Source organism: Pelobates fuscus, chromosome 3 (assembly GCF_036172605.1).
Source record: "Pelobates fuscus isolate aPelFus1 chromosome 3, aPelFus1.pri, whole genome shotgun sequence".
NCBI lineage: Eukaryota > Metazoa > Chordata > Amphibia > Anura > Pelobatidae > Pelobates > Pelobates fuscus.
Genome location: NC_086319.1, coordinates 254,464,621 through 254,536,709, shown reverse-complemented (window position 1 = coordinate 254,536,709; position 72,089 = coordinate 254,464,621).

The window sequence follows — 72,089 nt, the reverse complement described above, 5'->3', positions numbered from 1 at the left end:
ATTACCTTTTGATCAGTGCCCTGTCGTGGTTTCCCTTAGCTGGTTATCCGAGAGAGTGTTCCTGATCATTGTATTTCTGGTATTTGACTTTGGCTTCGTTTGACTTCCCTGATTTCTGGTATCCTTGACTTTTGGCTTTCATTCTATGGATTCCCCTCCAGAAGAAGGAGTGGGGACATGGAAATACTGTATCTTAGTCATACTAATGGCACTTTCAGAAAGACCTGACGTAGCTGTTAATGCACTGTGTCTCTCTGTGGTCTGGAGTGGATCATAATAGAAACATATGAGAGTCAGAGATATTTGGTTTATTCAAAACTTCACTTCACAATAGTGGACTACTAGCCTACACAGGCAGAGTCAGTTGGTCCTTTAGTAATGTTAAGATTTACAGACAAGAAGGGAGGACCAAAGATTTTGCTGATGGCTTATAGAGCAGAGTGTAAGTGGATATTACATGACCGGTGTATAGTCGCCATATGGGCAGTCGGAATCTAGGATGAACACCCCCATATACCTACTCCCAATAACACTCTGACACTAAGGAATATGGGTTAAATCGTCCACAGCTTTATTAAACAATCTCCAAAATAACAATTAGAATAATTATAATAATAATATAATATATAACCATAATAACTTAACATGTAATATGGGTCATTGCCCCCCCATGCTCTGCCCTCACATCCGTATCCTTCTTTTACTATAAAAGGCAATGACCCCACATAGATAACACATATATATATATATATATATATATATATATAACATTTCGCCTTTACTCTAACATAAATAACTTAAAGTGCCAAACATAATTAACCATGGCAGGGGTATACCCGGATACCTCTACCTCACCAGGTTCTGAGCCACCTCCAGGACTCGAAACCTACCAACCACCAATGACCACAATGTTTCCTGTCCATCACGTTCTTTCCTCTTCTTAGGCTCCCTATCCCGCCGCTGTGACAAAACGGGATACCCCACAGTCCCTTACAGACCTAGGGAGGGTGGGTGGGACAAACTTAACCAGGTAGGAGATTAAAAGTGATATTTACAAAATGGCTACCTATTTAAATAGCCAAACCCCCTTACCCACAAACCACCAGTCCTGGCCGCTTCCTCCTAAGCCCGCCTCCTAATCCCTGTCAAGGCCCTGTTCCGCTAAGCTGTGCTTTGGCTACATGGGGCTACATGACTCTTATCCTCAGAATATCTTGCTTTAGTGACGCAATATAACTACTCTATTATCTGCCCCAAAGCCTTGATACAATACAGTATTATGCTGGGTAATTCTCTGCAATATTCTAAACATTTAAAAAAAAAAAAATAACAAAATCAGATTTTACCTATTAATATGCTAAAGTGGCAAATGGTATTCAATTATTTAGATTTTTTTGTTCAATAATGGCAATCTGTAGAATGCCCAGAAAAAGTAATTGAACTTCAGTATTTCTCTGTAAGTTATAAAGCAGATGGAGAAATTAATAGGGTGTAAAATCAAATTCTGCTTGTGCCATATAAACGATAATAAATTACAGATATCAGAGTATGTGAAACTTTATGTGCTGGCTGTCATGTAAAAGAGGAATTGACAGATTGAGAGCTTTACAGAAAATGGAGGGGTTTTGGTTTTAATAAACAAAAAGCAAAAAAGTTTTAAATCCCACATGATCTAATAGGCAGTGATACTAAACCAGTTTGTTACAATATTCACATATGCCATGGTGTTTAATCAACTGTATAATGTTTAATGAATTAAAATACATTTTTATTCATCTGAAGGTTTAAGACAGAATTTTGACTGCAAACAATGTTCCAAGAATATAGGACCTACTTGAATAACTTTGCGCAGAAAAGTGATAGAAAATAATTTAGAAGTCATTATAACTTTTGTTGTGGTATTTGCATATCTCTGACATGTCTCCAAACCATCTTGATTTTAACAGGACAGTCCTTAGTTTTAAGAAAGGGAGACTGCTGTCACCGACAGTCTCCTTTTAGCAGGAGAGGTGCAGCCGTGAGAGAGGACTCACCACTGGATATAAAGATAAGTAAAGCGTATTAATTTAATTTAAGTGGAGGCACCCAGCATTTGTAGTTATAAAAAAAATAATAATAAAAAAATAAAAATAAACTTGGAGTGTACCATTAGTGAAGGAACTAAAGACATGCCACTATGGAGCACTGGAAAGATAAGGGTTGTATGATGGTGCCTTCCTGTCCTCAGGTCAGTCAGCTCCTGTTGCACATAAATAGAAAATACTACTCACTGCAGGTGTCATTCCTCTGTGGTAATATTTGGGGACTGCAGAGGTGGTACATGGTATGTCTTTATTGGAAGATCAGCTACCGAGAACCATATATTATTAACAGTATATATTTAAATGTATTTATTTTCTCTATCATACCCAACACTGTCTGCATATATGCAGGCAAAACACACACTTTCACTGGAAAGTCTGTTTACGTGATTGTCTACAAGGTCAATTATATGATCCCTTTTATAGTTACAAGATTCACAAGTCTGTCTAAGGCCTGTACATCCTTTTGTAATTTAGTTCTTAAAGGAACATTCTAATGTTGGACTACAAACATCTATTCATAATTTTCAAGTATTATACTACTTGTTTAGCGTTATGTCCCCTCCTCAGGATAATAAAATACATAGTTTAACTTACCTTTAGTCCCCCAGCATGCCGGTCTCACACTTATTACTGATGATCCATTGCTTCCCTATAGAGAAGCATTGAGGGTCTGGTGCAGGCTTCCCCAAACTCCGGCCCTCCAGATGTCGCTAAACTATAACTCCCATGAATCTCAGCCTATTTCATTCATAGAATCATGGGAGATGTAGTTCAGCAACATCAATCGTTGAGCTTTGCCAATAAGTAGCTCTTTGCAGAGATGCATTGACTATCTGACCTGTTTCCAGATTCTCGTAATTTCTCCTTACAGGGGAATTGTCAGGATCTTACCTGATGTGGAGTCTGGTATGCAGAGATATATGCTCACCCTTTCACCCTTGCCAATAAACAAAGACCAAGGTGGTCAGGTAAGAATTTACCTGGCCTGTGAGTTTGCACGGGGGCTGTACAGGGATATACTCCAAGTCGTAGTACCAGCAATGACAAGCAGAAGAGTAGTCTTGGAAAGCCAAAATCAAGGGAAGCCAGAGAAATCAAACAAACAAGCCACAGTCGAAAGCCGGAATCAGTCTGAAGAACACTGGATCAGGATAAGAAGACAGGAATCAAACAGCAGAACCAGAGTCAATGAACCGACGCTACCCTCAGGGAGAGGCAGTGTCTTATACCTGGCTAGTCAGTGATAGTCTACAGGTGGACCATGATTGACAGGAGCAGTCACAGGTTAAGTCCAGCCCCCAGTGCTGGAGTAAGTCCAGCCCCCAGTGCTGGAGACATGGCAAGGATAAGCTTCAGACTCAAACAAGAATCGAAGTGGCTCAGAGGCAGGAACACAGGCTTAGAACCATAAAGAAGATGGAGTAGGGCTGCACCAATATGAATAAAACAGTCTTAGAGAGGGTAGGAGGTCTCGCTAGAGTAGCAGTAGAAAATCAGGGAAACTTGATAAGACGTATTCTCTTCAATGGGAGTGGATACATCTTAGGGTGTTAGTTCGTATATATGAAACAGAGAAGAGGCAGAAAGCAACCAATAGTGCAGTACGTCTAGAGTCCAAAAGTGCAGTAAGTAACAAGAGGTAGAGGACTCACATTTAAAAGAGCCATGGCCAGCTCTAGTGTGAATAGCACACAGCTGTACAATCCCCATGGGATGTGGGAAGATGTATCCGTCAGCAGCATCTGGTAATCCAAAGCGTGAAAGGGAAGATAAAAGGCAACAATAGTGCTCTCAATTGTGATAAAATAGAGTATAAAAAAATGCTAAGAATAATACTCACAAGTGTAGAGCAGATGATATAGCATTGGGGGTATGATCCCCCACCTTGGATTTACAGCATAGGGCAGGCTTACTGCTCGATGGTATCAGCTCTGGTGGTATAATCTCTACCTCGGATTTCTTTTGATAAGTAGTTAAAAGCCAAGTAGCAAAGGAAATATATTATCAAATATATTTTAAAATGGTAAATAAAATTTAAAGATAATTGGCACAAACCAGGTCTGTTTGTCCAAAAGAATTCCTTTATTCAGTAGTAAAAGTAAATATAAAACATCCAAATGCTTGTTTCGCCAATGTGGCTCTCAAAAAGGGATGCATTTTTGGTTTAGAACCATAAAGCACCCAGGTTTAAATCCCCTGTTGGGCACTTCTGGGGCGGCCTTGTCTGGATGTCACAGTGAGAACAGTGACAGGAATATTGTTAGCTCCACTGAGTTAAGCAGGGTCCTGTATTGGCTGTACCGTATCTCTATAAAGATACCTGGCCTCTCCTGCGAGAGAAAAGATGCAGGCACTCATGGACTTAGGTATATTTTAAAAGCTTTCTTAATGCTTCAATAACCTTAACCAGAATGCCTGCCTTACTTTTATTTTATATTATATGCGCAGTATAACATAGTTGTTAGAGTCACCAATATGAAGTATTGAGTAATAATGTGAGTATTTAGTGCATAGACACAGAACCTGTGCAAACTGAGTTGTTTTTTATTTATTTTTTTAAGTCTACACCCTATATTGAAAGGTGGATTGTATTTATTTGATCTATTCCTAAAGAGTGTGTAAAGGTTGTTTGGGTTTGGAATTTAGCTATGATAGGGAATTTAATATTTATAGGAGTTTCAGAACAATGTCAACTGTTAAGGATGTCAGTGACAAAATATCCAATGTCAGCTGCATAAAGGGGGCAAAGTAAGTATAGACAGCTGGAAGTGAAGTGATGCATCTACTCAGCAGAAAGATTTGTGCTATGGGAATAAAGCTTCAATGGTACACTTGCAGTTAGTGAGTCGAATTAACAGGACACATATGGTAGATTTAGCCAGATAGGGTGTGAAAAGATCTTTGAAGTGTAGATTCTCTTATATAATGAATAAAAACAGCATGGGTGTTGCTACCATCACTGTGATCTTCTCCTGAGCACTACGAGAAAATGAGATACTCGTATAAACACAATTAGCACTTACAGGTAACATGAAAGTCTTAAAAATTAGTTTAAAGCTTTATTATCTGCATTAGAATAATATTGGGCTGAAAACCAATACACAGGAACGTCAAAAACCAGTGCCAATCACAATAAAAAGGGAACAGATATATTTGGAGGTACCGCAGCAAACACAAGTGAAAGGGGGTCATACAGCATAAAACTAATTATGTGTTTCAGGACAGTTATAGAATAATTTTATTTCCTAGTGCTAAGGAATTGTTACAATTAAAGGGCCTAAATATGCCCCCTTTGTTTTGTTATTTTGTTACTTGATGGATAATAATATATTGTATCTATGGTTCATTTAAAAATGAAAATTCAATTTTTTTTTCCTAATACGTGTTCCGTCAGTCTAGCAGCATTTTGGCTGCTTTTCTGTCAGCCAGCCATTTTGAATGAGAGCCAGTCAGCATGAAGCTATAACTGATAAGAATCATAGCTTTAAAACTCTGAGAGGCAGTGCAGAGCCAGTGAGTTAGCAATTAGAATTGTGCTTACCAGTGGGGACTGAACCATAGAAGCAGATGGGGCCACCCCTCCTCCTCCCCCACACACATTTTGTGTTGAAATAAATAATAAATATATAATCACGTCAAAAGTTTGGGAATTTTAGAAATTTTTTGAAACCTTTTAGAAAATTACAGAATTTTACAAACCTGCAGTTGTAATGAAAATTATTCAACCCCTATTGAAGAGCAGGTTTATTTACAGACTTACAGCAGTTTGTAATGAACAAATCAAAAACAATAAATTAGCTCAACATAACAAATGCTTCAAATGGTTTCCCCAAATTCAACTGAAAATGCAACTTATGACTTCTCCAGTATCAAAATTATTCAACCTCCTGAATCGAATCCCTCACAACAGAATATGCAAAACAAGTGTTGTCCCAAACACACCTGATGTAACTAATCATGAGCATCATTAGTTGCAGGTGTGCTTGAGCTGGAACACATGAAATACCTCAACTGGCTAGGGGTTTGTTGAGTGTCAAAAGAATGGTCCACAAAGTTGTAGCAGACTCTATTCCCATGTGTTCAGTTGTCCATACCCCCTTGTTCATCTCTCGAATGACTGGTGTGTGGTCCCCCTTTGGTGTGTGGTCCCCCTTTGGTGTGTGGTCCCCCTTTTATACCTCCTCAAACACCGACCTCACCTAAGCTGTTAACCACCAATTAAGGTATTGACACATTGGCTCGAGTGCTTTCCCTTTGTGGCACAAATGCACATGGTCTGTGCATGGAGGCCATTTTGTCTCCCGAACACAGGCAGCGGTACATGGTCAAACACCTGGAACTGTTTTCGGCCATGCGAATACATGAACCCGGGCGAGTTCGCACCGCTGCCCGTTCTATTTCCCCACCACCTAGACGAACAACGTTTGGGAGATATGATCTACTGACTGGGGGGAGCATTCGCTCCATAAAAGCCAGGTGGAGCGTTCGTCGGTTTTCACACAGGAACCCCCGAAAGTCGACTGGCCATCCTTCCCAATTCTCTGGAACTGTTGGGCACTCTGGATATGTTGGGCACTCAGATCAGAGCTAGTCTGGGATAGTATTTTTGTGGGGTTCCTGTATTATTTTCATGTGTTTTGGGGGTATTGTAAAATATGTGTGTAAGTTTCTGTATTTGAGAAATAACTGAGTTATCCTAATTTGAGCTCAATTATCTCTAAAGCACAAAGGCTCTTGGGAAGAAGCCGCTGTGATGGGCAGACCCTGTGCTAGGGGCTAGTGCATAAAAGCCATGTGTGGCAGAATAAACTTCAGTTATACTCCCAGAACTGTGTATCCGTTCAGGACTAGGGCTCCACTACAAAAGTAAAGAGATCGTCACCCTTCACAAACAAGGACCGAATAAGATAGCAAAATGAACTGAATGTTCATAGAGACATTGTTGGAAGCATAGTTTGCATGTTCAAAGTTGAAGGAACAGTGGTTACACTACCTAGATGGGGCAGAAAAAGGAAGCTATCAATGGCTGCAATCATATTTCTGAGAAGGCAGGGTGTGAAAAATCCTCGAGTGACTGCAAAAGACGTGCAGCAAGACTCAGTAGCAACAGGCCCAGTGGTTTTAGTGAGCACAGTAAGCGGTGTACTAAACGCAGAAGGTTTCCATGCCAAAACCCCAAAACGTACACTGCTACTGACCCAAAAGCACAAGAAGAGTCAGTTCCAATATGCTCAAAATCATATAAATAAGCCACAGAAATTTTGGGATTCTGTTCTGTGGAGCGATGAAACAAAACTGGAACTCTTTGGCCCAGTGGAGCAGCGATATGTCTGGAGAAAAAATAATAAAGTATACACTGAAAAGAACACTCTACCTACAGTTAAGCATGATGATGGCACAATAATGTTCTGGGGCTGCTTGACATCCTCTGGCACTGGAAACATGCAGAGTGTGGAAGGCAAGATGGATACATTGAAGGATCAGGAAATCCTAGCAGAAAACGTCATGCCATCTGTGATGCTTGGGCGTCATTGGACTTTCAAACAAGGCAATGATCATAAGCATATCTCATATTCCACCAATACTTGGTTGCAGAAAAAGACCTGGAAAATTCTACAGTGGCCATCACAGTCACCTGACTTCAACCCTATAGTGGGATTTGGAGATGGTGGTTGCAGCAGGCAAATCCAAGATTACTGAACAGGAGTCCATTTCTTCTGTTTCCTCAGGGACACTGCCAGAAGATGGTGTCTAGTTATGCATCTCATTTGGAGCAGGTCATAACAGCAAAAGGATGCTCTACTAAGTACTAAAGATGTTTGCCATGAAGGGATTAAACAATTTTGAGACTGGAGAAGTCATTATAAGTTGCATTTTCAGTTGAATTTCCGGAAATCACTTGAAGCATTCCATGTGTTAAGCTATTTCAGTTGCTTTTGTTTGATTTGTTCATTGCAAACAGCTGAAAGTCTGTACATTTTGACCATAATTCTGATTTTCAATAGGGGTTGAATAATTTTGATTACAACTATAGATATGCTTAGACTGCTCTAACAGGATTTCTGATCCTATACAGTTTAAAAGACAGATCTGCATATTGACCTGTCTTTTAGGACTGTGATTGGGTAGCATCATCAAGGCAGGGAACCAAATCTCTTTAAAGTGCTTGTAGTTTCCTAAATACATACATACAGTCATGGGAAAAGGAAAGTACACCCTCTTTGAATTATCTGGTTTTACATTTCTGGACATGATAGCAATCATGTTCCTTAGCAGGTCTTAAAATTAGATAAATTAAAACACATGACATTATACCGTGCCATAATTTATTTAAAAAAAATAAAGCCAAAGGATTTAAGAATTACAGCTCTTTAATATCTAGCCCCCTCTTTTCAAGGGTGCAAAAGTAATTAGGCAATTGACTCAAAAGCTGTTTCATGGACTGGTATGGTCGATTCCTTCATTATTTCTTCATGTTGTGGAACCACAATTTCCATGATGCTTTGCATACCTTTAGAATGATTTAGAATGACAATGACAAAGCATCATGGAAATTGTAGTTTTAAAACATCTGGGTTCTAGCTTTTGCCGCCCCCCCTCCTCCACCCTCTCCCTCCCTCTTGCATTAGAGTGTTCCAGACCCACTTTACAAGTTAAAATAATAGACAAACTCACTATTAATTATCAGGTGCCTTTGGCTCACCACGGCCACTGTTCTGCCTACTTCCAAAATCATACATAGGATGATCTTGTGCTAATGCTTCTCCATAAATAATAATAAGAACAATGGCCATGCTGTTCAAGTTGCCACACTGCGCCAATAGGATTCTCACCATATGTATGAAAAGTATTGTAATGCTTCTCTATTGGTAGATTTATATAGGGTTGCTGTCGTCACAATGCTGAATGTGAATGTCTCCAGAAAACAAAGGCATTCTAGGAGGAAGTGGTTTTAAAGGCTGTCTGACAACTATTAGAGATATATTGAATGAAATATGTAAATATTACTATTTCTCTGAACTAGCAATGTTAGTAATTTTGTACTTAGAGTATCCTTTTAATTTAATGCATGCACTACTCTGCCAACCCATTTTGCCAAACATGGCCACTTTGGTAATATCCATTTGTAGATTTGTTTGCTGTATGAATTCACGTTTCGGTTTATCTCTAGCGTATTATAAAACACACCTTGAAGGTCTGACATTGTTTTAAACAATGTAAAATAATAGTTTCAAATGATTTTGAAATTATTAAAACTACCATGCTTAAAATTATCATTATTATAGGATAGAAGAAAAAGTATTTGGTAAGAACCAAATAGTAAAAGAATCAAATTAAAATATACTGTCTAAATTCTAATTTGAATTAAAAAAAAAACCCACACACAAGCACAAATGCACACAGTACACAAGGATTAGAAAGGTCACTTTGAAAGATTAAAGCTCAATGATATTGATAACATCTTCTTATGTCAATAAAAAACAGTGAGTTACAAAATGGCACCCAAGAGACTGGGTAGATGTGTCTGTGGCAAAGCTATCATCAATGTAGTTCTTTTGAAATTTGGTAATCTACATGAAATCTTCTGAGCAACAAGAGAATAGCTTTAAATAGCATGCATTCTATTTTAAGAGATACTCTTAGATTTTCAATATCGAAAGATCTACATTTCATTAAAAACCTGCTACACACAGGGAGCTTGACAGGTCACTGAAGTCAGGAGATAAACAGCATTAATATTGAGTGTGAGATGCAAGAGGAGAGTCCGTGTGTCATAGATTATGATTAAAGCCCATATCACAATCTGATGATACATGTATTTATGACACCTCATCTTGAAGTATAACAATAAAGAAATGTTATCTCTGCAACAGAAACAATAACAATACTATGTGATGCAAACAGCAATTTATAAATCAGACTCACACAGACTGAAGAGAAAATATTTTTATCACGCAAGTCAAGGTTCGGCCACCTGGTGCTCTCCAGGGGTCTTATTTAGTTTAAAGAAAAAAAATCTGCTAGCTGTAAATATACCAATCATTGGTAATTATTTCCCGACCACCCATCAGCAGCCCTTAATGTATGCATCAAACAAAATAGTGAAGACAACCTAACAAAAGAAAAATGTATGAAAATACCTATGGATTTTGCTTTTTCAACAGCTTACCTAAGCTGCAAATAACGGTAAAAATAATGAAAAGCTATAATTTGGCTCAAATGTAAAAAGACTCTGTACTGCACATTGCTTAGTGATTATTCTAAACATATCACTAATCTCTATTATGCTTGTCTTTTTTATGCATTGATACTGTTTATGAGAGCCTATTATTTTGACCCATGTAATAAACATCTTTCTCTATATACTTTTGTGGTTGTGCTCCTTCTCCAAGCAATAAATGTAACTCTTTTGGCCTGTTTGGAATACGGCCTTATACGAGTGAGCACCCGAGTTTAGTTGTTATTTTCTTTTCTTTTTTAACATATTTAGTGTGCCTACCTGTTTTAATTGTGACTATTTATGCTTGTAGTTATGCACACAACACTGACTCACATGGTTATTCAGTAAAGTGAAGATTCTAAGTGAATATCAAATTTAACGTCAAAATAGCCAAACTGGAAAATTATCTAAGTCATTTATGCTTTCAGTTTGGTTACTTAAATTTGAAATTCACTTTGAATTCCCACGTTAGTAAATAATGGTAACCCCAGCACCCGTACAGAATGCTTCCGGCAGGCTGGGGAAGCCGGGACGTGACCTGGTATCCTGGCTGTCCCCTGCCTGTGAAGACCGGAAACACTCTGCATGGAGCAGGAAGCAGCCTGTGCTCACAGTGCACGGCTCCCCTGCTCCCCAGCACAAACAAGGCTGCTTCTCTTCTCCTTCAATAGCACTCAGGTAGGACCACATAGAGGCTAAGGGGGACTGGTTATTTTAGATGTGTTTGTACATTGGTGTGAGTGTCCAGCTATTTTTTTTTGTGTGTGTTTAAACAAACTGTAACTATGTAAACTCGTATTAGTGTGTATATTTCAGTAAGAGTCTGTTTATGTGTGTCAATGAGAGTGTGTAAGTGACATTATGTTTATGTCAGTGAGAATGTGTAAGTGACATTACGTGTATGTCAGGAAGAATGTGTATATGAGTGCTTACTAACAGTGAAGACACGTTCTCTGCAACATAAATTACATACCATCATTATATATTTAATGGCACAATATTATAAATTAAATCCCACCAAATGTATTTATTTATTTTTAAAATATTTTACCAGGATGGATACATTACAAGTATGTCCTGGGTCCACAAAACATTGCATTGTTACAATAGGGTACAATATTACAAAAATACAACATACAAACAATATATATATTATATTACATGTGCATTCTGTATTGAGGTAAATTGCCATAGATCTCTTAAAAGATTTTAGATTGAATGAAGATTTGACTGTGTCCTTGAGGTTATTCCCTAATTGTGGTGCCATGTAGGAAAATGAGGATTGAGCCACTTTATTTTTGTATAGCGGTATGCTAAATATCATGCTGGTACTGGATCAGAGGTTATAGGAGGTGGGAACAGCTGGGGAGAGCATTCTACTCAGATAGGGTGGGAGCTTTCCAGAAAAGCTCTTATGCACAAGGCTGAAAAGATGAAGAGTGCGTCGGGATTCCAGCGATAGCCTGTTTAGCTCTTTTAACATGTCACAGTGGTAAGTAAAGTAATTACATTCTAGTACTGTCACGAGTGCTAGTGTGGTCCAGCACGCAGAACTATGTAACGTCTACTTAGACAGAACAGAAAAGGATAGAACGTAAACCGGTCCTTAAAATGGCCGGACTAATAGGTTAAATACAGAGAATGGTCAAGGGATAGCAAAGGTCAAGGAAGCCAGAAATACACAATGTCGTTAAACAAGCCTAGTCACGGAAACCAGAAACCAGAATAGTCAGGAATAGCCAAGGTCAAAATACCAGGAATATCCAAAAACGGGACAAGAAAACGCACTCTCGGGAACCAGGAATGGAAACCACGACAGGGCAATGAACTAGGGAACTTCAGGGATTTAAATATCCCTCCTTTGGCCAAAAGGTGACCTCTGACCCCAGAACGTGCGTATGCGACTACCGCGTGGTCGGGACCAGATTTCTTCAGGGCAGCGGCCAGGAAGATCCAGATGAGCGACTCCTGACTCTCTGCTGAGCAGGTAGGCTCAGTTCGTCGGCGCGGTGGCACCGGTCAGGTGCGACTGCACCTCGCGGCGAGCCGGGGGCCGTGACAAGTACAAAGTGGCAGAACAAATTCTATAACATATTAGGTTTATGAAGGTGGGTCTGCGATGAAGATGCATACACTACATCCCCATAATCAATGACCGGCATTAGCATTTGTTGCACATGAATTGAATACATAATTTATCACAGTGATAAATTATATATTTAATGTAAAATGCACGTATTAGACAGTTTGTGTGTATCGATGTATGCATCAGGCAGTAGGTGTGTATGGATGCATGTGATGGGCAATGTGAGTGAGTATGAATGTATGTAATGGCAGTGTGTGTATGGATGTATGTATTGAGCAATGTGTGTATGGATGGATGTGTGTGTGTATGGATGTATGTACTGAATGTGTGTGTTTATATTGGGCAGTCTCTTTCTTTTCCTAAGTGTCTGCTCACTATGTCTTTCCTAAAATGTCTACTAGTCTGTCTCTGTTTCCTAAATACCTCAACAATCTCTCTATCCTTTCTCATGCTGTTCCCTTTCCGTAAATGACTCTCTGGTCCATCTCCTTTCCCTAAACGTCTCTTCAGTCTGTCTTTTTTTCCCTTAACCCCTTAAGGACCAAACTTCTGGAATAAAAGGGAATCATGACATGTCACACGTCATGTGTCCTTAAGGGGTTAAGGTCTTCCCAGCCTCAATGGGAAGACGCTACTTAACGCCAAATGCGACAAAGGTGCTGGTCCATTCCACTGTCCTTCCTCACCTTGACTACTTTAATCTGCCGTTACAGTCCATAATGAATGTGGCGGCGAGGCTCATCTTCCTGTTTGCCCGCACCTCCCACGCCTCAACCTTCTGTCAGTCCCTACATTGGCTTCCTGAAAGATATAGGGCTCAATTTAAAATTCTGGTTCATGCTTTCAAATCTCTACATAATGCTGCTCCCACCTATCTATCCTCCCTAATACACAAGTAAGTCCCGTCTAGGCCCTGTTAATAGCTCCCGACTTATTCCACTCTTGCAACTGTCATTAGTCTAATACTATCCTTACCTTTTGTGTCACTTTACCCCACTCCCTCTAGCATGTAAGCTCATTGAGCAGGGCCTTCAACCCCTCTGTTCCTGTGTGTCCAACTTGTCTGGTTACAACTATATGTTTATTCGTCCACCCCCTGTAAAGCGCTGCGGAATTTGGTGCTATATAAATAATAATAATAATAATAATAATGGTCCATCTCTGCTCCCTACATTTTTCCCCAGTCTGTCTCTGTTTCCTAAATGCCTTCACTGTTTTCAAGACATTTTCCACTAAATGTCTTGGCCTGTCTCTCTTAAAGAGGCAACTAGACACTTAGGAGTCTATTCACTAAACAATGATTTGAAAACGTTATGAAAAAGAGTTGAGATGGTGACTTTTTATAACTCTTCTGTTTTTGCCTAAATGTTGCAAGTTATATTTCAGCTCATTGTTTAATGAATAGACAGGGAAAAGGAAAAACAATGATAAAAGCCAACAGAGTTATTCACTAAAGTGAGAATTGTTGGATTCAAAATGAATTAAAAGTTAATTTCAAATGTAAAGTCAAAGTAAAACAACAGGAGATATGGTGATTGCGCACACGGTGAATGATATCCTTGTATAAAATGAGATCCCTAGCTTCTGTAGGTATAAAAAACCATCATAGGGCAATACATTTCAATATAAATACAATATTATAAAACTTGGAAGAACTCACAATATTTAGAGCCTTTCTGAGTTGGCTCTAAACTTTAGAGGCAGATATATCAATCTGATGTGGATTTGGATGTATAGGTCCCTTGGAAAACGTCTAGGGTCTTCTCTTTTATAAAAGTCAGGAACCAGGTTACCTAATGGATAAAAGGTAAGTACTTTTATTAAAACAAAAATAAAAATAAAGCACAACACGCTTCGACCTAATGCAATAGGTCTTCCTCAGGTGCATAACATAGACAATACCACAACATTCTTATATAGCATACATAATGAATAAAATTACATTACAAACATTAACAGCTGTGGGATTGATGGTCCGTCCTCTTTACCATATATGGAGTGTTTATTTGCCTCTTCAAAGATGTCCGCCGTATCCATATCATCTATGGAGGTGCATAAGACCTTCCAAAGATGGCCGCGCGTCTTTGCCCTCTCGCTGGAAATGAACACTTCCGGTTTCTTCATACGGCCGTGTCATAAAGTACATAAAAACATAGTGTTCCCATAGGAACGAAGTCTGTTTTTCATCCGGTTATTACAAGAATAAAAGAAAGAAAAAATAACAATGTATAAATAGTATAATCACATTGTATAATTTAAAAATCTTAAAAGATAATAACAACAATAAAAAATATATATAAAATATTGAATATGTTGGTAATCCTTAAACCAAGGATAAAAAGGGGAGAACATTTATAAAGTGACTATGCCAATAGACCAAATGATATAACATATATGGAAATAGTATATAAAAGAGTAATAATTGTAGCCCTTACACCACACACAGAAAGAGAGGTGAAATTAAATCATAAAATTGGACCTATTTCAAAATCAATATTTAAGCCTTTAGGACATAATGTTTGAAGCTCAAATATCCAATTATATTCTTTTTTACTTAAATTAAAAGCACTATTTCCACCCATCCAATGAGTTTGAATTTTTTGAATCGCTGTAAACTCCAATTCTTTAGGATTGGAGTTATGTCTCTCTAAAATATGGTTAGACACACTATGATTTAAAAACCCAATTTTAATGTTTCTAATATGTTTGTATATTCTTGTGCTTTGGTGGTTTCTTCTGTGTGCTGCACTGGTTTTATATATGATATTTTAATATTGTTAGCGCCATCTTTTTATCTCTGTTTTCTATTTGGTAAAGTCAAAGTAGCCTAAAATAGAAACTCACTTTGAATTCCCAACAGTTTTCACAAAAAACACAGACTGGAGAGAATCAGTGGCATAGAGTGAGCAGAGAAATCATAAATACAGATACAGCAAGTTTAGGAATAAAGAAACAGGAGAAAGATGGGGATAAAAGCTGATGAGCGAGAATACACAGATTGTTAAAGGACCACTATAGTGCCAGGAAAACAAACTCTTTTTCCTGGCTCTATAGGGTCTTTGGGTCCCCCCCCACCCTCTGGTCCCACTCCCGCCGGGCTCTAGGGGGAGGAAGGGGTTACATTTTTACCTTTCTCCGGCGCCGGGCTCCCTCGGCGCTGGGGACTCGCCTCCCTTTTCTGACAAATGCTCATGCGCGGCTAGAGTCGCGAGCGCATTCAGTCAGTCCAAGGCATTTCTCAATTCTTTCCTATGGACGCTGGCATCTTCTCACTGTGAAAATCACAGTGAGAAGCGCGGAAGTACCTCTAGCGGCTGTCAATGAGAGCCACTAGATGCTGGATTAACCCCTTAAGGACACATGACATGTCTGACACGTCATGATTCCATTTTATTCCAGAAGTTTGGTCCTTCAGGGGTTAAACCTAATGTAAATATAGCAGTTTCTCTGAAACTGCTATGTTTACAGCAGGCAGGGGTAACACTAGATGGACCTGGCACCCAGACCACATCATTAAGCTGTAGTGGTCTGGGTGCCAATAGTGGTCCTTTAAGAGAGGAATGAGCAATGTGGAGGAAAGGGACAGCTGATCAGACCTAACTGGGAACCAAATGACAAAATTTACAATGACCCAAAGCATAGAAGTAAATCAACAACAGAATGGCTTAAACAGAAGAAAATACGCCTTCTGAAGTGGCCCAGTCAGAGTCCTGACCTCAACCCGATTGAGATGCTGTGGCATGACCTCAAGAAAGCGATTCACACCAGACATCCCAAGAATATTGCTGAACTGAAACAGTTCTGTAAAGAGGAATGGTCAAGAATTACTCCTGACCGTTGTGCACGTCTGATCTGCAACTACAGGAAACGTTTGGTTGAAGTTATTGGTGCCAAAGGAGGTTCAACCAGTTATTAAATCCAAGGGTTCACATATTTTTTCCACCTGCACTGTGACTGTTTACATGGTGTGTTCAATAAAAACATGGCAACATTTCATTCTTTGTGTGTTATTAGTTTAAGCAGACTGTGATTGTCTATTGTTGTGACTTAGATGATGATCAGATCACATTTTATGACCAATTTGTGCAGAAATCCACATCAGTCCAAAGGGTTCACATACTTTTTCTTGCAACTGTATATATATATATATATATATATATATATATATATATATATATATGTAAAATAGATGAATAGCTTGGCACTCTCCTTAATGATATTTCTTGTGAATCTGCCTGGGTGCAAACAGCTGTGCGTTCCATATATGAACAGAAAAGAAGATCCAGGATGCACACACAGGACTTGCAAAAAAATGTGTTCCGTTTTATTTTAACCCCTTAAGGACACATGACGTGTGAGACATGTCATGATTCCCTTTTATTCCAGAAGTTTGGTCCTTAAGGGGTTAAATCATGTGCGAACAAAAAACCAACGTTTCGACCTCTGCAGGTCTTTTTCAAGGCTACTGTGTCAAGCAAAATAATGAGTTTATATATATAAAAAGTAAGTGCACTTACCAATGATTAGCGTTGTGAATCCCTTCACCGAAACCCGGAAGTGAGTTAGGACCGCCTACCCGACGTCATTATGTCATGACGTCTGGCGGATTACTGGAGTGATTTCCATGAAAACATGTAAACAATGTATCAACTCCGTTTCTGTAGTAAAGAGTGAATGGAGAGCGGTGATAAAAAGGGAACTGCAAGATGGAAGATTTAAACGGATAGAAACATATACATAAGACGCATGAACGTCCCTAATGTCTAGAGGCCACTGAGGGTGAACAAAAGTGTGTGGAAAAGTGGAACAAAAAATTGTGAATCAGTGAATCACATTTATAGAAGAACCATAACAGTGGCTAATAGGCATAGAGATCCACATAGTGTAGAAATCATTAATATATACATACACAACGTTTTTAGACTTTGCTGTTACTGTGGAAATTAACCCATAGGAGAAATAATGAAAATAAACATAAAGAAGAATAAAGAATAATACAAATAAAAATAAAATTAACTATTTACAGCAACAAATCAATATATATGGGTAAGGACCTCTTACTTAACAGCAGTAAATATAATATGCAATTTATGCTCCTAAATGTATAGAGACATATGAATCAAAAACCTAAAAGACCTAACAAAAAAAGTTTGTTATAGAATTATTAAAATCCTTAAATCCTTATTAAAACTTCCCATTAAACTCCTAAAACATTGATTTACCTAACAGCATTTAGAATATTAGAAAAAGAATGTTTTTCTAGAAGGTTATGAGCAGCACCGGAACAGTCAAGTTCCTGTAGTATGAAACATTGTATGCCATAATGAGATCATGAGAATTGTACTAATAAAATGTCTATTTACTAAAAGCCTTGAACATAACCTTGGATATAACAGTATTAACCACTCAAAATGGCCGACAGAGTTCCTTCCCATCAAGTAAGCCTCGTGCTACTCAAAATGGCGCCCAAGCCATCAAGTCCACACCCGTGTCCAAGATGACGACACCTCTCGATGGGAGGACATTTAACTAGCCACTTAACACCTAGACCAATTAATAATATTGATGGGAGGGTATTGACTTAACCACTTAACACCTAATCCAATTAATAATGTTTATTTGTTGTTATCTTGATATTCTATGATGATGTAATATTGCTTTTATAAGAGTCTGCGAACCCGCTTTTTGATCAGATGCCATTAAATTTTCTCGAAGTTCTTTTAACCTGAACCCCGTGTGTCAGTGTGAATTTACTTCTGCGTATACGCAATTTTAATCATCTCTAATTTGGACAGGAACAGATAGTCATTCAAACTTATTTGTTTGCTTAAAAGAATCTATATCAATTTGGCGCCCAACGTGGGGCTCTGGGTTATGCCCTGCTAGGGCAGCCGTCCGAGAAGACGTGGGGTGGATGATTCCTGGGGGAAGGAAGGAGATTGATCACCTCTGAATACACGGTAGAGTCTGCTGCAGCACCTGGCCGGTATGTTCCAGCCCCTGTGATTGACCTGCCCCAGCGTCTGTGATTGGCTGCCAAGAGGACATCAAAGACAGGTAATATCTTGCCCAGAGAACCAATACCTTATTTGTTAAATACCTATTTTACCTGCATGCTGACTATCTGCTGCCTGCGTGTGTTTGCAATGTTTTGTTTTTAGCTTAGTGCCCGGGTAGAGTGCTTGCCTGTTTACCCCTTTTAGGAGCCACGTGGCTGTGGCTGTAAGGAAAGAGGGGGGTGGACCTGTGGAAGTTTTCCTGGGGGTCTTCTTTTGCCTGTTTTCCTCTTTTAGATGCCGAGTAGCTACGGCAGGAAGGAAAAAGAGGGGGGGATCTGTGGAGGTCGGTTTAGATTCACTGCTTCCTGGGGATTCCCCTTAGTGTCGCTTTGACAGCTTAGCTAGCCTCATTGGACACTTATTTTCTCTGCTTGCAGAGGACAGGACACTTCAGCCTCGAGCGCTGATGCTTGTAGTGTTCCAGTCTTTATTTTTGTGGCGGGTGGATTCAAGCAGGCATTGCTGTCTCCAGCACCACGTGGTAGTGGGACTTACGGGTGGGTCCGTAGGGGCACTACGGGAGTGAGGGAAGAGGTGGTTGCGGACCACTGTACCTAGGGAGGCTATACAGGATTCGGGTCGGAGTTGGTTGCTGTTTCCTGTGGCCGCTGGTAGTGAGATTTACGAAAATCGTTCTCCGAGCAGGGACACTACGAGGTTGAGGGAGGTGGCTTTGGCCACATGAGTAAAGGAAAGGGATTACTGTTGAATTTCATTTGAACTGTGATGCATGCACTGTATTTACACTGAAATGTTGTCTTAATTGTCTGTCACACAGATTTCTGTGTTTACCTTTATCTTACTCTCTGTACTATTTGCACTTTCCCCTCCTATTTCTCTTTTTCTGTTGAGAGAAGTGATTGGTCACACACTTCTCGCCACGCTCCAATCCGCAGCTACCTCGGGTAGGCGGAATCAGTGACTAGTCTACGTTTTGGGAAGACGTACGTAGGAACCCACTCTTACGTAGAAGTCGAGTAGACCTTCTTTTCCCTCTTACTCTATATCTGGGACGCCTTATATAGGGGGGGATGGGTCAGAAGTTAGATAAACCCAGTAAGGGTTGGTTAGCGTGTGATCTGGTGGAAGATAGAGAGGGTGAAGAAATGATTAAGAAAGTTGAAAACATTGCTAAGGTATGTGGTATTGCTGTGCCTTCATGTGGTAGATTGCAGCCAGAGAGCTGGCGTAGGTTATTGACAGAAAAGAAAGGCAAGCTGTTAGACCATAATTTGCTACGTACAGCAGAAGCTTGGTACAGAGTAGCGAGAGCTATTCAGCAAGAGGGATGGGTTGAGGAAGAAATTGATCACAAAGGTTTAAAACTGTATGTATATCATAACAATTATGTTACTGGTGGGTTCCCTCAGCCAGCGCCCTGTCAAGGCGCCCAGAGGATGTCCACTCCCATGGTTCAGCCAGCAATGAATGACGTTCAGCTGACCATGGTCCCCACCCCTAACCCTCCCGACCCCCACCCTGTCATCGCCCCTGTCTACCCAGTCCTGAATTTTGATGGATCCTTATTCTCCCCCCCCTCATCTCTACAACTATCTTCACCCTCATCCATTCCTACTCTATCTTCCCTTTCTAATCCATCTCTTTCATCCGCCATTCCTTCTCTACGCTCTCTCTCCGCCTGTTCCCCTTCCCTCCCACTTGCTCCTGCCCCGTCCACTAACCCTTCCTCTCTTGCTATCACCCTTCCTACTACACCCGCTCCAGTCCCTCCTATTATACCTGCTTCCGTTCCTCTCACTCCACCCATCCCTCCTCCTACTACACCTTCTCCGCCTACTCCTCCCGCTGCCCAGACATCCGCCTCTTCACCTCCACATCCATATTCCGGATATCCTGCCTCCGTACCAAATCCCTATCCAACTATCCCACTCTTCCCCGGTTCCGCTCCAAATCCTGCCCGGATGGTCTGGCCATACCCTTACCCCTATCCCACGGCCCTGCCCTATCCAATCAATCCTTACTTCCCTTCCTTAACCACACCCCAGGCCCCACTCACGCCCACCCCAACTCAGTCCGTCCCGGATGTGCCCACATCCAACATGGCCGCCACTACTTCCCTTAACCCTAACGCAGCTTCCTTCCAGGCCTCCAATATGGCGGCCCCCAGTCACCCAGTGCCCTTAATGCCCGTACTCCCTAATGATTTTTCACCGCATGCTCATAACCCAATGGCCACCCCAGCGTCCGGGATCCCCTCATATCCCCCGGTCCTGACGCCTCAAACGGCTCCCCCTCCCACGGGGCCCCAAGTCTCATATGAGGATGAGTATGATGCGGATAGTAATCCTAGTGTTCGATTTCCACAAGATGCCGCAGAGCCCCAGCCTCGAAGTTCCCTCAATGATCCTTTTGGACATATGGGTCGGGGAGAAAAGTCTCCCATAAAATATGTCTCTTTTAATCCCACTCAGGCTAGTGCGTTAATGAAATCACTCCCAGACCCAGAGAAACAACCAATGCCTTTTTACCGAGGGTTAGTTCAAAACCAGAAGACTTATTCCGCCGCTTGGCGAGATTTACTAAGCATTTGTGCCATAAAAGCCGGGGATGCTTATTGGCCTAGCATCGCCCGCCACCTCAGCACAGATTTGCTTGAAACTGATACAGATTATGCTTCTGGGATATCATTCTGTAACCAGCTAAAGGCCTGGGCTAAGGACAAGCTTGCAGATCAGGCTGCTGGCCTCACTGATATTGTACAGGAAAAAGGAGAATCAGTGGAAAGGTTTCATGCTAGACTGTTTCAAGTGTTCTCAGATTTGGGATTTGATCTTACAAATAAGATTCATTCTCAAATGCTTTCTGGTGCCTTTGTCCTGGGCATCAAGGACTCTATACGCAAGGGTATCATTGCAGCACGCCCTGAATATAGAGTTGTTCCATTGGATAAACTACTCCTAGTGGGCAGAGGTCTGGAATCTGCACAGAATCCTAGAAAACCCAACTCAGCTCCTCTCATGGTGTCTCGCCCTGGACCTATACCAAGAGGCACCAAGCCCGAAGATGGAGTTTGCTTTAATTGTGGCGTTAGGGGCCACTTCAGAAGTGAATGTCCCGAACCCAAGAAAGTGACCATGTCTGCTCCTGCCCCCAAGACGCCAAAAGCACTTCCAATAGTACAGGAGCCGGAAGATTAGGAAATTGGCAAGCCTGTGTCATTAACCCCTGTGATGGCAGTGTCTACAGGGGATTAAAGGGGGGGGCACTTGCCACTGTGACTCTACCCATTGAAGGACAACCTACTACATTTCTTGTTGACACAGGTGCAGCCCGAAGTGTTCTGCGAGAACAAGACCTGCCAGACTCATCATTTCTATCAAATATTGATGTCTCTTGTGTAGGAGTGGATGGCCTACCAAGACAAAGTCCTCTAACAACTCCTTTACGGGTTGGCAACTACCCTAGCTTGCTTGCTCGCTTTGTGGTGTCTTCCACATGTCCCATTAACCTGTTAGGAGCTGATGTTCTTTCACGCCTACAGGCATCTATCACCTTCACTCCAGATGGACAAGTGGAATTATCCACCCCTCTATCTGATTCAGACACCTCAGCTTTGTGCTCCCTACCCCTGATGCTACATCTTGAAGAACCCCATGGGGATGCAAGAGAACTGAGGAGTAATTTTCCTGATTCACTAAAGACAGATGTTCCTGCAAAACTGTGGTCCACAGGCCCAGAGGACATAGGTCATCTAAAAGTCCCACCTGTAATGGTAAAACTCATCCCAGGAGCAAAATTACCAAGGAAATCACAGTACCCTTTGAAACCAGCGCAAGCTGCAGCTATCACAATTCAAATTCAAGCACTCCTGGAGAGGGGTGCTCTTGTCAAATGTGAATCACCATGCAACACTCCATTGTTTCCCGTCAAGAAGAAGACACCTAAAGGTGAACCAGAGAAGTACAGAATGGTCCAGGACCTCAGAGCGGTAAATTAAGCCACAGTTTTGGACACTCCAGTTGTGCCAAACCCACATACTCTCCTCTCAGGCGTTCCACCCTCTGCAAAGTACTTCACAGTCATTGATCTAGCTAATGCCTTCTTCAGTGTACCTCTGGATCGAACTTGTCAATATCTGTTTGCTTTCACACATGAAAAACAACAGTACACATGGACTGTTATGCCCCAAGGGGCACAAAATTCACCAAGTCAATTTGCAAAGGCCATGTGCTCTATTCTTGATCCATGGCAATCTGACCACCCTGAGGTCGTCCTGCTTCAATATGTGGATGATTTACTGCTATGTGGAGATGACCTACCCATAACTGAGCAATGCTCAATTAATCTCCTTTGCTATTTAGCAGAACAAGGATGTAAAGCTTCACGCCTCAAGCTTCAATTCTGTCAACCTACTGTTATCTTCCTTGGGCATTGTCTATCTCAGGGTACTAGACATCTCACCTGTGACCGAGTTAGAGCAGTACTGGATATTCCACCTCCAAGGACCTCAAAGTCTCTACATGCCTTCCTAGGTCCTATTGCCGAGCATGGATCCCAGAGGCCTCACTACTCATGCAACCCCTCTATGATGCACTTAAGTCAGACCCATTGTGCTTGACCATAGAAGCCCATGACAACTTCTGTACTCTCAAACGTGCTATTGCTTCTGCTCCTGCCCTTGGCCTACCAGACTATACCAAGCCCTTCAAACTATTTGTCTCTGAAAGACAAGGCCATGCTACAGGAGTACTTACTCAAGCCCATGGACCTGGAGGCCGCCAAAGGCCTATTGGATTTTTCTCCTGTCAATTGGATATAGTGGCCAGAGGGACCCCTTCTTGCCTACGGGCCGTTTTTGCAGCTAGGGAACTCATTGAAAGAACTGGAGACCTAGTCCTTGGCCACCCTCTGGTTGTCTTGGCCCCTCATGACATTTCTGCCATAGTCAACCAAGTCCAAATTAAACATGTCACTCCTGCCAGACATCTTCGTCTTCAATGTCATCTTCTGTTACCTGACAACATCACCCTTCAAAGGTGTCAGGTTCTCAATCCGTCCACTCTTCTGCCACTCCCTGAGGGGGGTATATACTATGGATTTATCATGGACGAAACCTATATTTTTCTTCTCGCTGGCACCATCAAGAAAATGCATCCCAACTTATCCTTTCATGATGAACAAGTACCTCTTTGTGATGGAGCAGGATACGCCTTCTGTACCATGTGGTACAAACCAACCATCACCCCTGAACCCTGCTATGAAGATGAACTCTATCATCTGGTTGAGGTGAAACTTACCTCACAAGACTTCTACTGTGACTCTGAAGGCAACAGTATGGTCTTGATTCATCTACCTCCAGAACTCAAACATTTGTATCATCATTGGGACATTGCCATCCCACATGTCCCTGTTACCAAGCTAAAGACAAAATCATGGGATGATCTTGGGCCCATGGCAAAATTATGGGCCACCATGAACGAATCACAGCTACAGGAAAAAGGCGTTGAATTTCAAGATTTAGTCGTAGTAAATGACTACGACCCAGAAACACCTCATGACTGTTTTGAACAGATGAAAATGGAAACAACACATTTACCAACCATGCATGAGGACCCATTGGTAAATCCAGATCTCACTCTGTTCGTGGATGGCTCAAGGTATGCTGATGAAGAAGGAAGATACCACACAGGATATGCCGTAACCACAACAGATGAAATTATCAAGTCATCATCTTTACCATCAACAATGTCTGCACAAGAAGCTGAATTGCAAGCCCTGACTTCAGCATGCAAAATCTCTGAAGGAAAGCGCGCCAATATCTACACAGATTCAAGATATGCACTGGGCGTGGCTCATGACTTCGGATTAATTTGGAAAACAAGAGGATTTCTTACCACTGCCGGTACGCCAGTCAAGCACGGTTCTGCAATCAAAGAGCTAATGGATGCCCTCTTACTCCCAGAAGAAGTGGCCATTTTGAAGGTAAAGGCACATGGGAAATTGGATACAGATGAAGCAAAGGACAACCATTTGGCTGATCAGGCTGCTAAGCAAGCAGCAAGAGAATTGCAGGAAGTGGATGAAGGCGTGTCCGGAAACGAAGAAATTCCTATTTTTACTTTACAGACTCTTCCAACTGACCTAAGAATCCTACGGGAACAACAAGCCACAGTTGCCCCTGAGGAAATACAGAAATGGAAAAAGAAAGGAGCAGTTCTGAAGGATGGGGTGTATTCCAACAATCTTAAATTCTGCCTCCCCAGAAGTCTATATCCGGCAGTTGTGCAGTGGGCTCATGGGCCAGCACATCTATCGAAAGATCTAATGACTGCTCTTATACAGAAATATTACGATGCACCAGGAATTACTACACTGGCCAACAACTACTGCAAGGCCTGTGTCATTTGCACAAAGTGTAATCCAGGGAAGCCAACCAAAACACCTCAAAAGCACCTGGCTAAGCCTATGTACCCATTCCAGAGGATTCAGATAGACCACATTCAAATGCCAAAGAGTGGTCCCCATGAATATGCACTAGTAATAGTGGATATGTTCTCAGGCTGGCCAGAAGCCTATCCGACATCGAATATCACCGCCAAGACAACAGCAAAGCGTCTACTTACAGAAATTATATGTAGATTCGGACTCCCAGAAGTTATTGAAAGTGACCAGGGCCCGGCTTTCACAGCATCAGTAGCTAAAGAAATTTGGACTGCTCTGGGGGTGACCCTAGCTTTCCACACCCCTTATCACCCACAAAGCAGTGGTAAAGTGGAACGCATGAATGGTACCCTAAAAGCTAGAATGTTAAAAATGTCACAGGAGACAAAGATGCCCTGGCCAGAAAGCTTATCAATAGCTCTGTTTAGTGTCAGACACACACCCAGAGGGAAACATTCAATATCCCCATATGAGATTCTTTTTGGGACTGCACCCAGGCTAGGCTGCTATTTTCCCCAACAGTTACAGCTTCAAACTGATGTTTTGGTAAATTATGTAACTGAACTTGCAAGTGCTTTGAACAAAATCCATGCCCAAGTTTTCTCTTCAATTCCAGATCCTGATTCTGACACAAGCACTCACAGTCTGCTTCCCGGAGATTGGGTCCTAGTCAAGAAATTTGTGCGGAAACACACCCTGGAACCAAGATTTGACGGACCCTTCCAAGTTCTTCTGATCACCCCCACCTCCGTCAAGTTGGCTGGGAAGCCACATTGGATTCACGCTTCCCATTGTAAAAAGACTCCTGCACCAGAACAAGCGGATCTTGCACAACCATGTATCTCTGGTACATCACTACCTTGATTAGCCTTCTTGAGGCCCAACAAGTAGCCATTACTAAAGATGCCAGCGGGTACACCTTCTGGTACAATTCATCATGTACCCGTGTGGCTACATATACCTTTGACTATTGTGACATTGTAGAATGCCCCTTCCCTACGTCACAAATTCAAACCATTTATAAAGATATACCACATGCAAAGGACCCCTATGTTTGTGTAGTTGACAAGCAATGGGGGCACAACTGTAACCATTGGGGGGCTGCAGGGTGGAATGCCGGGCCTACCTGGGGTTACAAACCCAAAAGTGCCTTATCTAAAGTAGATGATCATGGTAGATCCCTCCTCCAAAGAATGACTTTAAGGAAGCCTGGAGGAGGTACACCCATAAAATTGATTTTAAACATTGAACATCCCAGTCCAACAGATGCAGATCAGTATGTAATGGGAATGTATTGGAAAAGAGGTTCCTATAAAAAATTGGGGCACTTCTACCTAAAGGATATGTGCCACTCTCCAGAGTGGCAAGGGGCTACCCACATGGTCCCGAACCCATTGAAACCACACATCCAGTCCTTTAAAGATATGATGGCCATTGCTAACCCCACCTTTGAAGACACCATGGCCGCTGAAACAGGTTTCAATGATGTTAATTTATGGCTGGAATGGATGAAATATAATGCTGACAAACATAATAGAACCGCATGCTATGTGTGTGGTGGTGCCCGGCCTCATCTTGGCACCGTGCCCTTGACTTTGCCTTTAGAAATGGAAAATTGCTTCTTAAGTCTTTTTGCCTACCAATACAACTTTAATAGGTCCCTCTGCAAAGCATGGGCAGTAGAATACCCCCTCCTAATCGAGAATGTCAAACCCCCAGATGGTGTTCTGATCTATAAAGGAAATTACACCTGCTATGCCAATTATGATGGAATTGGTAAGTTCATAGGTAACTTTTCCAAAGGTTATTGTGCCAACTACAGAACTGTCCCTTTGTACCTATTGCAGCACCATACTAGGTCATTGGGGGATATTTACTGGTTGTGTGGGGATTTACAGCTAAGATCCAGAATGGACATGGAGTGGTGGGGAGAGTGTACTCTGACTAAAGCCATCATGCCCATACACATTATCTCTGACACTCACCCTGACATACATGAACCTACACACACACCAGCCAAAGTCAAGCGCGAAGCCCCAGTAAAAGGCAGTTTTGACCCCCACATTTATATTGATGCCATTGGGGTGCCTGGGGGGGTACCTAATGAATTTAAAGCAAGAGATGAAGTAGCTGCAGGGTTTGAATCTCTCTTCACCATAGTTACAGCCAATAAGAATTTAAATTGGATTAATTACATTTATTACAACCAACAACGCTTTGTCAACTATACCAGAGATGCCCTCCAGGGCCTGGCCGAACAATTGCAGGCCACATCCCAGATGACTTTCCAGAACAGAATGGCCTTAGATATGATTCTAGCTGAAAAGGGGGGTGTATGTAAAATACTACCCGACACCATGACCTGTTGCACCTATAGCCCAGAGAACACAGGTCCGAATGGTAAAGTCACCATGGCCATAGAAAAATTAAATAAACTCTCTGAAGAGTTGAAAAGGAATTCTGGGGTAAAGGATCCCTGGGAAAGGTGGTTTGGTTGGATGACAGGGTGGCAAAAAGCTTTAATTCACATTGGAATGGCTCTACTAATTTTCCTTTTTGTTCTCGCTCTTCTCGTTTGTTGTGTCCTCCCCTGCCTGAGAAAATTCCTACAGAAGACTGCAGACCAAGCGGCACCAACTTTTGCACATCTGACAGTTGATGACCAAGATCTTACCTCACCCTGTATACCGCTGCAAACTATCCCTTTTACCGATAAAGTGCAAGAGTTTTAGGAAGGGAACCAGCTCAGGGACAGCGTCCGTCTTTATGGTTAGACTGCCGTGCGGAGATGTAGTGGGCAAGCCACTGCGGGATACCAGCGGAGTGAAGAGAGTTCCTGAGCCGTACTGACGGATGAGCTGTAGCCTATTAGGGACAGGAAGGGACAGATTTGCACTTTGCAATAACACCTAGCTAGCGGTCATGGGGTTTCTGTGCCTTTGGGCTAACACGTCTTCTGGAACTAACAAATAAAGTTTTATCTTTTAGTATCTAACATTTTATAGGGGGGACTGTTATAGAATTATTAAAATCCTTAAATCCTTATTAAAACTTCCCATTAAACTCCTAAAACATTGATTTACCTAACAGCATTTAGAATATTAGAAAAAGAATGTTTTTCTAGAAGGTTATGAGCAGCACCGGAACAGTCAAGTTCCTGTAGTATGAAACATTGTATGCCATAATGAGATCATGAGAATTGTACTAATAAAATGTCTATTTACTAAAAGCCTTGAACATAACCTTGGATATAACAGAATTAACCACTCAAAATGGCCGACAGAGTTCCTTCCCATCAAGTAAGCCTCGTGCTACTCAAAATGGCGCCCGAGCCATCAAGTCCACACCCGTGTCCAAGATGACGACACCTCTCGATGGGAGGACATTTAACTAGCCACTTAACACCTAGACCAATTAATAATATTGATGGGAGGGTATTGACTTAACCACTTAACACCTAATCCAATTAATAATGTTTATTTGTTGTTATCTTGATATTCTATGATGATGTAATTGCTTTTATAAGGGTCTGCGAACCCGCTTTTTGATCAGATGCCATTACATTTTCTCGAAGTTCTTTTAACCTGAACCCCGTGTGTCAGTGTGAATTTACTTCTGCGTATACGCAATTTTAATCATCTCTAATTTGGACAGGAACAGATAGTCATTCAAACTTATTTGTTTGCTTAAAAGAATCTATATCAAGTTATGCTAACTAGCTAAAGTAGTACTCAAAAACAAACATGCATTAATGCAAAAAGAAAAGAGAGAATATGAAAGATAAATGTTTAAGGGATATTAGCAATCTTTAAAGAAACATAGAATATGTAACATGTTCATTAAGTCCTTTGGGAGCTGCTGTGTTCAAAGAATGAATCCAGTATGCTTCCCGCTGTAACAAAATTTTGGATCTGTCACCTCCTCGACATAACGATGGGACGTGGTCAATAGCAATGAAGGTTGGCAGTCGATGTTGTAAAGCTAAGAAGTGTTTAGCAACAGGTTTTTCAGAGTGTTGATCACGAAAAGCTGTAGTAATTCCTGAACGATGTCCTCTTATTCTGTCCCGAAGTGTTAAGTCTGTTTTGCCCATGTATGGCAACCCACATGGGTATGTGATCATGTAAATGACATGATCTGTTGTACACGTAATATAGTGCTGAATAGGAATACGTTTGCCAGTTTGTGGGTGGGCAAAAGATGTGCTAGAGACCATATGGCTACATGTTACACATCCTGTGCACTTGTAGCAGCCTTTTTTCTTAATAACTTTCTCTTGGTAGTGGGAGGAGCGATGACGTGACGTGCACGTGGTGACGTCGCGCGGACGAGGGGAGCGGAGGGAGAGGAAGTGGCGACCGAGGCCGTCTGATGGAGGACACTGCGTGTTGCCTGTATAGCTGCCCAAACCGCTGAGCTGCTACCGCTGAGGTGCTACCGAACCTGCCTTTGTAAACTGCTGAAAACTACTGATAACTGCCGGAGGAGCTTTGAGGAGGGACAGTGGGAGACGGAGCAACTCGGCACAGCACATTACAGGAAGCTCTGAGAGGGGGGTTCTCTCGCCCCCTAGCTCCCGCGTGGAAGCTGGGAAGGTACACTAAAATCAAAGCACGCTAAGGTACTGCTGAGGTACCGCTGAGGTACCGCATGATAACGCTTTGGTTTCTTTTTTTCATGAACTGGCAAGCCTATTTGGAATAAGTACTAATTCACTTAATCTAATTGAACATGAAGAATGTACCTAGAGTTTGGGAATCAGTAGAATCAGTAGATATCTAGCGTTACCCTTCAAAACTGGGGTTAAAGGCAAAACGCTAAAACGATAAAACGATAAAAACGATAAAAGGCTATAAATTCCCTTCATACCCTTCTTACTCACTGCTCCCGGAATTTTGTTTGTTTGTTTATACCTCTTATTATGAACTGTGGATACAGAGGCTGGGAAGCGACTGGAGATTTAAGGTGAACTAAGGCGATTTGGTGATTTAAAGCTGCAGAAGGCCAGAAGGCCAGAAGCCAGAAGCCTGAGAAGCTTTTTAAAATCTGTGAAAAGAAAAAAAAAAAAGCAAACTCAGAGAACGTTTATTGGGACGTATTTTTCCCTCTCTCCTTTTGGGGACACACAGGCACTATATCTAAAAACTTATCTTTAAAGCCCTTATTATTTGAGGCAGAGGGGTTTTGGGACTTAAGCCAACCTATATACATCTTTATCTGCCCTTTTCTAACGAGCCATCTAAAACTGAATGCAAAACTGAGGGCACTTTGAGCGCACTTTATTTATTTATTTATTTATTTATTTTTTCTCTTTTTCTTTTAGTTTCTTTTATTTTTTTTTGTTTTTGATATTTTCTTTTTTACACACGCCTTCACGCGTCAAGGGAAAAGATGGCGGCAAAAAAAGGTGAGAATAAGCCTAACACCAGGAAAGACAGAGATAAAAAAGCTGAACTCAGATCCGAATCTAAAGCCGAACAAAAAGCTGACAAACGTTTGTCTAATTCTCACAAGAGAAAGAAAGGAGACTAAGTCAAGCGAGCTCGGTCAAGCCCAGCGAAGAAGATATGGCGAACTCCAGTCTTGTGGACATAAGTGGTCCTAACCTGAACTGTACTTCCCCCCCCCCAGCTGACCTCCTCAATATCGATAGAGATACTCTGAATAACTGCTTTGATGCGCAAATGGAAAAGATAAAAGGTGAGATTCACCTCATTACAACTACTTTCAAAGAAGAAATAAAGAAATTGAGTATTAAGATTACTTCCATTGAAGATAAGCTGGAATGCTCGATGCTTAAAAACAACATGATGGAAGATAAGATAAGCTCCTTGGAGCAGAAGATAAATCTTTTGGAAACAAAATTGGTGGATTGGGAAGATAGGTCCCGAAGGAAAAACATTAGGATCAGAGGAATCCCGGAGAATATATCTAACCAAATGCTTTCTACTTACTTGATTGAATTTCTAAACTTTCTAGACATCCAGCTGCAGGACATCCCAATCATTTTTGAGAATGTACATAGACTGCCAAAATCAAGCAGCTTGCCGGCACATATCCCAAGAGAAGTGATAGCAAGTTTTCATTCCCTCTCCTTAAAGACAAAATTTAATCTGGCCTTAAGGATGAAATCCTTAAAGGACTCAAAGTTTGAAGAACTAAAATGTTTCAATGACTTATCCTTGGCCACAAGATCTGCAAGAAAGAAATTCCTAGCATGTACACAAAGGCTTAGAGAAAATAACATAGGTTATATGTGGTTATTCCCTACAGGTCTAAAGTTCCATCACAATGATAATTTACAAGTCTTCAAGGAAGTGGACAAACTCCACCAATGGCTATTACAAAATATCTAGATGAGATCATTAGAGTATCAGACTAAGCCCTTTGGAGGGGCTAGTAAATCTATGTAACTTTCTCCTTTTTTTTTTTTTTTTTGTCATGGAAAACAGATAGATAAAAAATTTTAAGTGGTTAAGGGTTACACTAGGTTATTCTCTAAAACGCAAACTACCACGGGTTATTGAAAGGTTGGGATAATGGCCCTTTTTGAAGCACGTCTATATAGAATACTGTAATGGGGTCAAACCCAACCACACGTATATTTATAATTACTATAAGGATTACACGCGATAATACAGAATTGTTAAAAAATTTTTTAGATATCTTAGGTGACTCCACGATACACGGGTATATCATGAAAAATCTATACTTATCGTACACACTCACAAGCTCACTCGTGTAAGGGGGACAGGCACCGTTTAGTAAGGCATTGTCAAGCAATGTTACTTAGTCCGCTAAACGATATATTTGATAAAGGTTTTGGGGAGGACGGTCGTTGACTTTGCTGCAATGGTATAAATCAAGCCTAAGACCGTTCTTTTCTTTTGCACGTTTTGCTAAAAAATGGCAGTGGGTTTAAACCCAAGCACACGTATATATATAATTATTATAAGGATTACACGCGATAATACAGAATTGTTCAAATTCTACTAGATACTTTAGGTGATTCCACGATATACGGCATATCACAAATAATTTATACCTATCACACACAGTTACAAGTTCACTTGTTTAAGCGGGACAGGCACCATTTAGTAAGGCACTGCCAAACTATTGTTACTGAGTTCGCTAAAAAGACACATTTGATAAAGGTTTAGAGGATTACTAAGGCTAAGACCTTGCTTTTTTTTTTTTTTTGTGGCTTCTTTGCTTTTGGGCTAATAGGGGATATTTCTATTACCCTCTTTCTCTGATAGATTCCATATAGTTTACAAATGAAGCTCAGGGGTTGATAACTAGATACTATCTTCTTCTGCTCCCCCCAACCGCTAAGCGGTTGAGTTTAATTGACCTGCACCTTGGTAGGTAACGGTCAATATTGGGTAAAGGATGGCTCCTAAGGAAGGAAGGGCTGGGAGCCACTGGGGATTTAATGTTTTTTGTACGTGCTTGTCATTTTGTTATGTTTTGGTCATATATGGTCCTTTTCTCCATGAGGGCTTCATGGGAGATTGTTTAAATTTTAATTGGTATTCCAATGATAAAAGTATTAACACTAAACCTTAGGGGTTTGAATTCACCACAAAAGCGTAATATCCTCCTAAAGTTTCTGAAAGAAGAGTCTATTTCCATCTGCGGGTTGCAGGAAACACATTGGGAACGGAGAGGAAGGTCAGGTTTAAACTATAAAGATTATCCGTTTATTTTCTCTTCCTCCTTATATGATAAAAAGAAAAGAGGAGTGGCTACCCTTATTTCTTCTAGAGTAGCGTTCAAACTTATTCACCAAATACAGGACCCAGAAGGCAGGTATCACATTTTAATCTGTGAAATAAATAATAAGGTGTATACGATTGTGAACCTTTATGCCCCAAATCAAGCCCCAATAAGGTTCATCCGGAAAGTGTTGGACAAAGTTGACAGAATTAGCCAGGACATGGTAATCTATTTGGGGGACTTTAACTGCATTCTTAATCCAGAATTAGATAGGAGAAGTTTGATCAGGGACCACCATAATAAACAGCTAAAAACCTCAGCAAAATCCTTCAGTAACTTGTTAAAGAATAGAGGCCTTTTGGATCTCTGGCGTACCCTTCATCCTTGTAGGAAATTGGCATTCCGTGAGATCTTTGTTTTTCACACCAGTTTCTGAAGAAATCGAATCAGAGTATCTTGCAGTTAAAACCGTATATTTATTCCAATATACATTTCATCCGGAAAATAACAACAGTCTGTTTTTAAAATCATATGGACCAATAAACAATGTATATTCACTTCTAGATCTTATCCAAGCTTGATGGTAAAAGTATTGGTAAAAATTCTATCTGCAAAAGGTTTTTTATATGTTTAAATTCAGTTACATAGGGCGTATACACAAAGACATAAGGTTTGCCTTCTTTAAAATAATTGGTTATCTGAGAAAGAAAGGTGGTAACCCAAATCTCTGATTAAAGCCATACGTTATATTATTTTGGTAAATTACACACACAAAGACTTCTATATACATGATGTAATGAATAATTGCCTGTAGAAATGTGAGTCTTCAAAGGAATTCAGGCTTTCAAGGCTAGGTCAAAGGTTATTATCAACAGGGTCCACAAGTCTCCATCCATCATTCTTGACTAGAGCCATATGTGTATAAATTACAGTATGTTTGTAATATATATGCCTATGTATGACCCCTTAATGTCTGGATATGCTTAGAATAATAACTTATAATATTTCTACATTCCTAAAACACATTGAGTACATTTAAAGTTCATAAAAATATTTATCAAGATCCCCTTTGATGCTTTATGTACATATAATGCATCATAATTTACTCCAATTCCTTGTAAGACTTTAATTTTGTGGTCAGAAATTTACATCTGTATTCAACATCCATCAGTTGAGATCGCATATGATTAATTCTTTTAGACATATAACAACTAAATAAGAATAAAACCATAATGATAATTATCAATATTGCCAAAGGATGAGTTATGAAGTGTGTCATACCCATAACTAATCCTGTCTTTTGTCCCCCAAACCACCGTTGCCACCAGGATGTGGTTTCTTCAATATAGTCTTGTTTAATGCTTTTAATCATACCTTGCACTGTATGTATTTGTACTAAAGTGTTATGTACTCCAGTCGCAGCTTTATCAATAACTTGTATTAACTCTTCATTGTTCTTTAACTGCTTATAGAAATCAGCTCCGTAACCTATGCTTACATTATACAAAGTTCGTTGATCATACCTCATAATAGAATCAGTCCTTTTTAGTATGGGCGGTATTATATCATAATATTTACCCCTTATATCCTTGGTAGTTACTGACAAAGCAGGTCTCTTTGTACAGTAACTTCCCGGTGCTAAGCTTACTGTCTCAGAACAATTTTTCTCATGTATTTCTGTTTTTCCTTCTATTTGATGCCAACATACCATGCCTTTATTGTATGTCCATGCAGGCTGAATTGGTATTTTATTTAATTTCATTTGACATGTGTCATTATTTTCCCAGCACCATGATACCTCTTCTAGAACATTAACACCATAAGGGCAGACATAATCACCATCATTTAGCAAACAATTTTCTATATTAAGCATGTACTCTACAGTTTTTACTCCCACTAGGATTTTATCATTTTGCTTATTATCCATTTTTATCCATTTGGAATTCACTATTTTACCCAAATCAATATATTTAAATCTGTTGTAATTAAATCCTCTAGTAGGGAGAAAAATAGCAAAAGCACAATTTTCTATTGTGTCTTCCAGACATCCTAACCATTGTGTATGCCAAAAAGCTCTGTAGTAAAAACTTAATTTAGGCACTTCAAGTGGGACTTCATAAGGCCATTGATGGTTAAAAAGAGCTTGCAAGAATATTTTTGCATTTGTATTGATGTCCATTTGTAAAGCTATACAGCCTAAAGCTAAAGAGGTATCCGTTGCAATCTTTTCCATTCCTACACTGATATTATACTTCTTATTAATGAGATTCTTAATAATGGAAATATCTGTTCTGTAGTTGTTGACAACTGTTTGCATCTGTATCTTAGATAATAACAATGAAGCATCCTGCGATTTGCTACCTGCAGCTGCTAGTGTACTCATTCTAGCTGCTAACGATTCTATATTTACTCCATTTAACATACTTGCTCCTACACCTAAACCACCTAATACTGTGTTATACCACTCACGTTTTCTTCGTGTATTCACTGGTCTCGAGAAAGTGGTGTCTTGTTTTAACCAATAATAGAAATCTTGCTGTATTCCTACTGTATATTCCTGACATTGTGGGAATGTACGTGTAATGTCCCATTCTGACATGTTCAATGAATATGTGTATATACTAAATGAAGCTCCAAATAATACTTTGTGGTCATCATCTTTGTATATTCTAATGGGATCTTTCCCTTCCTGTTCTACAATATTACAATCATCTGTTATTTTTTGTTCTGGAGCCCAATTATCATGAAATGTCATGATCGTGAATGCATATGACAGCGAAACAGTGTGTCCATTCCTATTTATTGTATGTCTCATAACAAAAATAGGTGTCCATAACCATGTAGGTTTTCTAGATTTTGGATGCCAAGGCCACATTGTGATTTGGCCTGCACATTTAGCTGGGTTTTGATAAGTAAATGAGCTGTCTTGTGTTTGTTCGAGTACTTTTACTTTAGCGTTTGTGTAAGGATTAACAAGTGTATCTATTAAGTACATGTAGCAATTTAACCCATCATCATTAATACTTCTCACATTAAACATAGTAAGGGTAAGGGTGTTGTCTATACCAGTAGGTACCACACACCTACTCTCAGTATTATTTTGCCTTATATATGTCCGATCCTTGGTAATATTAATGATTAAATCAATTCGTCCGTCAACTGATAGATATGTCATACATGGTTCCTGGTTATCATGAAACATGAGCATACCAGATATTGCATCCTCAGATGTGTCTGCATTAATGCATCCACAATAATCAACATCAGGAGTCTTACAATATCTCACTTTACAATCATATGGAAATGCTGTACATTTAGTAAAGGTATCTCTGCTTTCACAATCTGGAGTACCTGTATCTTGGGCATTGATTGTACCTAACATTATCATGATTAATAACAGTATTACATTTACAAGAAACCCCAATCGGTTTGATTTAGTCCATGAAGTAATGTCTTCTCCAATCGCATCAATGAGAGCAGTCTTTTTGTCCATAGTGTCTTTTAAAAGTCCACACAGTTTGTCCTTTTTAAAATTAAACAGTCTTTGTCCATGAACAAACATTATTGGTTCTGTAATGAAAAACAGATGGCAGTTTACTATTCTTATACATTTGTGAGTTTACATTGATCAATATGCACAAGAATTGCTTTATTACATTTCCTACCAACTTTTGCTCTTTGAACCTGTAACACAGTTTGTCCTAATTTCTTTAGAATAACATAAGGACCTTCCCAACCTGCTTTCCAGGGACCTGGTGTTCTAAATGATTTTACCATCACCTTGTATCCTGGTTTAAATTTATCTGCATAATTCCCCTGAGTTACATCTTTAACCCATTGTTTGCCAGAAGGGGCCATATTCAAAGCAGCAAACTTCAAAACTGACTGCAGCTGTTCTTGTAATATTTTCAACCATTCAGCATGTTCTGCAGCAACTTTGAAAGTACTTGGAACAAAAGGTTCATTGGGGAAAGTAATTGGCATGGTTCTGCCTGTCATTAACTCATGAGGTGACACTTGCGTTTTAGAGTTTGGAGTTGCACGAATAGACATTAAAACTCCTGGTAAGTGTGTTACCCAACTACTCCCTTTATCCTCAAGCATTTTTTTTCAATCTAGATTTCAATGTCCTATTCATTCTTTCCACTATGCCAGCCGACTGTGGATGATATGGGACATGAAATCTTTGTTGGATCCCCAACAATCTACACGTTTCTTTAAGTACTTCTCCAATGAAGTGTGGACCATTGTCAGATTCAATGATTCTGGGAAAACCCCATACAGAAAATACATATTTCCACAGCGCTTTACTTGTTGATAACGCCGTACAATTGGTAAGTGCTATACAATCTACCCATTTGGAGAATATATCAACAATTACCAATCCGTACTTTAGACCTCCTGGAGCTATAGGTAATGGTCCAATAAAATCAATTTGTATAGAGTCCCATGGTCCTTTTGCCAAAGGCACTCTCTGCAATTTTGGTTTCTGACCTTTAGGTCTGGGATTAAATTGAGCACATATGAGACATTCCTGCACTATATTTATACACCATTGTTTCAAATTAGGATGATAAAATTTATTTTGCAGGACCTTAAACAAGTTTTCTGTACCCAAATGCCCCAGTGTACGATGATTGAATACAATCAACTCCTGCAATAAATCACTCGGTACAAATGGTACAAAAGTTTGTGTTTCCTCATGTTTAACCCCGTACAAGCCAGTTTCAGTATCTAAATCCATTGTTTCTCTACTGAAAGCTACATCTTTACTCTGATTTTCTTTCAGATCTTGTAAGGGATCTGCTATTGGTCTTTTACTCACAGTTGCAATCATTATATTTTCTGAATATTGCAACGTTCCTATTAAAGCAGCTTCCTTTGCTCCCTGATCTACAAGTCTGTTTCCTTCTGCCATTTCATCCCCATTTTTCCTGTTTTGATGTGCTTGAACTTTCAAAATAGCACAAGTTAAACCTTTTTTTTCTGCATAGTCAAACAGTTCTGTCAAAATACCTGCATGTTTTAAAGCTTTGTCTTGAGAATCTACCATCCCCCGTTTTCTCCATATTGGGAGATGAAGTGTTAAAGCTTTAACTACATAGCTGCTGTCACTGATTATATTCACTGGGTCATATACTGTTATTTCAAGAGCTTTCCTTACAGCCTCTAACTCAGCTCTCTGAGCAGACATATGGCCTGGCAATTTAAATCTTTGCATTTCTTTTGTTTGATCGTCATATATGGCATAACCTGTGTGATGTGATCCATCAGCATAAAATCTCGTACCATCCACATACAAACAAGGAGCCCCTTGTATTGCTTGTTTCTCAAAAGGAGATTTGGATTCAATTTCCAATTCCTTCTGACAATCATGTGGCGTTCCATGTATTTCTATCAATTCAGGAATAACATATCTTTTACTGCTTTCTACTCTGAGTGGTTTATCTTGTAACTTCAATATCCAATGAGCTACTCTCTGGCTATGTACTCCTAAATCTGGACAATTTTGTAACAGTTTTAAAGGCGTATGGGGGGTTTGTAAAATTATCTGTCCAAATCCTACAATGTGTTGTGTGGCTTCTAAAGCCCAAAATACAGCCATGAGCTGCTTTACACAGGAAAACATTCCCCTTTCCACTGGAGACATGATTTTAGAAAAATATCCCAGTATTCGTAAGGAGCCATGTTGCCTTTGCATCAAAACTGCTATTAATGAAGAGACACCTGCGTAACATTGAACAATATATGGTACTGTTTCAATGGGAGCAGCTAGCACAGGCGCTTGTGTAAGAGCATCTTTTAACAGATTCCAACTCTTTTCAGCTTCCTCTGTCCAGAGTAGCTTATCTGTATTGGCACTATCTTTTAGCATATTGTACAAGGGTTTTGCTATCCCTGCCATATCATAGATGAATTCTCTGCTAAAATTTACCAAACCTAAAAATTTCCTTAGGTCAGACACTGTCATTGGCCTTGGCAATTGCTGTAACGCTTTAACCCTTGCTGTTCGTGGGGTTTTACCTTCTGGATCTATATTTACTCCTAGGAAAGCCACACTTTCTTTCAAGATCTGCACTTTAAATGTGTTCAGTTTTAACCCATTATCTGCCAGTGCTTGACAGATATCACACAGTATCTTCTCATGCTCTTTCCTTGTAACTGTTTGAACCAATAAATCATCAACATATTGCAAAATCTTGCTCCCATACCCCAGGGGTTCCAATACTTGAGCCAATGCTTTATGAAAATAAGCTGGCGAGGAGTGGAAGCCCTGTGGCAGCACCTGGAACAGATATTGATGATTTTTAAAGGTAAAAGCAAAACGATACTGACTATCTGGGTGTACTGGTATTGAGAAAAACCCATTGGCTATATCCAGGACAGAAAAATACTTAGCATTGCCGTCTACTTGTGCCATGATATCTGGTGAGGAGGCCACTATATGGGCTGCTGGTGGGGTATACTTATTCACCACTCGCATGTCCACAATTAAACGATAAGAGCCATCTGGCTTGATTATTGGCCAAATGGGGGAATTACATTTGGAATTACCCACTCTCAGCACTCCTTGAGATACCAATGCCTCTATCACCTGACTCACACCTTCTTCTGATTCTTTTGGAATTTTATATTGTTTTACTGCAGGGGGGTCTGGACCTTCAATGACAACTTGTAAATTCATTCTCCCACAATCTTGTTTAGACTTAGACCACACTGTGGGGTATTTTTCTTTAAGATAGGTTACAAACTCATCATCTTGTTGTATAGAAGGTGGCACTTCACTCTGTTTTACAGCCATGACATGACTATACCATCCTAAATCATTAGGTTTAACAACTCCACCTGATTTGCTCTCACCTGGAGCTTGCCACAAAACCAAATTCAATAAATCCACATACAACTTTTTTTCATTGATAACATCCATTCCCATAATAGTACAGTGGGAGGAGAGGTCGACCCATAAGTCACAATTTATTTTACCTCCTTCAAATTCAATGTCATTATCAATGGATAGAATTGCGTGTGCTTGAGCTCCATTAAAGCTTAGAAGGGAAATTGTTGGTGCTTCAATTTTTAAAGGCAAGCTTTTGTTGGTTAGAGACACTGCAGCTCCTGTGTCTACTAAAAACTCTGTTATATTCCCCTCTAGTGTTCCATAAATATATGGCCGTCCATCTTCACCCAGAGTAATATCAGTAAGATAGACCAGAGAACAACTAGGGGTTACACATCCCTATTTATAGGTGTGGTAAGCAGAATTCACTTCTGGACTTGTAACTGCTTCCACCTTCTTTTCAATGGCATTTAACATCCGTCTACACTCTTCATATGGATTTGCTATATGAGGGGGTTTTGAAGATGTATTTTCGGGTTCTACAGCTGCCACTCTCAGTTGATTCTTATAGCCTGGCACAATGCCATTTTCTCTACCTTTCACTGGGTAAGATTTTTCTTCATTTTTAGGACAATATCTTTTAACATGACCTTCTTGGTTACATTTATAGCATACCATAGGATTACTCTGATTAACCCTATAGTATCTATCATGGGATGGGGCCGAATAATTTCTAGTACCTTGGTAATTTTGTGGTTTACTCATAGACCTCCCTCTAAAATTACCATTCCTATTATCATTTTCATATCTTCCTCTACCTTCTTCACGAGACACATAGTTAATAGGGGCCAGACCTGCTGAAGTATCCCTAGAGAAGAGTGTGTCTGTGAAAGCAAAAATCTTAGCTGTTTCTGTGTTTTTCTTTTGCAACAATTGCAAAGATTTCATTATTTCAGTAGCAGCAAAATCAACTGTGGGTGAATCAAAAGCTCTTAATTTTATCTCATTTGGCAACCCTGCTATTCTAGAGACAAATTCAGTAACACTCTGCTTATGTTGTTCTTTAGACATAGCAGACGGTTCTGTATCAGTAATTAAATTCCATGCCTTATTCCACAAATTAGCACAAACACGTATATCATCATTTTTCTCCATTTTAAATGAATCAAGAGTAGAAAATTGAAAATTCTCCACACCAGTTGCACACTGTACCACCATTAGCAATCTTTGTGTATTATTTGGAAACAATTCTTCCAATTCAACTCTGGGCTTTTCACTTGACTTCCCTTCCAACATATCAATGAGTTTAACTTTAACCCATTCACTTAATGAGGTTGGCAGCCAGATCAAAAGACCTCTTGTGGCTACCACATCATCAAATTGTCTTTTATTCATTTCACCTTCAAAAACACTCATATTGTAAAAAGGTCCTCTCTTCTCATCATATTTAGGCAAATCCTTAATCAATTTAGCTAATTTGAGAATATCCAACTGACCCTTTCCTTGTACATTTCCCAATTTATTTTCTATTTCACTTCTCGCCTGCCCGTTTTCACAACTTAACCTTTGAGCTATTTCATTTTCACTTTCCTCTTTCAAAGTAAAATCCAAATCTTTCTGATTTGTAGCTTTCCACAAAATATCTGTAGCATTCCCCAGATTAGTAATTTGTCTCTGCAATTTGTCAAAATTAGTAACATTTATGTCTAACTCTTTAGACATGTGAGACAGGGTTTGGTGAGTTCTATCTAACAGATCAGTCTGATTCCTAAGCATCTCTTTCATTATAGTAATATCTTCACTTACTTCATCCTCACTAAATCTTTTCAACAATCGCCGAGAATCTTCTATTTGAGTTTTTGCTTCAGTTAACGTGGAGTCTAAGTCACTATCAAAAGAAAGCCTTGGGGGCAATCTCCCTTCTGTTAACAGCTTTTGAGGAGATTTCACAGTTTTGCTGGGGGGGCTAGGGAAATAACTAGTCCTTGTGACAACACATACATTTTTCAGTTGTTTTAACAAAACATCTCTTTTTTGTTTTGTTGTACTACACACATAACAATTACTGGTCTTTTTAAGTTGACACCATTCATTCATTGCATCATTAGTTTCCAAAAAGCTCTTTGCCAGTAATGCAACTTTTTGACTTTCCTTCTTAAATACATTGCTGTGCTCAATCTCACTTAATCCGTCTAACAATTTCAATAAACAATCATCCCAAATATTTTCAGGATTAACCCCTTTTACAGAAAGATCACTATTAGACTTGGCAGCAATCTTTTGCAACCACTCCATAATTAACTTAAACAGTTAAAACTATTTGTTTAACAAAACAATATATATGTGAGAGCACTTTTTACATATGATTTAAAACAGACACATACCCATTAAGTATTTCGGCTCCACAGATATGGCCACTTTCTGATAGAAAAATACTTTCTGGAGTATGTAGTTATTTCTTGAGAATCCTCCGAAATGCAATCTTCGATCTGCAAGTCGTCACAAATTACTTAATAAAGTGTGGATAAAAAGGATCCAAATTGTCCATCTCAATTATTTATCTTCATATATATATATATATATATATATATTTATTTTCCTCCAGCGCTGGAAATACACATTAGCCGCGTTCGAACGTCTTCTCCCCTGCTTCACCTCTGTCTTCGCATCAGATCTGGGATGTTTAAAAAAGTCTTTGGGATGCCCTCCTGCTGTTTCAATCACTTGTATTTCTTCCTGTTTCAAGCCGGGTAGTACAGCTTTTTCTTCAAGTTACAATTTCAGCTTTTCTTCAGTGATTTTCTTATCTTCTTGTCTTCTTGTAGCTTGTAGCAGAACACCTAAATATTAAGTCAGTAATAATTCAGACTTAAATCAAAGTTGTTGTTGTTGTTGGTGTTGTTGCCCGCATTCTCCACCATTAAATGTAGGAAATTGGCATTCCGTGAGATCTTTGTTTTTCACACCAGTTTCTGAAGAAATCGAATCAGAGTATCTTGCAGTTAAAACCGTATATTTATTCCAATATACATTTCATCCGGAAAATAACAACAGTCTGTTTTTAAAATCATATGGACCAATAAACAATGTATATTCACTTCTAGATCTTATCCAAGCTTGATGGTAAAAGTATTGGTAAAAATTCTATCTGCAAAAGGTTTTTTATATGTTTAAATTCAGTTACATAGGGCGTATACACAAAGACATAAGGTTTGCCTTCTTTAAAATAATTGGTTATCTGAGAAAGAAAGGTGGTAACCCAAATCTCTGATTAAAGCCATACGTTATATTATTTTGGTAAATTACACACACAAAGACTTCTATATACATGATGTAATGAATAATTGCCTGTAGAAATGTGAGTCTTCAAAGGAATTCAGGCTTTCAAGGCTAGGTCAAAGGTTATTATCAACAGGGTCCACAAGTCTCCATCCATCATTCTTGACTAGAGCCATATGTGTATAAATTACAGTATGTTTGTAATATATATGCCTATGTATGACCCCTTAATGTCTGGATATGCTTAGAATAATAACTTATAATATTTCTACATTCCTAAAACACATTGAGTACATTTAAAGTTCATAAAAATATTTATCAATCCTATGGAACACGATTTGACGTGTTTCTCACAGGCACACCAGGTATACTCTAGGATTGACTTGATAGTCTCAAATCCAAGCATATCCAAAATGCTGAAGAAAGTCTTTATTAAAAACATCGCATGGTCAGATCATAATGCGTTAATAATGATTTTAGATGATGGCTTGAAGGAAAATAGATCTAATTGGAGACTGAACGACCGTCTTCTAAATATCCCGGAATATCTAAGTCAAATTAAGTTAACTACTGATTTATTTTTTGAAGAAAATTCTAAAGATTATCTATCTTTTACAACTATTTGGTGTGCTTATAAATGCACAATTCATGGACACCTCATTAAGCTGGGGTCTCTAGAAAAAAAAAAGAACTCCCATAATCTTGTGCACCTCTATATAGAATTAGATAAATTAGAGTATATAAATAAGAACAACCCTTCTATCGACATTATTAAAAAACTGATGATTATCAAGGATAATATCAATGACTTACTCATTCAGAAAGCAAACTATTCATTAGAAAAACTAGGACGTTCTTGGTACTACAAGGGCAATAGAGCGGATAAACTACTCTCGAACAGGTTGAAGAAGGACTCAATCAAGATGAGGGTAACTAAGATTATCCAAGAGGACAAGGTTCTCCTAGACCCATCAAAAATAGGCCAAGCTTTCCAATCATTCTACACTAAACTATATAATCTCCCGGATAGACAAGCTCCAGTAAATTTAACAGAATACTTAGAGAATTTAAGGTTGCCTAAAATATCGAATGTCCAACTGCAAAATTTGAATGAACCTATTAACTCAGAAGAAGTTAGCCAAGCTATAGATAAACTAAAAACATCCAAGACCCCGGGCCCGGATGGTGTCAGGGTACCTGTGGTCTCTACCTCCAAAAGAGGTAGAGACTTAGCTGTTCCACCATCCAGACGGTCTGATGACTCCCTTCCCCGCGGTCTATCCGGTCATGCAAGGCCGGCCGCGAGGGAGTGACTGCCTTTTACACCATCTAGGCAGGAAGTCATCATCAGGACACTCCCCCGGATCGACCTGTCAGTCAATTGCTGCAGGACCAATCAGGACGTCTCGGAGGTGTGGTTACTGCTCTGAACAGGGTATTTAACAGAGCTTCCTTCATTAGCTCATTGCCCTGTCGTGGTTCTAGCTTGTTCTAGTCACTCAGTGCTTGTGTATTCTATTATCCCTTTTGGTTTTGACCTGGCTTGTTTACCTTACTCTGCTTATCTCTGTTACCCTTGATTCGGCTTGTCTCTCGCTTACCTGTCTTCTGTTACCCTCGACCTCGGCTTGTCTTTGACCATTCTATACGGTACTACTTACGTTAGTCCGGACATTCTAAGGTCCGGTATACGTATCTGGCTACTGTTTGTACTCTGCGTGTTGGATCCCTGTCCCGATCCTGACAGATGGCTACAGTAATAAATTCTACAAGTCCTTGAAGGAACATGTAGTAAATAGTTTAACGGATACCTTTAATGAGTTTATGTCAACGGGTAACATTCCCCCGGAGATGCTAAAGGCTAGTATAATCCCTATTCTTAAACATCAAAAATCACCAGAGTTAATAACTAACTACAGACCTATTTCGTTGTTGAATGAAGATTTAAAACTTTACTCATCAATAATGGCAAATAGATTAAATAAGATCATGACGGATATAATCCATAGGGATCAAGTGGGTTTTATTTCTAAAAGATCCTCAGTATACAACGTTAGACGTCTGATAGACGTAGTGGACTGGGCCCAGTTGAGGAAATGTCCCCTCCTGATCCTGTCCCTAGACGCAGAGAAAGCGTTCGACAGGGTCAGGTGGGATTTCCTCGACGCGGTCCTACAAGCCTTTGGTCTACGAGGAAATATAAGGAAGGCAATAATGGCCCTATATTCAACTCCTTCCGCAAAAGTCATGGGGGCTGGATTCAGCTCAGAGTTTTTCCCGTTGAATAACGGGACAAGACAGGGCTGTCCGCTCTCACCTCTTCTTTATTTAATGACAATAGAAGCTTTAGCAATATCAATAAGGAAAAACGAAGCAATAAAAGGCCCTAATCTTAAAGACGACTGTATCAAATTAACAATGTATGCTGACGATGTCGTGTTAACATTAACGGAGCCTTTAAACTCGGCAACGGCTCTTTTTAATTGTTTAGACGAATACTCACTATACTCTGGTTACAAACTCAATGTTAACAAAACTACTGCTCTGGCAGTGAAATTCTCTCAGGAACTGAGGGATACTCTTAGCCAAAGATTTGAGTCTGATTGGGCAGAGTTGTCCTTTAATTATTTAGGAATTGAAATTGCGAGTGACGTTAATAGGATTATGGAATTACATTTTTTACCCCTTCTTAAGCTTACCGCAAAGAAATTGAAAAAATGGAAAAACTTAGAGATCTCTTGGTGGGGCCGCATTAACGTAATCAAGTCATACATCATCCCAAAATGGGTTTACCTGTTTAGAATGGTGGCTTTACCGTGCCCGGATAGCTGGTTATCCTTAGCTCAATCCCTTATAAATAAATTTATTTGGCTACATAAGCCCCCAAGAATAGCTCTAAGCCGTTTATCCTTAAAAGTGAAAAAGGGGGGTCTGGGGATCCCTATCCTAAAGGAATACCAAAAAGCTGCGACTTTCACACATGCGGCCATCACCCAATTAAAGGATAGTAAGAATGAGATCTGGTATAAACTAGAACAAGACCTTACCCCCACTGAGGGATTTTTGGAGGACTTGTCCCTGCTTTTTTGGCCCTTAAAATTAAGGACTGACCACAAGCCGGATCCCATATCACTTAGTACTGTTTTGAAAAACATCTTAAAAGAGTGGGGAAAAATTAAGAAAGCCCTAGGTCTACACAATAAGTTAATTCCTCTCCTTCCTTTAGGAAATATAACACATTATATGCCCAACTTCAACTCAAAAACCTGGTCCGAGAAGGGGATACATAAATTTCAAGACCTAATGGATAGAAATGGGTGGATGGACTTTCAGACTTTAAAGCAATTATACAAAATAGATAATAAGGAAATCTTCAACTACCTTAGGTTAAAAGGCTTTTGTAACCAATATCTTAATTTAGAAAACTCTAATAGATTGTAAGATTTAAGTAACATCCTCAACAGAGACTCCCCAAAAAAATTACTAGCTATGGGATTAAGCCTAATGCAAAAAGACCTAGATAAATCTTTAGAATCCATAATAAACTCCTGGCAAAAAGATCTGGATATTCAGATTACTTGCAACCAATGGAGAGAAGCTCTTAATCTGGTTTACAAATACATTCACTGTCTTAACCTGGTAGAATGCCAATTTAAAGTTGTAAATAGATGGTATATGGTACCCAGCAAAATTAAGAAGTTTAATATCTCAGGCGACTCCATATGTTGGAGATGTAATCTCTCATGCGGCAACTACTTACATATATGGTGGAACTGTAGCGATATTCAGAAATTCTGGAAAATGATTCTGGCCAAGATAAAACATATCACCACGATTCAATTAGCTCATGTACCACAAGTATGTCTCTTACAATTAGATATCCGCCAGGTTAGTCACAACTCACTTCCGCTCATTTTACACATTCTTTTAGCGGCCAAATTATCTATCGCAAGGTATTGGAAAATGGCGTTAGTGCCTTCCTGGCTCATAGTTAAAGAACAAATTAAATATCAATTAAAAATGGAATCTGGCTTAAACAGAAAATATCAAGAGCGATATAATTTTTGGCTTGGGAAGTTGGATGTTTGTGACGACTTATAGATAATCTCCTGAAATACCCTGGGTTCATGATGTCCGTTACGTTCATGTAGTAGGACCCTATATGACCAATTGATGTCTTGTTCTTTTATTGTCTTTGGGGGTGCTTACAGTGGGGACCTTTGATGAATTTGTAGGTGTTCAGAACAACATTCTTATTTCGATTACTTATATTCAATAGGAACTCGATTGTTAGTTTGGCCTACTGTTTGCTTGTGATGTTTTTTTTTGTTTTGTATTATTGTTGTGAACAATGTTTTACTTGTCTCAAAAGGGAAAAGAAAAAGAAAAAAAGGAAAATGGAGTTGATCTCCGAATAAAGATTATAAATAAAAAAAACAAAAAAACTTTCTCTTGTTGGTAACAATGTACCGGGTCGTTGCGGACTAACATGTCCCTCAGATTCCTATTGAGTTTGTAACTGATGATTGGTGAGTTTTGAAAAATTGGTGACAGATGTTTGTCTGCTTTTAATATGTCCCAATGTTTATATATTGTATCTTTAATTTGTGATGTGTTGGTATGGAAAGTAAGTGGAAGGAACAGACGATCTGCATGTGAATCATTTGTCTTGGCTTCAGTTTTCTGAATCCATTCTTTTGCCTTGAGTTCAGCAATAGTTAGTGTTTGTGGTGAATAGCCTCTGGCTAGAAATCTCTGTCTCATTTGATGTAGTTGTATATCCATTTTTTTAGGATCACTATTGTACCGTAGTACTCGAATGAATTGAGAGATTGGTAATGATTCTATTAAATGTTTTGGGTGAAAGCTTGCAGCCAAAAGTAGTGTGTTTCTATCTGTTTCCTTCCAAAGCAAAGTATAGCCGATGCCTTTCTATGTTTTAAATAGTGACACGTCCAAAAACTGGATCGTGTTATTGTTGATGGTAGAGGTTAATTTTATCGGCGTCTGTAGATTATTGATTGCGGTAACCATGGTAATAAGCTCCTCTTCTGTATACTTTTGAGTATGTTTGTCCCCTAATTATGCTTGTTCAGAAAATGTAACTTTTATTGAAATTGAATGTGTAGTTTTGGTGTTATAAAAATTGGGTAAAAAGTATATTTTTCGCTTGGAGATAATTGAGTTGATACAGCAATTAACTCAATTATCACCCAAGCAGAGGGGAGGAATGTACAGTAATGAATGGGAGTGTTTAACTTTGTAACTGTAAATGATTGGTTGTTAAGTTTGTGTCTTTGCTGCCCAACAAGGTCCACGTGGGTGGTAAACTTATGGGAAAATGTATATAAAATAAATGCTTGTGTGCCCATTAAAACAGTTCTGCTTAACCCCCAATACGTGGCCTCGTCACATTATTGAAGCTAAATCACTAGCTCTTGTAAGAGCTCTGCCTCCCTCTCTACACTGATCCAGCTGATGGGATACCGGGAATACTCTGCAGCACAGCCTCTCGCCGGGAAAAGACCGTCTCCAACGGCATACACCCCTCTCACTACCTGGGTGGCCATTACACTCTTGATATCTGATTCCAACTAACCAAAGGAAATTTAACTGTATAATAAGTGACCCAGTTGACCATACCTGCAATGGTCGATATGAAGTATACCTGGTGAGATGTGGCATATTGATATGCTCCTAGTGTTTTTCCATATGTAATAAAGGCCATAAAGGGAAATGGCCAGAATAATTGAACAACATGACCCTTGTTAAATAAATGTTAAGATGAGGTAACAATCGCAAATTATCGAGTTGAGGATAAACAATTGTTTAGCAAGTAGGCATCATGACAGAAAGGCATATCAAAACATATCATTGCAGACAAGTGGATCAACTGAAAATTAACAGTTTACCTTGAACGCTGCATACCTGATGTACTGACTCTAGGCCTGAGTTCCCACTGCGCATCCTTCCACCAGAAGGACCTGAATTATGTATGAAAAAAACCACCCTAAGAAATAGACAACCATCACACATTCGAATCCTATAGCATACTGGATAAAGCAATATAACAAAATTAGCAAGTGACCCAAAGTGGAGGAGAGGTTAAAACGAAAACAGTTAAAATAGAACGAAGAGGCCTGTATATGTTACATGCATAGTGATAGGTTCTAGGTTCTTGGGAGTGTGTCGAGAGAGGGCTCTATGAGAAAGCCTTGCGTGGGCCTACCAAGGCTGAGTGTAATAATGGAATGTAATATGAAAGGTTGTATTTTTTTTTTTTTGGGGGGGGGGGGTTTGACCCTCTTATATCAGGAAATTGTAATTGCCAAATGTGGGTCCGAAATTCAGTAGTTGTTGCCCCTGGAAGTCCGTGTGCAATCGTATGGAGTGAGAGCCATGTGTAGAGGTATTATAGTAGAATGCAGAGTCCTCAGCTGCTGGTTGGAGAAATAGGGCTGTATGAGGGGCACGGGTATGGAACAGACAAAAGGATAATCATACCAAGGTGTAGGAGTTGTGAAATGGCAAATAGTGATGCCCTGATGTTTGGTCCAGTCCATTTGTAAAGTTAGGAAGAGTAGTTAGGCTAGAAGGTTGGTAGCATGGCATGCAGTGGAGGCTCACAACAGGGCCTTTACATTGAAGTTGGTGATTTGCCTGAAAGACTTCAGTTCCTGGCTCATGTGAACCTGCTCCAGACTTACCCTTATTCCTGCTCCATACCAACCTGCTCCAGACTTACCTTCAACCCTGCTCCATATCAACCTGCTCCAGACTTACCTTACAACCTTCTCCACTCTGATGTATTATTTTGACCTCTGCCTCTGTTACCAGTATTCCTGTGTTACAAACCTGCCTCTGTAACCAGTCTGCCTCTGTTACCAGCCTACCTTTGAAACTAACCTGCCTTTGTATCAACCCTACCTGAAGATCAGAGACTTTCTTTATTTGCAAGTAACCTGTTATGTGGCAAGTATCCTGTTTTGTGGCATATTGCCTAGTCTGTTTTCCCTCAAGTTGCGTAATATGTCTAAAAGTACAAATAAAGTCTCAAATAAAAACCCTGGCCAAATTCTGACCTGCACAAGATCATGAAACTCACTGATAAAGTTTTAGAACCATCGCACATAGAAGTTTTAAGTAAGGGTCTTAAGTTTGTCTCTTCTTGTTTTAATAAATCTTTTAATACTTTTATACATGGTCATAGATTTTTACTGAAATTATGTCTCAAACTATTTTTTGAAAAACTTCCTGCTAAAATGAGGGAGGATGAACCTATACAGAATGATTTTATCCATACAGACCTAAAAGTGAAATCCCAGTTCTTTCCTAAACAATATATTAACGGTGGGATGAAGATGTTCGAACACTTAGTAACAAAAAAAGTAAGAGAGATGAATCAAAATGGAAATAAAATTAAGAATAACCTAAACTTTAAACAAAGCATGGCAATTAGAGAATTACAATCAGATAAGAATATTGTTATAAAACCTGCCAATAAAGACGGGGGTGTAGTTATACAAAGTAAGGATAAATATTATCAGGAAATATATTGTCAATTAAATGATAACACTGCATTTAAACAATTAACAATAGACCCTGTAGGTCAAATTAAAAACAATTTTTCTACATTGTTGGATACGAGTAGAGCACTGGGTATTCTACACAAAAATGAGCATGAACATTTAAACGTTGTTACTCCCAGTGTTCTACACCCTTCCAAAGATACATAAAAATCATAAAAACCCACAGGGGGACCAATCATCTCGGGGATTGGTTCTTTACTTAGTAATTTATCTGAGTATGTGGAGGAACAATTACAATCTAATGTCATGTCCCAACCCTCGTACCTCAGAGATTTCACCCAACTTTTGGATATTTTGTTATATTTTAAATGGAAAGAAATTATTTTTTAAGTTTCATGCGATGGGACAAGTAAATATACTAACATATCACATTATTTAGGCTGTTGATCAGTCGAACATTTCCTAAGGAATAGTGGTAGTTTGAAAGAGGAGAAAATTGCCATTATTTTAGACAGCATTAGATTAATCCTTTTTAATAATTACTTTTGGTTTGATGGCAAATTTTTCTTACAATTAAAGGGAATTGCGATGGGGACTAGATTCGCGCCCAGCTATGCTAATTTGTTTATGGCATATTGGGAAAACAAGTATGTTTTATCCCAAGGAAACAGCTGGGCGTCAAATCTAGTCCTCTATTGTAGATTCATAGATTACATCTTCTTCATCTGTCAGGGAGATGAGGAGTCTTTAAAATATTTTTTAGAATATTGAAATAAAAATAATATAGGCATCAACCTGACCAGTGAACATAGCCAAAATAATATAAATATTTTGAACATTGAAATATATAATGATCAAGATAATATAAAAGCAAAAACATTTTTAAAAGAGTTGATGTGAATGGATACAAAGATACATCAAGCTGCCACTACAGCCCGTGGTTACTAATTATACTGAAGGGACAAATAACACGTTTATATAGGAATTGTAGCGATGAAATAATCTTTGATGAACAAGTATCATTCCTAAAAACTAATATTGATGTATGTATAAGAGACATTAAAAAAAATGTAGAGAAAATCCTTTTTTAATAAATTCTCTAAACAAGAAAAGATTAAAGGGACACTCCAGGCACCAGGACCACTTCTGCCCATTGGAGTGGTCTGGGTGCCAACTCCCACTACTCCTAACCCTGCAAGTGTAATTATTGCAGTTTTTTTAACAACTGCAATAATTACCTTGCAGGGTTAAGTCCTCCCCTAGTGGCTGTCTACTAGACAGCCACTAGAGGTCACTTCCTGGTCTATAGCACAGGAAACCTGTGCTAGAGCGTCGCTGGACAGCCTCACGCTGTGTGAGGACCTCCAGCGTCGCTCAAATCCCCATAGGAAAGCATTGAAATTATTTTTCAATGCTTTCCTATGGGGTGCACTAATGCGCATGCGTGGCATTGCCGCGCATGCGCATTAGGTCTCCTCGGCCGGTGGGCAGGATCAGTCTCGCCCAGCGGCCGACGCAATGGAGAGGCGGAGCATCGCGGAGGAGGAGACAGTGGCGAGGGACATCGCCGCTGCCTCAGGTAAGTGACTGAAGGGGTTTTCACCCCTTCAGTAACTGGGGATTAATGGGTGGGAGGGAGAGGGACCCTCCAGTGCCAGGAAAACGGATTGTTTTCCTGGCACTGGAGATTCCCTTTAATGGCGAAATTGGAGAGGCAAATGTTCCGCTAATTTTAGATTATAATGAAAATTTTAAACTATTTAAACATATTATTAATAAATATTGGTATTTATTAAAAAGTGACCCCTTTAAAAAATATATAATTGGAGAAAGACCACGCGTAATTGATAGAGGAGCGAAAAATCTAAAACTATTTTTAACGACCAGTTGTATTAAGGATGATAAAGTTAAAGACCATGTTGGCTTAGACAATGTTTTTTTACCCGTGTAAATTATGACCAGCTTGTAAAAAGACATTTTTTCAAAAAACAAAAAAGCATGGAATTTACTTCTTTTTCCACTAATACAATTTTTAAAATAAAACAGGTGCTTACTTGTCACACTACAAATGCCATATACCTCATTTGGTGCCCATGTGGACTACAATATATAAGAATGACAGCGAGGGCATTCAAAAAAAAGGATAGCAGAACACATGGGCAATATCCAGAGGGGGTATACGAAACATAGCGTTTCAGCTCACTTTGTAGAGAATCATAATAGTAACCCCTCTTTATTATCATACATGGTGGTTTACAAGAGACATAAACACTGGAGAGGGGAGGATAACTTCAAACAATTGCCAAGAGTTAAAGGTGAATGGATTTTTAATGTTAATACGCACTTTCCAAATAGTTTTAATTTAGATTTTTAATGTGTACATTTTTTTTGTAACATTATTATATTTTAAAAAATGTTTTACAAATTTATTTTATATATTTTTATAAGAATTTTTATAATTCTCTCCACTATTTCTGTCCAAAAAACAGAAATAAATACAAGTGTATTTATTATGCCTTTTTTAATCTATCCTTTTTTTTTATCCCTGTAGATATGCAAGCAATTAATTGTAATGTATATGCTCTTATTTTATATTGAAGAACTTTCTTCTATAAATACTGCAGAGATTTGGACTCTTTACAATATATTTCAATATGACTTTTGAGAGTTGGAGGAAGACCCAGATCGATCTGAATGATGTTACACAGAAAAGCCTGAGACACATGCGTTCCCATGTGCGTTCCATGTGCCGCTGACGTAATCAGAATTAGCTGGAAATGACGTTGCGGCTGGCTACGAATACAGGATATTTGTGTCACCGGTGGCGGTCTGAAGACGGGAACCCCTGTGTGCCTGATAAAGATGATGGGAGTCTCAGCGTGGAAATGGACAATCTAGGCCTGGGGCAGGGTAACCACATGCCCCCTGGTGATGAGCACAAGGGTTTGTGCAGCCACATACCAGAGCTCTGATGCAGCTTAGCGGAGGCCAGGAGCGGAATTTAAGCAGATATGTATCAAGTACTAGAAACAAGGCAAGACTAGAACAGGCACCAAACGAGATAACAAGACAAGACTAGAAGAACCCAGAACCGGAGCAGGACAGAAAGCAGAACCCAGATCATTGTGGGGATATGTATGGGGCGAAAATATTAAAAATAATATTTCCATAAAAATTCTCAAAAATTAATTTAATAATTGTATTATGTCAAAATTGATATCTCTAGAATTACCCACTATTTGTATTTCTCTTAGATCATAAAGAACGATCATTATGAGGATTTTTACTCCATACAATAAATCTCAATTCTTTAGAAAAATATAATTTATTGTGACAATAATAATAAAATAATAATAATATGTAACATGTGTGATAATAATCAGTGAATATTTAGTATAACATAAGTATACAAATGGCAATGGTTTAAACACAATACGGCTACAGCATCAACTGTCAAGAACGTAGCAAGATTTATGAGGGTACTTCACTTAGAAAAAAAAACTAACTTCACAGGACACAGAATTCCTTAGAACGGCACAGCACAGAAAAAAAACATAAAATCTTGGCTAGCAGTTGGATCAACTGAGTAACCCTTTCAATACTGGCTAGATCCTCCTAGGCATATAATATCCTATTCTATTGCAAATTTTAATTAAAGCACTGTTCATAGCTGATCATCAACCATTAACCATTCCATGGAACCATCCAATAAAGAATAATCTATCAGATTTTACGTTAGCCAAATTTTAATTTCCCTACATAAGATTTTGAATCTTATTTCAAAACAAGTCAATATTTCTGGATAACATGTGTCATGCTAATCTGTTGGTAAATAATACCGTTAATATATCGTTAATGTTAATTGCACCTGCAGTAATGGAATTTTTATAACCATATATTCTTTAGTTAACTACGATTTCTAAGTTGAAATCTGACAATTTATCGAGGCATATATTCCTGCTATGTAAAATTGTAATTAATTTAAATTAACTGAATAAAACCAGCATAATTACCAGTTATGTTGTAGAAGTTCTTATCAGATGCTCTTATCAGATGATTAGATAGTCCCAGGAATTTGAATGCAAGTATGATTGATAATTGTATGGAGGTGTGTATGTAATAGAGAAAGTGGTCTTGGTTTGGAAAGTTGAGTCAAAGAGAGTTTGAGAGAGTGTAAGTTCCAGAGTGTGTATCCTCAATCTCTGTCCTGGATTTCTCTCAATCTCCCCTTTGTCCTTACTTTTTAAAGGGCCAAACTTTCTATACGTCATTAGTTGATCTGACGAATAGGAAACTGTAGGTGTGTCTAGTTTATCTAGTATTATATAGTTTTTGGTCAATAGATGGCGCCCTTACCTTACATCCCAAAATGTATTGTCCTCAAAAGAGTTAACTAATTTTGATGATGATTCTGACGTAATGTGGCTTATCTATAATGACTGCTATCAATCGCCAGATGTGTCAGTTCAAAGCATTTTCTTTGTTTTTTTCTGTCTTCGTGGCGGCAATTTCGATCGTAATTTCTAAAATTGACAACTCCTAACCTTAATTTCACCCTCTTTCTTACAATGGCACCTTGTAAAATTTAGAAAGTAAAATTAATTACTACGTGTTATCTATCACTAGTGTCTGGTTTTCTTGTCTCTGGTCCTTTTGTGAAGCTGTGTGTGTAGGATTATTTTTCTATTCCACTAACATTTATTATATTTATACATGAATTGTCTATGTTATTAACATAATACTGATTACATGTAATTACTATAATAGTAAAATAAGTGTATAGATGTGTATATATATATATAATGTATATACTTGTCTCTGGGCTTAGTATCCCCCTTCTTGCTGTGTTTACGCATTCCTTAGCTCAGCCTTGTTTGGCTAGTTACAAATAGCAAGAAATTAGGTGTCCTTCTTAGCCTAAAGATCCAAAATGGAGTCCGCTCTGTTTTAAGTGTGACTGGCAGTAGACCCTTTTAATTTCTATCTTAGCACAAAATGTATGCCGATATAAATATTCTGACAACATGTACACAATACATGAGGGAAACATTAACAGGACATGGGCAGGACAGGACAGTACATGAACTGGGAATACAAGACAAAATAAAACAATACAAGAGATACAAGGAAAAGCAAGAGGAGACATAACTAAGTATTATATATGTAATAAACATTGGAGATTTAGACATACATAAATGGCCAATATGTATGCAGCCAACCACTGCACCAAAGTACTCCAATTACAGGTCCTAACTGTCTAGATATGCATGACTAAATAAACAACAATAAAACACACACAGTACTTACCTGCAAAGAAGGGAGCAGGGGAAATTAGACCACTGCTTGCAGGAACAGACTGAAACAAAAAGGATTAATGGCAAATGAATGGGTGTGGCAACAAAAAACAAACATTTAAAGGAATCCAGGAGACTGGGAATTCCAGGAACGGAATAAAGGAATGAACCCAGAACACCAAGCATAAAGAAAACCAGACATAGAATAGAAAACAAGAAAAAACAAGAAAAACTAAACAAGAATTGTAAAAAGAGCACTGGATACCAGAAGCCAAGGCCAGAAATATCTGCAGAATGGAACAGGATGTGACAATTGGAAACAGATGAACATATAGCACTGATGATGGACACCAGTATATAAAAAAAGGAAGTACTTGAAAATATGAGCACTGGAAGAAGGCGACCTCGCTGAAATGCGTCTGCTGACTGCACAAGCACTTTAACTATTTTGTTTTGGGTAACTAACAGGTGGTGAGTGATACCAATTGTGGACTCTCCTTTGGATGTTTCACTACCACTATACTTTTAGTACCCATTTTGTTAGTATTGTTGCTTGTTTATTTTAATCCTATACAATAAATTTTTTAAACTGAGGATCCAGTTCTTATACCTTGCGGAAATTGGAACGTTTAGCCATTTTTGGCACCTTAGAGCCTATTATATAGAGCCTGTGATGGCTCTGGGCCATGTGAGTGGAACTCTAATCCCACCTTTTATTTCTATATGTCTTTTAACGATTTACACTATCTTTCTTTGCATTTTCTGCTTTTAGGCTACCTGTGGTAACCTGTGTTTTCCATCTCTAAGGATATACATTTGTATTGATATTTTATCTTTTTTACTCCTTCTGTCACAGGTTTTTTCCTGGCTAGTATACACACTATATTTTACGTTTATGTTTTACTGAGTGTTGGGGAATAACTTGTTTCTACTCGTTTGACACATTATTATCACAGTTTGAAGCGCCCAGCACACTTGAATTTTTCTTTTTTAAACTATTAACTGTTAACTTGCCTCTCATGGGCAAGATTAGCACAAAATATATATGTTGTGACCATTCATGATATTTACCATGCATGTTCCCACTACTTTGGACATGTTCTGCCAAATATTACAACGAAAGGGCCATGCTGTAATGTGTGTATAAAGGGCCATATATAGCGTCCTGGATGTAAAAAACACATAAGTAAAGTAGTTCAGTACAGCAACAGAAGCCACTCTTTGCTTATTGTTTCATGAGTAAAATTACTATATAGAACTACTACCTTAAAGGGACACTATAGTCACCTGAACAACTTTAGCTTAATGAAGTAGTTTTGGTGTATAGAAAATGCCCCTGCAGCCTCACTGCTCAATCCTCTGTCATTTAGGAGTTAAATCCCTTTTTTTATGAACCCTAGTCACACCTCCCTGCATGTGACTTGCACAGCCTTCCATAAACACTTCCTGTAAAGAGAGCCCTATTTAGGCTTTCTTTATTGCAAGTTCTGTTTAATTAAGATTTTCTTATCCCCTGCTAGGTTAATAGCTTGCTAGACCCTGCAAGAGCCTCCTGTGTATGATTAAAGTTCAATTTAGAGATTGAGATACAATTATTTAAGGTAAATTACATCTGTTTGAAAGTGAAACTAGTTTTTTTTTTTCATGCAGGCTCTGTCAATCATAGCCAGGGGAGGTGTGGCTAGGGCTGCATAAACAGAAACAAAGTGATTTAACTCCTAAATGACAGTGAATTGAGCAGTGAAATTGCAGGGGAATGATCTATACACTAAAACTGCTTTATTTAGCTAAAGTAATTTAGGTGACTATAGTGTTCCTTTAAACCATTACTACAATTTTTATTATAACTTTATTATTATTTCAAAACCGTCTGCACTATATTATATATTTTATGTTTTCAACATGTACCGTATACTCTATGATTGAATGAGAAACCATTTGGTAAGCTATACATGTCAAAGCGCTCCACTTGCGTGTATAAGTTTTTTGTCACTTACACCGCACAATAACTTTAAACTTAGCTACAAATCAAGAAAACCACTAGTAGTCAGATGTTTAAGAGATAGCACCATTGAGAAAATTAAAGGAACACACTACTGAAAATGTTTTCAACAATTTAGTAGACATACCACTAAACAAAACATGTATTTTATTCTGCATGTTTTCTTTGGGGCTAAATGAAAAAACAAAACAACGTGGCAACACTCTGAGCTCGCTAGAGGAACATTCTTGGCAGAGCTGCATCAAAACACTGTATGTGAATGCACGTACAAGGAGGGAGACCTTCAGAGGCTCTTCCGTCAAAAATGGTGAGGATTTGCAGAGCTGCATGTCATAAAAGATGCAGTGTTTGCAAGCATTTTCAAGATATACCCCAATACATACATGCATAAAGAAATGCAAGCATGTATTCATTGTGGGTATCACCTAAACAGTGAGTACTATTATTTTTTGCCCATGTGGGCAGTGGAGTGTTCCACTTCTTGATCAGCAGAAAGCTCAATGCAGAAGCTGCAGTTCAGAGATACATGTAATACATTATTTGATTGATTTTCATTTTTTACATGTTTAATGCATTACTTGTATAAAATCCTTTCAAATGGGGATCATCTCAAGCCTCTGGTGCGTTTGCAAGAAAATAAACAAGAAGACGTTTTCTGATCAACACAAATTTCCTAAGATCCACATACCAACTACCCAGAACGCAGGATTTACAATAATCACACAGTAGGCTGAATTCTATTATCTGTGGAAAAGTGCATCACCTAGTTTTATCTCAAAATCCTTTATTATAGTCTGTGGGGGAATTTAGTGATAAAATCGTTTTTTCAATGCTATTGCCTGCATTATGTGACATTTCCACCACTGAATTTCCACATGGACCTTGCAAATCACACTTCTCGTCTGAATACTTTTGCAGAATTTTGCTTGCCTGTGATTGCAAATTCAGTGATTTAAGCTAAAGCAAGCAAATAGTCTATTCTAGTTGAAAGAAATGTCAATAAAGAACGCAACCCTCTACCAAAAATACAGTTGCAAGAAAAAGTATGTGACCCCTTTGGAATGATATGGATTTCTGCACAAATTGGTCATAACATGTGATCTGATCATCATCTAAGTCACAACAATAGACAATCACAGTCTGCTTAAACTAATAACACACAAAGAATGAAATGTTGCCATGTTTTTATTGAACACACCATGTAAACATTCACAGTGCAGGTGAAAAAAGTATGTGAACCCTTGGATTTAATAACTGGTTGAACCTCCTTTGGCACCAATAACTTTAACCAAACGTTTCCTGTAGTTGCAGATCAGACGTGCACAACAGTCAGGAGTAATTCTTGACCATTCCTCTTCACAGAACTGTTTCAGTTCAGCAATATTCTTGGGATGTCTGGTGTGAATCGCTTTCTTGAGGTCATGCCACAGCATCTCAATCGGGTTGAGGTCAGGACTCTGACTGGGCCACTTCAGAAAGCGTATTTTCTTCTATTTAAGCCATTCTGTTGTTGATTTACTTCTATGCTTTGGGTCATTAGTAGGGGTTGGTGTGGTACCTTAGTAGACCGATAACATTTTAATATACTACACTATCAGTTACTGTTTTCTCTTTTTATCAGTACAAATATCTCCTAAGGACTACTAAGGCACCACACCAACGACTACAACTGACTTTAACCAGACAAGAAAGACACCTAATTTGGGTGTTCGGCTGCCTCATTGAGCTAAACCAGTACCTACAAGCTTTTAAATTTGCTGAAAATGTAACACCTGCTTTCAAACAGTACAGAATGTTTCAATGGGTCATATTATCCATACAATTAGTGGGGGTGAGGAGGGGGGAGGGGGGGATGGGGAGGTGTGAATGGATACTAACATTTCACTGTCAACATTACATTAGCAGTCTGAAGATTGATAGAGATTACTATAGTAGGTTTGAATTACTTTATTTTAGAAATAAATGACTTAACTGTATTTAATGTATCTAATGATTGTGGGTACCACATTTACATTAGCAGTCTGAAGATTAATAAAGATAACTATAGTAGGTTTGAATTCCTTTATTTTAGAAATATATGATTTAACTATATTTAATGTATCTTATGATTGTGGGCACCACATCTGGCTGTCCCGAATAGACGGAATGAACAAAAACAACTAAAACTTTGTCCTTACACATACCTAATAGACCTTTTGGACAAGATGGCAACATAATGTGGCTAAAACAGGCCACTTACACTTGCACTCATGGTATCTAAAGCTGCAGAGTATTCAATATATAGGAATAAAAAATATCTACAACTGCCATTAATGTGAACTTCTGGCTTTCATGTAAGTTTATTATGAAACATGTCTCATCATTGTAAACCAACCAAAATACGTACAGAAAGTTTCAATGGGTCATATTATCCATACAATTAGTGGGGGGAGTGAATGGATACTAACATTTCACTGTCAACAACATTAGCAGTCTGAAGATTAAAAAAAATAAATAGCTGTAGTAGGTTTAAATACCTTTATTTTAGAAATAGATTATTTAACTGTATTTAATGTATCCAATGATTGTGAGCACCACATTTGGGAGCCCAGAATAGACTGAATGGACAAGATAGCAACATAATGACGCTAAAACATGCCACTTCCACTTGCATTCATGGTATCTACAGTTGCAGGGTAATCAAGGCTCGAGTCCTGCAGGAACGCATGGGAACGGCGTTCCTGCACTTTTTCCAAAGCAGGAACGCCGTTCTCGTTCCCAGTCCTGCAGGACCTGCCCTGCTACCTGCACACAGGTCCCATCACACGCTGTGCTTCCTCTCCAGCTCTAGCTCTCGCGAGACCCGCGGCTGTGAGAGCGTTGCCACGGGTTACCATGGCAACGCTCCGCACAGGCGAGTCTCGCGAGAGTTAGCGCTGGAGAGGAAACACAGCGTGTGATGGGACCTGTGTGCAGCAGCTGGCACCCCCACCGGACCACCAGGCGATCTCCCCCCTCCCTGACAAGGTAAGAAGCAGGGAGGGGGGAATAAACTAAAAAAATACACACATAAAGTTTAAAAAAAAAAATGCTCCCCTCCCTATCATCCTGCACACACACACACACACACATCATCCAGCACACACATACACACACACACACACACATCATCCAGCACACACACACACATCATCCAGCACACACACACACACATCATCCAGCACACACACACACACATCATCCAGCACATCATCCAGCGCGCACACACACACACACATCATCCAGCGCACACACACACACACACACATTATCCAGCACACACACACACACACATCATCCAGCACACACACACACACAAATCATCCAGCACACACACACACACACACACATCATCCAGCACACACACACACACAAATCATCCAGCACACACACACACACACACACATCATCCAGCACACACACACACATCATCCAGCACACACACACTTCACCCAGCACACACACACATCATCCAGAGCACACACACACACACACACATCATCCAGCGCACACACACACACACACACACACACATAATCCAACACACACACACACACCATCCAGCACACACACACACATCAAACACACTCACACATAATCCAACACACACACACACAAATAATCCAACACACACTCATCATCCAACACACACACACACACACACACCATACAGCGCGCGCACACACACACACACACACACACACATCATCCAGCACACACACACACACACACACATCATCCAGCACACACACACACACACACACACACACACATCATCCAGCACACACACACACACACACACCCACACATCATCCAGCGCACACACATACTGTCAGGGACCAGGAACCAGACAGAGACAGAAGTAGATGCAAACACACCTTTATTAATAAATAACAAAAGCAAAGTCCAGGAATCAAGCAGGGGTCAGTCACCAGAGCGGGTAGTCAGACAAGCCAGGATCAGGAGCACGGAGAGCAGCGGAGTCAGGAACAAGGCCGGAGTCAGGAACCAGGAGCAAACAGGAAACACAGGAACAAGGAGACTTCTGGGGAACAGGAAACCACGCAAGGGCAAGGAGGTTCTGGGCTTAGCTGCTTAAATAGGCAGAACTGATTAGCAGCAGGGTGATTACTACTCACAGGTGAGTAACCGTGGCAACAAGCAGAAGCAGCTCATAGTAATTGCAGCTGAAAACTCAATCACTGAAACAGAAAGGGTTGCTGTTTAAAACAGCAAAGAAACCCTGACACATACACACATCATCCAGCGCACACACACACACATCATCCAGCACACACACACACACACATCATCCAGCACACACACACACACACACACATCATCCAGCACACACACACACACACACATCATCCAGCACACACACACACACACACACACATCATCCAGCACACACACCCACACATCATCCAGCACACACACACACATCATCCAGCACACACACATCATCCAGAGCACACACACACACACATCATCCAGCACACACACATCATCCAGCGCGCACACACACATCATCCAGCGCACACACACACACACATAATCCAACACACACACACACACACCATCCAGCACACACATCATCCAACACACTCACACATAATCCAACACACACACACACAAATAATCCAACACACACACATCATCCAACACACACACACACACACACCATACAGCGTGCACACACACACCATCCAGCACACACGCACACACACCATCCAGCACACGCACACACACCATCCAGCACACGCACACACACCATCCAGCACACACGCACACACACCATCCAGCACACACACACACACACACACATCATCCAGCACACACACACTGCATTCATTATACACAATCCGCACTAATTACAAACACACTACATTCATTATACACACTCTGCACTCATTACAAACACACTGGATTCACTATACACACTCTGCATTCCTTATACACACTCTGCACTCACTACAAACACACTACATTCACTATACACACTGCACTCACTACACACACACACACACACACTATATTCACTATACACACTTTGCACTCACTGCAAACACACTGCACTTACTACACACACTACATTCATTATACACATTATGCACTCACTACAAACACACTACATTAATTATACACACTATGCACTCACTACAAACACACTGCATTCATTATACACACTCTGCACTCACTACAAACGCACTACATTCATTATACACACTCTGCACTCACTACAAACACACTACATTCACTATACACACTTTGCACTCACTGCAAACACACTACATTCATTATACACACTGCACTTACTACACACACTACATTCATTATACACATTATGCACTCACTACAAACACACTGCACTCACTACAAATACACTACATTCATTATACACACTCTGCACTCACTACAAACACACTACATTTATTATACACAATCTGCACGCACTACAAACACACTGCATTCATTATACACAATCTGCACTCACTACAAACACACTGCATTCATTATACACACTGCACTCACTACAAACACACTGCATTCATTATACACACACTGCACTCACAACACAAACACTACATTCATTATACACACTCTGCACTCACTACAAACACACTACATTTATTACACACAGCACTCACTACAAACACACTGCATTTATTATTCATACTCTGCATTCACTACAAACACACTACATTAATTATACACACACTGCACTATATGCATAGGAGTGTAAAAAAAAAATTAAGGGGGAGGGGCGGGAATCTTGGGTGAGTTCCCACACTTTTTCCCCCAGGACTTGACCCCTGAGGGTAATCAAAAGCTATTTAGGAATAAAAAAATATCTACAGCTGCCATCACTGTGAACTTCTGGCTTTCATGCAAGTTTATTATGAAATACGTCTTTTCATTGTAAACCAACCAAAATAAATATGGCCTATCTCTTGCATGATGTTATAGCTGTAAGTCTGACAGTAAATCATGGCCAGTATCAATTTTTCTTACGGCAGTGTATAAGTTGTGGGTGATCAGATTAAATCAAGGCATCACAGATAATATTATAAAAGATCCCCTCAATAACACTTGCTGTTATTGATGAACTGACTATTGCGTAATGCAAGCCCATAGTTTTCTTCTAATTCATATTTATATTATCACACTATTTGTAATAAGAATAAGAATTCCGGTTTCTCTGACTCTCTCTGTTCAGCAGTTGTGTATAAAATCAGCATGCACATAGTTACCTCGGACAGTTCCACATCTAATATAATGGGGAAAAAATATCTGTTCAATTTTTCATATTGAATTTCTCAGACGCCAGCTGAAGAAGTGTAGTATCTAACTCTATTATCACTCTTAACCAGAATGTCAATGGACTGAATATCTAGAAATTATTACTGCCATTCAGTTGCAAAAGACACGGTCCCTTCCATGCAATGCATTATTCTGTGGATGCAATTTTTTTTAAGGGGACAAGAGTTTCTGCCTGTAATTAAAACAATAAATACAGATCACTAACCCATAACTTTAATGAAATAACAAGCTTGTGAAGCAAGATTAATTCTGAAGAAGAGAGGAAATATCATTATCCTGCTGAAAGAAATAGTTTAGTACATTACTGTGTGCCAAACACGTTCTCATTATTCTGACTTGTCATTCATTTCCATATATATTTAGCTTGAATGTGCTGGATAGGCAGCTGAAACAGGAGTGTTAGAGTCATTAATTAAAGCACATTTATTTACTAAAATATAAATATTAATGTACATTAAACCTAACAAAGTGATTCAAGGGAATCTGTCAATCCAAGTTCATTTTAAAATATAACAAGTCTATACGTCCCTGCTTCTTTTGAAGTCTATATCTTCCAGTATTACTGTTTCACTGTAGGTTCTGACAATTACAATGGATCTAATTGCAGAGTCTTATCAATAGTAAACACTAAAACAGGCATGCCTCCTAAGTGTATGTGGTGGAGATGGTGTTGGAGGGAAACTCAAAAGATGGACTTATAAGAATACAAATACTCAATACTAATCTCTCACTTTTATTTCTCAACCAAACCCATTGCACCTTATATTAGCATGATGTCAAGCAGGAAGTTGGTGGGCAGGATAAAAGGAAGTGAGCCAGTGACACAAATCATGTCACTGGCACCGCTCAAAGGGGAGGGTCAGCCTGGAAAGGGGGTGAGTCTATCCTAAGAATTAGAAGGTCAGCCTTGGTGAATGCATGCCAGTCTGCCTGCCAATCATGCAGGCCAGTGAACTAGGTGCTGTTTCAGCACCCTGAGCTTGGCACAAACACATTTAATCATGCAATCATACTAATCTTCCTGGGGACAGCTTTGTGGTGTCCCCCACTTGTCCACTTCTCTTCTTCCCTGGTAGACATAGTGAGTGTAGTTGAAAAGGTACATGCCAATCTGTAGAGAGAATGAAGCAGCAAGAGCATTTATGTCATTTAAGTCAGCTTTATGGAAACTATTTTTAGTCAGTCAGCCTACACAGGTTTTGTTCTCCTTCATCCCTTTTAAATTGCCACATTTAATCATCTCTGCACAAAGTAAGAGCATGTACAGAGTAGTAGTTTTGTTTTATCAATGAACCTACTCAATGGGCACGGGCCTGGACTTCCAGCTCCATTAGCCCTATGTAAATCCAGCCTTTTTCTAGGTCTGCTGCATAATGTGAGTGCATCTAATCATGCATTTGTGCTATGCTACTGGATACAGTTCCCTGGTGTCTCTAGATGGGGAATACCAGCAAGCTAAAGTGGGACAATCGGAACTGGCCCACTGAAAGCTGGACTGTTGAGAGACCTGGAACTGGCAGGAACATAGCCTTAATTCCAGAGGTGAGCATGCTGTGGTGACCAGGGACCCTCATTTAGTATTAAACTGCTCAAAAATGGTTTAACACTGAATGAAGGGAGTGCCATTGGACTCTAAAGGCTATAACCAAAGTTAAAAAAGACAATTTAAATATAGATATAGATTTTTCCTCCATTAGTCACTTTTATGATCTGATCATAAAATCAACATTTAGTGACTGCTCCCAGCCATCTTTTTTCCCATCAAGCTTTTTTTTTTTTTTGGCGCCATGGACAGAACTGTGTTTCACAAAACAAACAAAATTGCCAGTCCATTGTCCATTTACTTTGTTTCATGATTTGATCTTATGGTGAATCAGAGTTATGGAATTCAGACGAGCCACTGATAAACCAAAATTCTGACGTAACGTAATTCATTTGAAATTGAATGCACAAATCTAATTTCATAATTGCAACCTACTTTTACTCAGTCTTGCAATAAATGTCTACCAGTCCTTTATGTCCTTGTCCCCTGAGCTCCACTGACAACCATCAGCTGTACTCTGCTTTCACTTTACCCTTTCAGTTTGGCAATCAGGACTTCTCTGTTTCCTGACTATGTTATGGGATAACTCTGCCTCTTTGCCATCTCTGACTGAAGTGCAAAAAAGGGCAGCAAGCATTTATCTTCCATTACCATCTATCTCATTCTAGCTCTGATTTTTTATTGTTTGTCCATCATGCTGGATGTCTGGGCAGACTAGACTATAAAAGTATGTGAAAATGTATATTATTTTTCCCATTTGCAATACATCACCTGCTCTTATTTTAGGTCTGTGCCTCCACCCCATTATACACCTGTAAGTTATTCTCCTCCCTCCTACACATCACTTGCTTTCTCAGTACAGGCCAAGTGACCACAACCATTAATAGCTGGGATGTGACGTCAAGTCACAAGGCTGCTTATTGTCTTATTTATTTATTGTTGGGAATATACAGTCAGGAACAGTGATAGGTTTGTATCTCACAGCCTTTCACTGCAACTTTCTTTGGACAGCATTTGGTATTCAATATGGTACTAGGGGACTCTGGAGCAGATTTACTGGAGTCTCAGATGACCTATTCCACCTTACTAGTCTGCAACTCACTACTTCCAGGCAGGTATGGTCCCATCTGCCTTTGCCTCTCCTGCTCCTCTCCAAGGCAGGCATCGACACCTCTGCCTGCGTCTAGAAGAAAAGAAAGGAACAAAGTATCATCTCCACCACTCAAGAACAGCCACTCTCTGAATTTCCTGAAAAGAAAGAAGCAGTGTGCAGACAGCAAGGATTCAGGCTGGTCACTAGTTGAACTTCACCTATGATAAAGAATGATAAAAAAGAATACGCTGCATTATGACATTCAGCTGCACTATAACTATTAGTGCCAGTGACTCAACCGGCACTGATAACAAAATAAATAATAATGTTGAAAAAATGGCTAACCTGCGTGATGCAAATAAGATTCTTTTGGGCTAATTTAAAAAGTGACACTCTAGGCACTATAATTATTCCATCAAGTTGAAGTAGACTTTATACAACTTCTAGCTATATGAAATCAAACCAACAATGGGTGGCTGAGATAGGTTGAAAACGGACAGCTCGACATTCTCAGTCAATTACTGCCACCCACTGCTGCTTAGGCTAATGCTTCTTCAATAACCCGAGCGCAAAGGGGGTCATGGAATGGGCTGCTTAGGACTCTCATTTAGCATTAAAATGTTAAAACCAGTTTAACATTGAATGGAAGGATGGCACAAGGGCATTTAGACACTACAGGGAGTGCAGAATTATTAGGCAAATTAGTATTTTGACCACATCATCCTCTTTATGCATGTTGTCTTACTCCAAGCTGTATAGGCTCGAAAGCCTACTACCAATATTAGGTGATGTGCATCTCTGTAATGAGAAGGTGTGTGGTCTAATGACATCAACACCCTATATCAGGTGTGCATAATTATTAGGCAACTTCCTTTCCTTTGGCTAAATGGGTCAAAATAAGGACTTGACAGGCTCAGAAAAGTCAAAAATAGTGAGATATCTTGCAGAGGGATGCAGCACTCTTAAAATTGCAAAGCTTCTGAAGCGTGATCATCGAACAATCAAGTGTTTCATTCAAAATAGTCAACAGGGTCGCAAGAAGCGTGTGGAGAAACCAAGGCGCAAAATAACTGCCCATGAACTGAGAAAAGTGAAGCGTGCAGCTGCCAAGATGCCACTTGCCACCAGTTTGGCCATATTTCAGAGCTGCAACATCACTGGAGTGCCCAAAAGCACAAGGTGTGCAATACTCAGAGACATGGCCAAGGTAAGAAAGGCTGAAAGACGACCACCACTGAACAAGACACACAAGCTGAAACGTCAAGACTGGGCCAAGAAATATCTCAAGACTGATTTTTCTAAGGTTTTATGGACTGATGAAATGAGAGTGAGTCTTGATGGGCCAGATGGATGGGCCCGTGGCTGGATTGGTAAAGGGCAGAGAGCTCCAGTCCGACTCAGACGCCAGCAAGGTGGAGGTGGAGTACTGGTTTGGGCTGGTATCATCAAAGATGAGCTTGTGGGGCCTTTTCGGGTTGAGGATGGAGTCAAGCTCAACTCCCAGTCCTACTGCCAGTTTCTGGAAGACACCTTCTTCAAGCAGTGGTACAGGAAGAAGTCTGCATCCTTCAAGAAAAACATGATTTCCATGCAGGACAATGCTCCATCACACGCGTCCAAGTACTCCACAGCGTGGCTGGCAAGAAAGGGTATAAAAGAAGAAAATCTAATGACATGGCCTCCTTGTTCACCTGATCTGAACCCCAACCTGTGGTCCATCATCAAATGTGAGATTTACAAGGAGGGAAAACAGTACACCTCTCTGAACAGTGTCTGGGAGGCTGTGGTTGCTGCTGCACGAAATGTTGATGGTGAACAGATCAAAACACTGACAGAATCCATGGATGGCAGGCTTTTGAGTGTCCTTGCAAAGAAAGGTGGCTATATTGGTCACTGATTTGTTTTTGTTATGTTTTTGAATGTCAGAAATGTATATTTGTGAATGTTGAGATGTTATATTGGTTTCAATGGTAAAAATAAATAATTGAAATGGGTATATATTTGTTTTTTGTTAAGTTGCCTAATAATTATGCACAGTAATAGTCACCTGCACACACAGATATCCCCCTAAAAATAGCTATAACTAAAAACAAACTAAAAACTACTTCCAAAAATATTCAGCTTTGATATTAATGAGTTTTTGGGTTCATTGAGAACATGGTTGTTGTTCAATAATAAAATTAATCCTCAAAAATACAACTTGCCTAATAATTCTGCACTCCCTGTATAACCACTTCAATGAGATGAAGCAGTCACAGTGTCCCTTTAACAGGCTACATAGAGCCATCTATGCATGAATCATATAGTCTACCTTGCTCAACTCAATGTTTACTGTAAACTTGCTACTATACAGTATGGACAAATAATATGCAATTAAAAATATATATGTCTTGATACTTGTTGAATGAAAGAGTAGGATTAGACTAGGACAACACTAGTGCTTATCTTGCTGAGGAAATAATTACAAATAATATTGTAAATAGTCCTAGATTCCTACTATACTTGAAGGATCAACATGTTCATGTTTGTATTAATAAAACTGCTTTCTACAATTGAATATACCAAGTTGTCTATGGTTTCTGTCTCCTTTACAATTTATTTTACGACATCATTGCTAATTAGTAGGGGATAATGCAATATCGACTTAAGGACTGACACTCTGCATGGTAACACATGAAGCACTACAATGCAAGAACAAAGGTAAAGTAAAACATTTTTATACAAAAAAACAAGAGGATCTCTTCAAAGTACTCCAACTGACTAACAGATAAGCCATTTTAAATGCAGACACTTGAGTAGTACGGTATTTACCTGACTGGTAGTTAAGCATACATTTCTACATTTCACTATAGCACAGATATAACTAAACTGGATTATGTGGGTAACCAAGTTATCTTTCTCATTTTTTTTATTTTTTTTATTTTTATTTTTTTATAACTGGCTTACTCACAAGGAGTGATTCTACATTCCATAAACACGTGGGCTTGAGGCTAAAGCAAAACTTGAAAACCCTATAGTAGCAGAAAACTGGAGATATGCCACCATGACCTGTCCCCACATCTTTATACTATCACTCCACCGATCTATCCATGAACAGCATGCGGCTTATAGACGACTAAAAATGTTCTATTGGTAAAAAACTTTTTGAATTTTAATTTACTGTTATCCTGTATAAATAATATTGTACGTTGTTATGGTACATGCTGCATATGCTCTCTGTGATCTGAATGTCAACATAGCTGGAAGCAAGCACATGTTGCACAACCAGATGCAATCCCATTACTTGTACTTGTACTATTTAATAGATGTCTAGTCTGTTTAGCCCTCTCTCTTAGTTCTCCTTGTGATAATTAGTATTATTGGGCTCTTCCCATTTTTATCTTAACTTTAATAAAGCAGTGTTTCCCAACCCAGTCCTCAAGGCACACCTACCAGTCCAGGATTTAAGGATTACCCAGTTTTGTCTAAGGTGTTTTTTCTTTTTTTTCTAAAAACACCTTAGACAAAACTGGGTAATCCTTAAATCCTGGACTGGTAGGTGTGCCTTGATGACTGGGTTGGGAAACACTGTAATAAAGGTAGGGTTTCTTTCTTTATTTTATATTATTTTTTCACCTTTCTGTGCTCTCTCTCTGTGTATCCTTTAGGATTTGGAGGAGTACACTGAGTACCATTCTTGATTTCTGTAATTTACGTATAAGGGTTATCCCCTCTCTGAGTGCATAGTTTAGGCGACCACCCTCCAATTTTGGAGATTGAATGCCGCGGCATCCTTTCTCCCTATTGAGGAGCAAGTAATAACCACGATATCCTATTATTTCTTTGATTGTTTTATTGGACTGCTTTCTCTTGAGTTTTGCAAATAAAGCATACAACTAGAAGTGAATGAGTAGTTATAGAAGATGTAGAGAGAGAGTATTGTACTGCTGGGTACTTGAGCTTTCCAGAGTAACATAGAAATATAGAAAATGAGAACAGCATAGATTATGACCTTCTAGCTTCAAACTATTTCCCTCTTTTCCTTTAATAAAACTGCTTCTTTCTTTAACGTTACACAATTCCTTAATGTATTTAAAGTTCTTATTACAATTGAGATGCAAAGGGAATGTGCAGCTTCAAGGGAAAGACAACACATCACAACAAAGGCAAATGTAATTACATTGGAGCACACTGTAGCATCATAAATTATACAGAACACTGATATGGAGAGATGCAGAATCTACTATATCAAGAGTAAAAGTGAATAACTGATACCGGTTTCTAGGTATGTTTTGTAACGGCTATTTTAAGCAAGTTTTAAACTGTTCCAAATTTGCAGCACAGTTCATATGTTGATAAGGCAATGCGTTACCTTGTAGTGTTTGCATGAAATTATCTTACAGAAACCGCTCTCTTAAAGCTATTGAGAACTATTCTAAAGCTATTTCCCCCTTAAACTTCCCTACATTATCCAGTGGGAATGGATCTCACATTAAAAAATGATCAAAGCTCTTACATTTAAAATCTCATAGAAACCTCCTTATGAGAATGTATTTCATTCAGCACATTTATCTGTGGCATCCAACCTGTGCTGGAGATGCAATCACCACTGGGAAACTATTTGTTATAGTTTTTGTCAATGTCCTCTCCTGACAAGTTTTTGGAGCACAGTTCATCAGATATTGTTTCAATGCACAAAGGTGCCCTTCCCCTCCGTATACCTCAAACTTTCTGTTAGATATGTATCCCCTGTGGGGACAGGGCCTGACTGTTGCTGCAGCTCTCGCATCTTGACGTACATAGAAACAAAGAAACATAGAATGTGACGGCAGATAAGAACCATTCGGCCCATCTAGTCTGCCCAATTTTCTAAATATTTTCATTAGTCCCTGGCCTTATCTTATAGTTAGGATAGCCTTATGCTCATCCTACGCATGCTTAACCCCTTAAGGACACATGACATGTGTGACATGTCATGATTCCCTTTTATTCCAAAAGTTTGGTCCTTAAGGGGTTAAACTCATTTACTGTGTTAACCTCTAGCACTTCAGCTGGTAGGCTATTCCATGCATCCACTACCCTATCAGTAAAGTAATACTTCCTGATATTATTTTTAAACCTTTGCTCCTCTAATTTAAGACTATGTCCTCTTGTTGTGGTTGTTTTTCTTCTTTTAAATATAGTCTCATCCTTTACTGTGTTGATTCCCTTTATGTATTTAAATGTTTCTATCATATCCCCCGTCTCGTCTTTCCTCCAAGCTATATATGCTAAGATCCTTTAACCTTTCATTGTAAGTTGTATCCTCCAATCCATGAACTAGTTTAGGAGCCCTTCTCTGAACTCTTTCTAAAGTATCAATATCCTTCTGGAGATACGGTCTCCAGTACTGAGTACAATACTCCAAGTGAGGTCTCACCAGTGTTCTGTACAATGACATGAACACTTCCCTCTTTCTACTGCTTATACCTCTCTCTATACAACCAAACATTCTGCTAGCATTTCCTGCTGCTCTATTACATTGTCTGCCTACTTTTAAGTCATCAGAAATAATTACCCCTAAATCCCTTTCCACAGATGTTGAGGTTAGGACATAGTGCTGATTTACGCTGAGCAGAG